The 71,896-nt window shown below is 32.2% G+C and overlaps 5 protein-coding genes, 5 long non-coding RNA genes and 2 pseudogenes across 21 annotated transcripts; 5 read left to right on the top strand and 7 right to left on the bottom strand.

Annotated features, from left to right (window-relative positions):
* The first annotated feature begins 360 nt into the window (after positions 1–360).
* Positions 361–2,290, top strand: LOC25500294 (hydroquinone glucosyltransferase-like; annotated as a pseudogene).
* Positions 2,291–2,326: 36 nt separating this feature from the next.
* Positions 2,327–7,862, bottom strand: LOC25500293 (uncharacterized). Its single transcript, XM_013588664.3, has 4 exons — positions 7,585–7,862; positions 6,410–6,523; positions 3,040–3,144; positions 2,327–2,822 (listed from the first exon to the last, which is right to left on the bottom strand). The coding sequence occupies exons 1-4, from the start codon at positions 7,706–7,708 to the stop codon at positions 2,539–2,541; spliced, it is 627 nt and encodes a 208-aa protein (XP_013444118.1). The 5' UTR covers positions 7,709–7,862; the 3' UTR covers positions 2,327–2,538.
* Positions 7,863–16,664: 8,802 nt separating this feature from the next.
* Positions 16,665–17,286, top strand: LOC25500292 (uncharacterized). Its single transcript, XR_003007729.2, has 2 exons — positions 16,665–16,802; positions 16,921–17,286. It is a non-coding gene; the product is annotated as an uncharacterized lncRNA (long non-coding RNA).
* A 6,964-nt stretch (positions 17,287–24,250) lies between these two features.
* LOC25500291 (uncharacterized) lies at positions 24,251–24,950 on the top strand. The gene is made up of 2 exons (XR_003007728.2): positions 24,251–24,443; positions 24,539–24,950. It is a non-coding gene; the product is annotated as an uncharacterized lncRNA (long non-coding RNA).
* Positions 24,951–29,002: 4,052 nt separating this feature from the next.
* LOC25500289 (uncharacterized) lies at positions 29,003–35,132 on the top strand. Of its 7 annotated transcripts, none has more exons than XM_024772011.2 (4): positions 29,003–29,132; positions 29,225–29,332; positions 31,435–31,545; positions 34,802–35,132. In XM_024772011.2, the coding sequence occupies exons 1-4, from the start codon at positions 29,057–29,059 to the stop codon at positions 34,969–34,971; spliced, it is 465 nt and encodes a 154-aa protein (XP_024627779.1). In that variant the 5' UTR covers positions 29,003–29,056; the 3' UTR covers positions 34,972–35,132. The 7 variants fall into 7 exon arrangements, 2 of the variants coding, with proteins under 2 accessions (XP_024627779.1, XP_024627780.1); XM_024772012.2 differs by lacking the exon at positions 34,802–35,132 and adding an exon at positions 32,790–33,812; XR_003007609.2 differs by lacking the exons at positions 29,003–29,132; positions 29,225–29,332 and adding an exon at positions 30,115–31,330.
* Positions 35,133–36,320: 1,188 nt separating this feature from the next.
* On the bottom strand, positions 36,321–37,938 carry LOC120577355 (uncharacterized). The gene is made up of 4 exons (XR_005643409.1): positions 37,898–37,938; positions 37,572–37,629; positions 37,444–37,489; positions 36,321–36,586 (listed from the first exon to the last, which is right to left on the bottom strand). It is a non-coding gene; the product is annotated as an uncharacterized lncRNA (long non-coding RNA).
* A 21-nt stretch (positions 37,939–37,959) lies between these two features.
* On the bottom strand, positions 37,960–40,585 carry LOC112417268 (uncharacterized). Of its 3 annotated transcripts, none has more exons than XR_005643411.1 (5): positions 40,178–40,583; positions 39,083–39,138; positions 38,777–38,981; positions 38,459–38,691; positions 37,960–38,012 (listed from the first exon to the last, which is right to left on the bottom strand). It is a non-coding gene; the product is annotated as an uncharacterized lncRNA (long non-coding RNA). The 3 variants fall into 3 exon arrangements; XR_003007848.2 differs by having other exon boundaries at positions 37,976–38,012; positions 38,459–38,682; XR_005643410.1 differs by having other exon boundaries at positions 37,976–38,012; positions 38,459–38,981; positions 40,178–40,585.
* A 1,112-nt stretch (positions 40,586–41,697) lies between these two features.
* On the top strand, positions 41,698–42,932 carry LOC25500285 (uncharacterized). The gene is made up of 2 exons (XR_003007782.2): positions 41,698–42,177; positions 42,283–42,932. It is a non-coding gene; the product is annotated as an uncharacterized lncRNA (long non-coding RNA).
* A 2,117-nt stretch (positions 42,933–45,049) lies between these two features.
* Positions 45,050–49,830, bottom strand: LOC25500284 (ethylene-responsive transcription factor-like protein At4g13040). 4 transcript variants are annotated; one of them, XM_013588654.3, is made up of 7 exons: positions 49,519–49,830; positions 48,404–48,535; positions 48,166–48,308; positions 46,598–46,691; positions 46,194–46,374; positions 45,469–45,590; positions 45,050–45,375 (listed from the first exon to the last, which is right to left on the bottom strand). In XM_013588654.3, the coding sequence occupies exons 2-7, from the start codon at positions 48,444–48,446 to the stop codon at positions 45,227–45,229; spliced, it is 732 nt and encodes a 243-aa protein (XP_013444108.1). In that variant the 5' UTR covers positions 48,447–48,535; positions 49,519–49,830; the 3' UTR covers positions 45,050–45,226. The 4 variants fall into 4 exon arrangements, with proteins under 4 accessions (XP_013444108.1, XP_024627869.1, XP_024627868.1 ...); XM_024772101.2 differs by having other exon boundaries at positions 48,404–48,529; XM_024772100.2 differs by lacking the exon at positions 49,519–49,830 and adding an exon at positions 49,175–49,328.
* A 1,768-nt stretch (positions 49,831–51,598) lies between these two features.
* Positions 51,599–53,277, bottom strand: LOC25500283 (hydroquinone glucosyltransferase). The gene has a single exon (XM_013588653.3). The coding sequence runs from the start codon at positions 53,119–53,121 to the stop codon at positions 51,691–51,693; it is 1,431 nt and encodes a 476-aa protein (XP_013444107.1). The 5' UTR covers positions 53,122–53,277; the 3' UTR covers positions 51,599–51,690.
* Positions 53,278–63,294: 10,017 nt separating this feature from the next.
* On the bottom strand, positions 63,295–64,997 carry LOC25500282 (hydroquinone glucosyltransferase). Its single transcript, XM_013588652.3, has one exon. It carries the CDS (start codon positions 64,885–64,887, stop codon positions 63,457–63,459), a length of 1,431 nt encoding a protein of 476 aa, XP_013444106.2. The 5' UTR covers positions 64,888–64,997; the 3' UTR covers positions 63,295–63,456.
* Positions 64,998–70,106: 5,109 nt separating this feature from the next.
* On the bottom strand, positions 70,107–71,621 carry LOC25500281 (hydroquinone glucosyltransferase-like; annotated as a pseudogene).
* Positions 71,622–71,896: the final 275 nt, after the last annotated feature.

The following is a 71,896-nucleotide window of genomic DNA, read 5'->3' as shown; positions in this document are numbered from 1 at the left end:
TATAACTGGCCAACACGAGTGCAAGGGAAATTCTCTCGTATTTACAACCCCAAATGAAAAATATTTGGGCACATTCACATTAAATGAAAAAAATTAAAACAAAAATAATATAATCACATCAATCAACATCATTTAGTTTTATTCTCATTTTTTTTTATTTAATTTGAGTGTGCTCAAATGTTTTTCATTTAAGATTGTGTTTATAGAAGAGTTTCACGTATAATAATCTACTAAAATCGTGGCGGAGACACTATATGACACAGCTTAGCACTAAATTCATAGAATTATAAAAAAATCCAACCTCAAATAAATTGTAGTCTAGTACTAGTGGTAAATAAAATAAAATTGGTGAAAATTATGTTCATTAAATTTTTGTTTAATTTCAAGAGTATGATGATATATAATTTGAATGACCAAACCATAAGCCACAAACGATCAACTGCAATTCTATGGCTAAAGGAACTCATATAGCAGTAGTTTCAATTCCTCTATTTAGCCACCAAAGTTCTATTATTGAGTTCTGCAAGAGACTAATTCATCTCCATCACCACATTCATATCACTTGCATCTTCTCCACTATTGATGCACCAATCCCTGCCACCCTCAAATTACTTGAATCTCTTCCTTCATCCATAAACTGCACTTTCCTCCCTCCAATTAACAAACAAGACTTACCACGCGATTTTGTCTTGGAAATCGAATTGACGACGGCTCAATCCATGCCATCTTTTCGCAAGTCATTGTTGTCCTTGTGTTCAAGTTCAACATCCTCACCAGTGGTAGCATTGGTTGTTGATCCTTATGCAAGTCAAGCATTAGAAATAGCAAAAGACTAGAACATCTTATCTTTTGTATACTTTCCACTTTCTGCCATGACAACTTCATTCAACTTGTATTTTCCGGCACTGCATGAACAAGTTTCATGTGAATACAAAGATCATACTGACCTTATTCAGTTTCCGGGTTGTCTACCTATTTGTAGCCAAGATCTTCCTCCCGAATTTTTTCATGATCGATCTAGTGTTCGTTACAGTTTTTTTCTTCTACATTCCAAGAACTTGTCTCTTGCTCATGGTTTCTTGGTGAATAGTTTCTCAAAAATGGAGGCTAGTACAGGGAGAGCCTTGCAGGAGGAGCACAACAAAACCACCAAATTAGTTTATATGGTTGGACCAATCATACAAAGTGGTTCAAATTGCAGTGATGAGTCAAATGGGTCAATCTGTTTGAAGTGGTTGGAGAATCAAACACCAAACTCAGTTTTGTATGTCTGCTTTGGAAGTGGAGGAACTTTTTCTCAACAACAAACCAATGAACTAGCTTTGGGGCTGGAGTTGAGTGGTCAGAAATTCTTGTGGGTTTTGAGAGAACCTAGTAAATCTAAAGATGTAGATTACAAAATTGCTTCAATAGGAAATGATGATGATGACCTATTAAAGTACTTACCACATGGGTTCTTAGAGAGAACCAAAGAACAAGGGTTAGTTGTTCCTCTTTGGGCACCACAAACCAAAATCCTAAGTCACAATTCAACAGGTGGATTTTTAACACATTGTGGTTGGAATTCAACACTTGAGAGTATTGTGTCGGGAGTGCCAATGGTAACTTGGCCATTGTTTGGTGATCAAAGAATGAATGCTATTTTAATAGTAGAGGGACTTAAAGTGGGTTTGAAGATAAAATTTAATGAGAATGACATTGCAGAAAGAGAGGAAATTGCTAAGGTGGTTAAAGATCTAATGCTCGGAGAAGAACGGAGTGAGATTCGACAAAGAATTGAAGAGCTAAAAGATGAAGCAGCTTGTGCATTAGCAGGAGATGGGTCCTTTACAAGAGCACTTTTTGAATTTGGTACTCGTGTGGAAAACTTTTCCTTATAATTGGAAATTTCATTTATTTACGTTTTACGGGAAAGCTATGCAAAGAAGAAATGAAACGAGTACCAAAAATGTATTGTTCGGATGAAAATTGTGCCAGACTGAGTTTATTTCAATTTCAATGCGTTCATTACTTTTTTTCTTCCTAAATGTGGGTGTTGTACGAGAATGATACTTCAAGTTGGTTTGTTTTATTATAATTATTATAAAATTGTACAATAACATTAGTTTGATATGAAATTGAATATTATGATGTATGTGAAACTACATTTTAAAGTGAGATATGTTCTACTTTTGACGCCAGAACTTGGTGTTGGTTCTGTGTCCATGGCTGAAGGGCACAGATCTTAATCGGGTAGTCCAAGTCAGATCATAATGTAAGATGACGAAGAATGTAAAATTTATCAATGATATAGTTTCTAGCTACTGTAAAATATAACAAAGCAAAGGAAACATAACAATCATTTTAATTTTTCTTGTGTAATCATTGGACAATGTCTACATAAGGAAGAACAAAATCATGCGTCTAAGTGAATAGGTAAATCTTAAATCTCTAACTCTTCCAAAATCTCTGCTGAAGACATTTATTACAAACTAAAAAAATAAGAAATTGGGTATACAAAATGTTAAGAGTGTTGGAAGCTGCCTCACCCCAATCTTCTCAAGAATCTTCTTTATCCCTTAGGCTTCGAATCCTTGCCCTCTGCGCAAGGAACTGCTCTTCCTGTGCTCGTTTCGCAGCAAGTTCTTCCTCGTCAAGTACTTTAATTGGGAACCATTCTGGTAATCTTAACCAATTTTCATTCTTCTTTAAATTCTCAATGTCTTGATATATTGTTTTACTGTAATCTCTCCAACCGTCTTTTAATTTCAGAATGGTGAAATCCGCTGTTGTCCCGACAACAGCAAAAATGACAGAATAACGAATTGCACCAAATTGACCGCCTAAAATTTCATAAATTAATACAACTTAATTCTTGAAACTATTAATCAAGAAAATTAAGATGCAGCTATTTATTATGCATGGTTATTTCAGTCTACTACCACATGTCATATAAAAGCTATGGTCAAGAACATACAGATAAATCATCACCATGGTTTATGACTAACAAGAATCACAAGTATGCCTCAAGAGAATAAGAGGAGAAAAGTAGAACTATACCATATAAACGCCCCAGAAGAGCACCAGATCCAAATCCTGCTATCGCAGAGCTCCACAGATCTTCAGGTCCTGTTTTCCTAGTTGCAGTCACAAATTCACGTGCCCCTAACAATTTAGACAACTATTCTAGTTCAATCCAAAATACTACCTTGATTTAAAAATTTGCATCTACTCCATCACCACTTACACAAAAGACATTTGGCAGAAAAGCTAAATTCATAGTTTTAAAGTTGTATTTTTATTGATACCAGACAAGTTGAATTTGAATCATTGGAATTGACAAATGCAGTCCATATGCAAATTTAGATACTCTAAAAAGTCTCAATTTTTAACATAAAGGGAGACTCGTACTTCCATTGGCACTAAAAGGTAGCAAACATACAAATGAGAGATCCTTGATCTTATATGTTAAATTCTTGCATCAAGCAAGCAAGCAAATAGAGATTAACAAGTCTTTTCAAATACCAAAATGTTACAATTGAGGGAGAAAAAAAGGTTCTCACTTGCAAAATTATATAGAATCTAAAATTTGAATACCAGAATATCAAGTAATGTTATTTTTTTCTGTTTTACAGAGAAAAACCACTCGTGTTTATTTGCGCACAATCTATTCCTACCATTTTGCCAAAAATCAAAATAATGGACTTCACAGTTAAAATATCGTTGGATTTTCCCTCTGGACATGTCATGCAATGTATTTATTATTAGGTTAATTATTATCAGACGCACATAATAAAATTAACATTCTGTAATCAAGAATTTCTAAGATAATAGCCTTCCTTTGCATGAAAGTATTATTAGAAGCAAACTTGCAAACTAGGACTACATGTGTTGCACACTGATTTCGTTCTTCCTATGAAGCACAGGTACATCAAAAATGCTAAAGTATCGGTGTCAGTGCTAGGAGTGTAAGTGGTTCGGACAAAACCGATGAAACCGAAAATCCAAACCGAAAAAGTATCCGACCTTGTTTAGTTCGGTTCAAAACCGAACCGAACCAATCTAAACCGATCTAGTTTGGTTTGGTTCTCGGTTTTTTATTTTGAGATCCAATGAACCGATGAACCGAACCGATGCTAACCTCACTCCCCATTTTAGTAATATTATCCCTTCTCACACACACTATGATTAAACTCAAAATTAAAGTCCAACATAAAATTATCCTTAATCCATTCACTTTCTCCCATATCATCTCATCTCATCACTCAGTGTATTTCATTTAAACTAAAAAAGAACACTAGCCTTCAGTCACACCTAACCCATCGTTCCTCATCGCCACTGGGATCGTCCATCTCTTGTTAGTTTTTTCATGTTAGTTATACAAAATAGTTTGAAAAACAGAGAACACAGAAAACAAAGTTCTATGAAATATTTGAGTAAGTTGTATGCATGAAATACAAATTTGTGAAAATATGAATTTTTTAATTGTATTTTCAAACAAACCGAATCAATCCAAACCGACTAGTTTGGTTCGGTTTCTTTTTTAAAAAACAGTAAAAACCAAACCAAACCAAACCGATGAAATCTCGGACATTTTTTTGACCAAAAACCGATCCAAACGTACACCCCTAGTAAGTGCCGGAGCTTGGCCAATATGTAAAGAATATCTAAAGCACTATTGCACCCGATTTAGAAAACTAGTTTGTTGTTGGCATAGTGGTTATCTCAGCCTTTATTTTAGACTAGGTAAACTGATTTCAAACCTTGCCTTCAACATTTATGCCTAAGAAAATACAAAAATCATTTCTGTCATTCTTGAACTCTGAGTCCATGACTATTATGAAGAAAATTGAGGGGTGGCAATGACACCCCTATGTCCTAACCATGATCCACCCCCACCACCGGTGTCCGACAAGTATCTGATATCGATACTTGTCCGATATTTTCCAATACATACCTAGAGAGTATCCAATAAAAAAATTTATTCATATTTAAAACATTCCCACCGATACTCCTTTGATACATCTTCAATACTTCTGAACAACTATACACACAATTTCACCTGGATAGGACACATCTTTGTTACATCATACTAACTACAGACACAAAATTGTACATTTTTTGTGACACATATGGACATAGTAAAAACTAAAAAAATATATTTTGATATAGGCAGGGAAAAAATATGTATCTATCAGTGTGTATGGAACCCTGGGCAATTGGACTTTGAACACATTGTCATTCTGAAACTAGCACTAGAAGCGTCAAGTTAGAACGTGGTAAAAAGGTTGCACACTTGAAAACTCTCACAAGTTATCCCTTACTTATTATGAACAGAATTACATTTTTGTAAATTGTGATCATCGTATGCATATGTGGGAGCTTTAGTGCACCGGGCTACTCATTTTTTATCATCATATATTGACTATATTGATATGTTTCTATTAAGAAGCAATTAGCAATGTGAATGTCTCTTCACAAACTTAGGTATTGATATTCTATATACATGAATAGATTTGTCAACATATTTTGATTAGATAAAATTTTCCGTATCCCCGTATTTGCTTGCACCATATCATCTCAGTGTCATACTATCCAGGCTTCTTAGCATTCTTTCTTCTTTTTGTGACAACTTTTCATGAGTAGGAGGAATTAATGTATGTTTTTTAACTGAAGAAACTAGGGAATTGATCCGAAGAGTATAACAAAGTTTAGCAGATAGGAAGTTTCTCTCAGTTTCTTATTTTCTCATTCCTAGAATACTACAGAACATTTCCCCAATAGTTTTAACAGTCTACTGAAAGGAGAGTTTGGCACAATGGTTGAAGTCACGGGTTTGAGTTTGTGGAATCAATCTCCTGTAATGCAAGGTAAGGATTCATTCAACCCTTCCTTGGACCCGACATGATGGAGCTTTGTAGCACCAAGTTGCCATTTATTTAGAAAGGTGTGTTGTTTCTAATTCATAAAAGCTACTTCCTTTTATTTCCTTCAGTCCTATCTATATAATGTAACAAGAAAACTCATTTGAAGGCTACAATGATCGCTTTCCATGCACCAATGGTTCACCAAAAATATAAACAAATAACTAATCAAGCCCATAGTGTTATTGGCAACAGTAATTTGCAAATATAGGCACCTTGTAGGATAGGACAATGTAAGTATGTAACATCTTTCATTTCTTGATAGAAGGCTCTTAGTAATAATAAAGATAATCACACAAAACATGGCAAAAACAAATGCACACTTTACTTTATGCAGAGTTGGTGAACACTGCACAGATAATGACATGTATCTGACAAAATTGTTATGTCTTTATCTCATAATACAAATTGTAAGATACAGTAGCATATCATTCCAGTCACAGGATTCAAAATGCACCACATTAACAATGTTATGAAATACAGTTACGATAAGATATAGCAGTTACCGCAATAGCAACCGGTGACGATGGCAAAATTAGCAGCATAGCTGGCAGCAACGTTGGCAAGACCAAGACTTTTTCGATGCTTTGATAACAACCCAGTTCCAGCACCGGCAACCCCTGGTTCAAAGATTTAAAAATAAAAAATTTTAAAAATGAGTACATCAAACGCACTCTAACCCTCTCTTTGTTCCCATAAAACTCAACTTGGACCATATCAAATGAGAATCTATGAGATTACAGTTCCAACATCATCATCTATGTACCAGTGTTGTCAATCGTTGATTGCAGAAAATAGAAGTTTATTCAATTTTCGCTACCCTATAGTGCTGCTATAACAGTGTTTTCGATAGAGGATGGTGGACCGTGACAGAGCCAAAAATATGACATACCGGCCAACATATGGCACCGTGGTGCCGCCATCCTTCACAAACTTGACCATGGAGAAAAGCAAAAAAACGCACTACCAATATCAGTCATGGCTGATATCTGGCTTACACTGTGCTATAACCACTATTTTTTCTACGCTATAGTACTATAGCGTATCGCTGAACAATAACAGTTTGTTCAAATTCTGCTATGCCATAACCTCTATTTGACAACATTGCTATGTACAACTAAATGGTCTAAATTGACACCAGTCTAAAAATCTCATTCTTTCAGTTCACACACTCACTGAATTGAAACCAATGGAAACTACCATTCATCTCTTATGGTCTACACTCTATAACAATTACAATGACTTAAACTACCTCCATCTAAATATGAGCTTTAGTTAAATCCGAATCGATCTAAGCACCCAAGTTTGATCCTTATTCCGAAATCATCTTTGGTCAAACTTTACTTAAATCTAAGCCAAACCTGGATTACTAGTGTCATTAACACTTCTGATCGAACACGTGTCTCGTGTCCTCCTACATATGTCAGTCTCCGACACCGACACAAGTGATTACATTTAAGTTGTTCTTTTCTTAAATCACTACATTTCATATGTCATTTCCCTTAGAGGGTTAAGACACAAAAAAGCTACCTTCATCTAATAAATTCAGGAAATAATCATCTGGGTCATTAGATTCCAATACAAGACTTAAACTTCAAGTTTTTTCAATAAAGTTGAAACAAGTTTATAGGAAATCTTAAGAAGAAACAACACAACGAGAGAGAGAGAGAGAGAGAGAGACCTGCAAGAAGGGTAGGAATAAAGATTCGATTTTTCCAATCATGACGAGAGGAAGAAGATGAAGAATGATGAAAAGTGTTGTTAACTACTTCATCTGGGTTTTCTCGATTCTCGGAAGAACCCATTTCCTTCTTCTTCGATCAAAATCTTCTACAATCGATTCAGTGAAGAATGATGCAATGGGTAATGTTGTTTTCTTCAATTTGGTCAGTGAGAATTTTTGGTGAAGAGGAATCAATGGGACACTTCCAATGGTGGCTCTGTCGTTGTGAATAAACCCCTTAGGCTTTCATAAAAAATAAAAAATAAAAAATAAATAAAAATATAAAACCCTTAAGCCAATTGCAATTTTTTGTTTGTTGAGTTAAATTTAATTATTAAAAATTAATTTTGAATGAATGATATTAAAAAAAATCCAAAGTGAATTTGTTTTTGATGATGGAGATAAAATCAAGTTTATTCAAAACACAAATAATCCTAGCAAGCGCAAGGAATGCTTGGCTAAAAGATTTAAGTAGGAACTGACAAATTTCTCTATTTATAAATTTCTTCATTTGTTCCATTTAAAGAGATAAAGACTCATAAAAAGTAAAAAGCAATTAATGACGGTGGAACCCACTTAATGGTAGGACCCACCACCTTTTTTTTTTGTCTACCACTCTCCAAATTGCATCTTCAGTTTATATGGAACACCCAAACAAACACTTATATATCAAATTCAAACTTCTACATATAAACCAAAAACACCCTCCACAGAGAGCCCCCAAACCAATAAAAACTAAACATCTTAACCAAAAAGTCATCTCCAAAAATCAAAGTTTAAACACCTGAGCAATAGCAGAAACAAGTCTTGTGCCAAACCATTGCAAAACTCATCCAAAATAATCATCAATCCTACCAAAAACCTGTATAACTGCACTTTTCTTCTCTTCTGCAGTTGAGCATAGTTAAAGCGCAGTTAAGCACAGGTAAACTCACCACGTAAGTATTTGAAAACTTCATTAACAACAAACTCATAGAAGAAAACCCACAAAAAACATAACCACCACTAACCACCACCACCAAAAATCACCACAAAAACCAGCAGCACCACCACCAGACAAAACTACCATTAACCACCACAAAAACCATCATTAATCCTCACCAAGAACAGACCCGTGCCTAGAGTTTTACGGGCCTTAGGCATAATATGAAAAAAAAGGCCCTTACATAATGCATCATAATTTTTTTAGCTCATTGTTGTGTTTTTTTGCTTTTCATTTTGCTTTTCACTACAAAATAAATGTTTTTTTAGACAACATCTGATAATAAATTAAATATTCTATATACACCAAAACAAAATAAAAATACCTTAGAAGTGAGAAAAATAGCACATGTGAAGTAGACTGAAATTTTAGCACCCTATTTTCAACTAAAATAGAATTTGCTTTGTTATGAAAATTATCCCAATTTCTTGGATAATAAATATCGTAGATATTTTTAATATTAGTGAAACACATTATTAGGAACAAAGGGCCCAAAAAAATATCACCAATTTCTTCGATAATAAATTTTTGAGCATATTATCAAGAACAACCAAATTTTTTTATAGGAGGGTGTGTATAGAAATATTTGTGTTACATATGATATATATAGCAAATCTCACTAAAAGGGCCAAAAATACTAACAGATGTCAACCCATTCCTTTATCTTGTCAAAGTTTGGGCCTTTGCAGAAATTTTTTCTATATATACCCCTTGAAATCCAAATATTTCTATATACACCCCGTTACCTTAAAAAAAAAATTGGGCCCCCTACCGGCATGGGCCCTAGGCCGTCGCACTCGCGGCCTATGCCCTAGGGCCGGCCCTGACCAAGAATCAGCACCACCCACCACGAGCATCACCACGAAAACCAACATCAGAATTGAAAATGTATTTGTGTTTTTTATACTTTATGAGTTTTATGTATAGGATTAAAAAAAAATTTAAGGAATGTATAGGATTAATTAAATTGATCATGAACTTGAAAAAATAAAAGTAAAAAATATCTCAAACAATATTTTAAATTTTTTTGAAGTTTTGGACAAAGTGAAAATCATCATCGAAAGCTGGTACACATAATTGAAAAATCGAAAGTTAAACGCATAAAAAAATGTCAAATCCAACAATATTAATGAACAACTTTTTTAATATTATAAAATTAATAAAAAGAATGTAATATTTTTTAAGGAAAAAAAAGTAATATATTTTTTTCGACAAAAAAAAAGTAATATATGTTGTCAACAAAATTAATATTTGTATTTTGTTCAATCGAGGATGCAGTTTATGGAAAGAATTAAAAATTGTTTGCTATCTTAAAAGATTGGAAGACTGACTTATTCTTTTGAAAGTTGTCTTATCTGCTCTGCTTTTACTTTCTTCAAAGTTCCTTCAAATATTATTTTTCTAAAACTGAATATTTATTTAAATCTTTTTTTACATGTGGAGAGGAGGTTTCTCCAAAGATTCACTAGTTTAAGTGGGAAACTATTTGTTTGCTAAAAGAAGAAGGGTTTGGGCATAACCTTTCCTTTAAGCTATTATCATGCTTTGTTGGGAAAATTATGTTGCAGAATTTTGACAAATAAAAACGGACGGATAATTAGTTGTGTGTGTGGTTGAGAGATTCCATGTGGTGGAGAGATGTGTTTATTATAAAGAATGGGAAAAGTGAGAGTTTTAGTTATTAATTTTCATATCATTTTCAAAGGTGGTTGGAAATGGTTGGAATACATCTTTTCGATGTGATCCTTTGGTTGGAGGGGGGAGTGATAAAGGATAGACTTAGTAGTCTTGTTAGTTTGTCTACTAATCAAATCGAAACGATGGAAAATATATTGAAGTTGAGAATGAGTATAGATGGAAGGGGGTGGAGGTGGAGGTGGAGAAGAAACATATATTTGTGGGAAGAGGAGTTAATGGTTAAATGTAGGCAATTGTTGGCTAAGTTTTTCTATGCATGGTAAAGTAAAATATACTTGATTTTACAATCAGAATCTAGAAAAAGGTTACTCAATCAAAGAAGCTTTTACGAACAAAAAATAATTTAACTCGAAGAGGTGTCTCGCATTTCAATGCTCACCTATTTGTGGATCAGACGAACTACACATGATCTTTTTTTTTACTGCACGATGTTTGGTAAAGTTTGGGCAGACGTAATGGAATGGTTAGGGTTTAGTTGCGCATTGCACAAAAATAGCTTGACTCATGCTTTTCAATTTATTAGGTTAGATCCATGTGGGAAAACAGGTGAAGGGAGATATTTGTGATATATAGTTGTCAAGTATCTGGTCTATTTAAAAATTCATAAACAACATAGTTTTCTGTCAACGGGAGAATAACTCAGACGTTATTATTAACTTGGTTAAATTTTATAATATAAATGCACATTTTTTTTTTTTGAATTTGAGACACTAATTGGACATTTATACGATAAAACTTAGGTAATGGAACAAATAAAGAAGGTACAAAATGGAGGAGTTGAGATCCTTTCCATTTTATACCTTCACAAATATCATTTATTTATTTCAAAACTATAGTAATGGACATTCCTATTTTTTTTAGGAAATTGAGAGGATCTCAACCCGGTTTTAATGGTCTAATGTTTCCAATTGATACATAAACAATATGAATGAGTCATAAACATATCAAAATATCAAATTCAAGTCTAGCTTGTTACCTATCATATATAGGCTCGTTATTTGGAATGTGTGACCTTTTTGAAAGACTTTTAATATGACTTGTTGACCTACTTAAAGTTTATTTTTTTAAGCAAAGGAAGATATATAAAATAAAAAATGAAGTATAAAAAGTTGGGGGAACATAAGCCTAACCCAACAATCGCAAATCATTCATAAATGGATAATACAACAAAGATTAACAAAAGTGGTACGAAACCCCCCGTCCCCCAACCCAGCCAATAAGTTTGAAACAGAACGATACATAATGACGAGAAACCAGCCCAAACAATCCACCGCAGAACCGACAGATACCAAACACTGCCATCATGGCTTCCAGCGACAAACACATACCCGACGTAAGATAACCCATGGTTCAAGAAAGCTATCGCTGCCATCGATGGAGGAGAAGCTAAAAAGAATAGACATTAACATGTTTCAAAGCCAAAAGAGCAACAACCACCACCGAAACGGAGGAGGGAATCAGTGATGGGTCTTTCGTTAAAAAACCCAACATAGTGTGGAGGCTAGGACTCGCCTTGCCACAATGTCAGCAACTACATCGCAACTAGAGTTTTAAAAGGGAGGAGAAGATAGTTGGAACGGTGGAGAAAGTAAGGTGATGGGTTGAGGGAGAAGAGAACAGGGAGAGCTCCTCTCTCTAGTGTTTCCAACTTAAAGGTTATTTCATATTGCCTTCTTTATATTAGTTTGACATATCTTTAAATAGACTAACAATCTAATAAACAAGTTATATTAAATTTTATTTTGAGATTTAAAACAACATGTTATAAACTATGATTTTATTACATCGTAGTTCAACTCTATTTTATGATAATACATTTAAATATAATAACAATTAATGTAGACTAATATTCTTAAATTCCTGAAAAGCTTAGCTAACTTATAATTTAACAAAAATATATATAATTAATGTTTACTTAGGTTGTTGATCTCGTAGTTCTAAAAAAATCTTTGGTGACTTGTAAACCTCAACTTTTTAACTAAAACGACTTTTAAAAAGAGGTTTACCGTTGCTTATTTAAAAACAAAAAATCTAGCCTGACCTAAACCATTCTTATGGTAGATCGTAAACCGTTTTTAGCCGGTCTAACTTATTTTCACCTCAAAGTTATTTGATTTTTAGGCAAATAAACTTTGCTATGTCTTGGTTCCTACATATACTGTATGGGCAGACTAGAACAAATTGATAATAATAAATTGTATATTTGATTTTTGGTCCAATAAATTTTTTCATGTCTTGGATCCTAGACAAGATATATGGCCGGATTAAAAATCATTGTTAATAAACTAAAATTTAGATGTTCGGTTCAATACGTGTTGTCATGGCTAGCTCTTCGACATATTGTATGGGAAGATTTTTTTTTTTTTAAGAGGCTAAAATGGAATATATTACCCAAATCAAAGAGTTCTTCCTAGCACAAGGTGTGCCAGAAAAAGAACAAAGTCACAACAAAAAAAAACAGGCTAAAAACGGGCAATACATGTCGGAGCCTTGAAGAAAGAAAAGGCGTAAACAGGCAGCGATGACAGGACAGACTTTAACAGAACCAGGCGACCACCCAAAGATAAATGATTAGATTTCCAACCCGATAGTTTAGAGTTAATACGAAGAACCAACGGTTTCCAAAAATCCAAACGATGCGCATTTCCACCAATGGGTAACCCCAAATACTCAAAAGGGAGACAACCAACCCTACAACTCAACACTAGCGCCACCTCAGATAGCCAAGAATCAGAAACATTCACACCAACCAATTGACTCTTAGAAAAGTTTACCTTCTGACCAGACAAAGCTTCAAACAAAGTAAGGACTGCACGCATCGTGCGAACATTTTCCAAGACTTCTCACCTAAAATAAGTGTATCATCTGCAAATTGCAAATGAGACACCACCATCGGAACACTGCTGCCCACACTATACCCCTTGAAGAGCTGATTCGAAGACATGACCTTCATCAATACATTGAAGCCCTCTGCTGCCAGAAGAAAAAGAAAAGGTGAAAGGGGATCAACTTGCCTTGATCCCCTCTCCAAAGGAAACTCGTCCGTTGAGGAGCCATTAACCAAGACCAAAGCTGTGGCAGTTCCAAAACACTCTTTTATCCATTTCCGCCAAAGAAACGGGAACCCCATCTTACACATCACCTCATCCAAGTAACCTCAATCAATAGAATCAAAGGCTTTCTCAAAATCCACTTTAAAAAGAATGAGCTCTTTTTTCCGTTTACGAGCTTCATCTACAATCTCATATTGTATGGGAAGATTAAAATACATTGATAATAATGAATTGAAAATTAGATATTTTACCCAATAAACTTTGTCTTGCCTTGACTCTAGACATATTACATGGGTGGATTAAAACATATTGATAACAATCAATTGATAATGTAAAATAAAAAATATTTATAGTAGAGTTTTCACGCTAGAACAATTAAAAAATATCAGTTCTCGTAAATTTAGCTCAGTTGATAGGAACAATGCATAATATATGTAAGATCTGGGGTTCAAATTATTGCCACCACAAAAACAAAAAAATATATCAAGTCCTTTTGTCATATTTACCAATATTACTTTCTTTACATGCATAGACATAAACATTTTACTGGTTTCTTTTCCAAAGAACACTATCTTTGTACATTTAGAAATGATGACTTTATTTGCTTGTAAATTCTATATTCTCTTCATATTTCTTTGTCTTATATTTCTCCTTATTTCCACCCATATATGGTACAAACTAATTAACTAAGCAAGCTATATTTAATTTATTCTCTTATACTTCTTCAATTGATCTAAACCTTATTTGTGTTCTTAATTTGCTTCATGATTATTTTTCATTTGTACGTGTAGAGGAGAAAGAAGAAATTTGTAGAAAGAAAAGTAGAGCATGGTTAGGGCCTTGTACTAATGATGCATCTTGTAGTACAACGTGTGTGTCGGAGAATGCAAGTTACATATATGGTGCTTGTCAAAGCAATTTTGTTCTTTGCTACTGCTACTTCATTTGTTGAGCAATGAGTTTCTGAACAAGTAATGTCCACCTTTGATGTTTTTGACAAAATAAAATCAGAGTTTAAAGGATATCAAGAATTTGTTAGCAAATATTGTACAGATTTTTTTGTTCTTTCTATGTATACATTGTGCTAGGAATGACAAAATTATTGATGTTGATAATATATTCCATTTTAACTTCTTCAAAAAAAAATAAAAATTGTTAGTGTTATTTTGTTTTACCCTTGGATAAAAGCATATTTCTATGTTATATCATTTCATTTTTATAGGTAGTGTATTTTAAGACTAATTGTAAGAATTTTTTTGAACGGCTAATTAGGTTACTCCCTCTGTCCTATTGTAACTGTTACCATAAACTTAGAAATTCATAAACTTAGACCGGTAGGGTCATCAACCCCAAATTTAGAAGAGTAGTGATATATTTTATTTTCTCTTTTTTCATTGGTCCAAAACATTAGAGAAGAGAAAAAGGAAGAGAGAGAATAAAAATATAATATGAGTATGAAAGAGAAAGTTGTCAAAAAGTTGTAATAAAGTGGTTGTACAAATATCATTACATAAACTTATTAACCAAGACTTTTGACAACCCTAAATAATAGATATTGGTTTCTTCTTTTGGGTGGTATTAAAATTAGATGTTGTTCATCTTTTTCTCCAATATTCAGAATTCCTCTCTTCTCTTTTTCTTTATTCTTCTTCGCTACGAGATTGAGGTCGAATGTCGAAGTCCTTACACAACAACAGCAAGACTGGCTTTTATCTTCATTCAAAATGTTAATGGTCTGTTTAGGAGAAGGGGATGTAGTAGTTTTGTTTGCTTATGTAAGAGGATGCGGTGGAAGGTGAATAAGTAGTACAAAGAGATCCTATTCATCGGATAATTTTTTAAAATAAAATATAGACTTTGTTCATATTCGTCGGATAATTTTTCAAAATAAAATCTAGATATTGTTCATATTCCTCAGATAATTTTTTAAAATAAAATCTAGACATTGTTCATATTCGCCGGATAATTTTTCAAAACAAAATCTAGATTTTGTTCACATTCATCGGATAATTTGTTTTTAAAAAAAAAAAAATCTAGATTTTGTTCATATTCATCGGATAGTTTTTTGAAATAAAATCTAGATTTTGTTCATATTCGTCGGATAATTTTTTAAAATAAAATCAAGACTTTGTATATATTCGTCGGATATTTTTTTTAAATAAAATCTAGATTTTGTTCATATTCGTCGTATGATTTGCCAATATAAAATCCAAATTTTGTTCATATTCGTCAAAAAAAAAAAATCGATATAAAATCTAAATTTTTTTGTTATTCTTCGGATAATTTTTTAAAATGACATAGTTTTGATTTTGTTTTTTATTTTGACATAGTCTAGAATTTATTTTGAAATATTATCTGACTAATATTTATGATATATATACTATTAGATGGGAAAACATACAACAAGCATTTGGTGGCGAGGCAGTATGCCAGGCTCCTGATTGTGCGTGGTTTAACTCCCACTGGGAGCGTAATTTAAATTTTTTTTCTCAATTTTGGTTATGTACTATAGGACAAAATAAAAAAAACGGTTGTCCAGGACACGTGTTGATTCTGCCAATACAACCATTTCATTTAGTTTGTTAATTCAAGTTAGAATAAGTGATTAGTGACTTAATCAAGTTTGTTTGGTTAAGATGACATAGTAATCAAGTTAGTTTTGTTTATTATGAAGTTCGTTACATTTTTGCTAGATTTTAGCATTAGGTTCTTAGGGTTTGAGAGATCACTTGTTTCTCAAGCAACTCAACAACATTGTATATAAGCTTTTGTATTGTGTGATTCACACCTTAATGAAATCACATTCTTCATAGTTCTAATCTACTCATTCTCAATTCTTCTTATTCTCTCAATTCCAATTAAATCAAAACCCTAGCTTGTGGAAAAAGCATTGTAAGATACACTAACAAAAACAAATTGATAATAATAAATTGACAATTTATTTTAGGCCTATAAACTTTCATTGGCATGGCTCCAGGACCGAATATATGGGCATGTTAAAACAAATTGATAATAATAAATTTAAATTTGAATTTTTGGCACAATAAATTTTGTCATGCCTTGGATCTTAGACATACTGTGTGGGCATGCTAAAACAAATTGATAATAATAAATTGAAATTTAGATTTTCGGCCCAATAAACTTTGTCATGTCTTGGCTCCTAAATAGACTATATGGACAAATTAAAATATATTGATAGTAATAAAAAAAAAAAAATCAACATGACTGGCAAAGTTTTCAAACTAGATCATTTAAAAAAAGTCAACTTTTGTTGTCATTTTTACATATATTGCTTTCTTTACATACATAGACACAAACATTTTATTGTTATCTTTTGTAGATAATGTTATATTTACATATAGAAACAATGTCATTCTTTGCTAGTAATGTTTACATCGTCTTCATGTTCCTCAATCTTATCCTTCTCCTTCTTTCCACATGTGGTAAAAACTAATTCACTAATAAATCTATATTTATTCTCTTGTACTTCTTCAATTCTAAGCCTTATTCACATTCTTAATTATTTGTTTACTATAATTTTTATTTTATTTTCATGTGTAGAGGTGGAAGCAGAAGTTTGTAGAAAGAAAAGTATAACATGGTTAGGGCTTTGTATTAATAACTTGTCTTGTAGTACAACGTGTGTTTCGGAGCATGCACTATATGGTGCTTGTCAAGGTGATTATGTTCATTGCAATTGCTACTTCACTTGTTGAACACTGAGTTTTTGATGAAACAATTCAACCTTTAATATTTCTTGTAAAATAAAGTAAGTGTTTAAGATCATATTGCATCTATAGGTTGCTATTTATGTTGGCCTTTCAATTGAACATGATAAAAATGCAATACTTAATGTATAAATTCAATTCTCGTTGTAAACTATTTGAACATTACTAAGTAGCACTTCAATTAAGTTTGTATTTGCTATTTAGGTTTGGTTTGGTTTTGTATAATAGCTAACAACTTATAATTTAAAGATAGTTTTTTTTTTTTTATAGTCAAACAAGTTTTATTTATGAGACTACAAGGGATACTTTGAACTATTAATAAAGAAATCACACTTTTTGTAACCAAAAAAAATCACACTTTTAAATCTATTGTGAGAAACATACATGTGAACCACAATCTCTCTCTAATCTGTTTATGAACCGAATCACACTCATCAAAGAATTTTAATGTGTCATCATAACTTTAAGGAAATCTTCTATTTCACCCTTAAAGATTATTATATTTCTCATATCCCACAAACATAACATAATGGTGAATCAAATTATATAAACCACGTTTTTTTGAAACATTTTCTTTGATCAGGAGGCCACAACGTTGAAAAATAACTATAGAATTGTTTGTAGTTTTAATTTTAGTAAAACTTTAAACCTAAAATTTTCCTATATATATAACATTATGTCAATAGAATTTTACTGCCTTACATCCTACACAAACCAATTTAAGTTGAGTTAGGATAGGATCCTCTCATAATAGAGAAATACACAGAAAGTATATAGTGTATTGATTATTATTATTACTAGTTACAAACCCGTGCTTCGCACGGATTGTATTATCTTTTTTCGGAAAATTTTGTTATAGAAGAATAGATTATTAAAGACAAACATAAATCCCAAACATATAAATTTAAAAAACCGTGAAGTATCAACTTAGTTTTAAATAGAATACTATTCGTATAATAGTTACATTATAATAACATACTATAATATAATTAATATATACTTTTGATATTATATTTGTCCATTGACGGGTTGAATTACATATTTTGTTAAAAATTTGTTCTAAATGAAAATATTATTATTCCAAAACATGGAAAATGTATTATACTTGGTATCCTTCCTTAGTATGATAGCAATTCCAATCCACATGGTCATATTGTTATAAGGTGTGAGAAGCTAAAAACTATCTACAATCTTTCATATGACTACCATGTCACATGAATGAGTATGTTCAATAACAACAAATAATTCAATTTGCCAAACACTTTCTACTGAGCTAATAATGGACAAAGTAAACTCTCTTTTGAAATATTGAATAACCAAAAGCATGGATAAAGAAAATAAGCTTACAAAATTCTTTCACCACTTTTGAAGAGTTCTCCTCATCATTTATCCATTTCTTCCTGTTGTGGATTGATTCTTGCATTGCTTGGTTACTCGACGGAGGAGTAGATATTTGAATCTCTGAGACTTTAGGTGAGGTAACATTACTTTCTTCTATTTTCTGATTCACCTTAGAATTCACAGCAGTATATATTAATGGTTTGTTAGGTAATTCAGCCGTAGAAGTTGTGATCATGTTTAGTATTATTTCGAAGTTGGTTATTATCACCACGGAGTGAAGTTGTCATTGAAATATTATACAAAATATACATGCCATAATACAATTTCCAAAAGATTAGAATATGAGTGAAAATGCAAACTTCATATTCATAAAAAAAAATAAAAAAAAATAGAACATTTACATGAGATTGGAGCATTTTCTTTTGACATTGTTTTCAACCTTCTTGTTTTCTTAACTTGAAGAACATTTTTTCTAAGAAGTCTAGCCTTTGTTGCTTTATTTTTTCTCACCCCATCTTCAAAAATCAAGTGTTCCTTTGACTTCTGATGATCCATCTTAAACCGAACTTTGTCAAGAATTTTGATTCCAAAATCTTTCCCAAACCATTTTAATATCTGCAAAGATACCATAACCACAACTAGTCATTGTTGAGCAACAATTGACTATAATTAATGAAAAAGCAAGCAACAACAATATAGTGACACCTAAATTTTGATTGAAACTACTTATAGTTGAACAAATAGGACTCCAAGGAAAGCAAGAAATTAGATATGATGTACAAAAATCAAACGAAAAAGAAAGTCCCTGTTGTGATAATTGATAACTAATTATTTATGTTAATACTTGCCTTGGTTATTCTTGAACCCGTCACAAATTCCTTGTGTAGGTAGAAGTTACATTCAACTAAAAATTATTCATTCTAATTGTGTCATCACAAATTAAAGACAAAATCACTTCTCATATTCTTCAGTAGCATATATGAGCATATCTTAAATGCATGTACATGCGCAACCAATTAAAAGTGTTCAAATTATCCAATTTAATGTAAAATGACTAATGAGGTTATATTTTAAATGGTTATGAACTTCAAAATAAATCCCACCTAAGCTCTTTTTCGGAGTTTAAGAGTGCCTTTGGGGAATGTTTTTTTTTTTCTCAAAAGGACTAATGAGGCTATATTTTGTCGAACGAAGATGTGACTTTGGGACGACAGTGCTTTGGGGAGAGTTTTTTCTCAAAAGGGAAAGAGTATTGATCAATGTATACAGTTATAGATGTTATTGCCTAGCAACACCCCCAAAAAAAATTAAATAAATAAAAACATGAATTAACTCACCTCGTGTGCAATATTGTGAATCACTAATATACTACGCGCATCCTTATATGCCTCATATGGACGATATTTTTCTGCTACACTATCACTCGCAAACCATGGCTAACTCCTTAGCGTTCTGCAACAATCAGATATATGGCTTAGTATTTATAATAAACAATATATGGAAAATGTGAAGAGTTAAACTTATTTTTAAATAAAAAGTTTCCCTCCAACTTTCTATACTTAATGTCTTTGTTACGTCGTTCTAACAATCACTTGATGTTAAAACAACGGAACATTGTGATTCATCAAAAAATATGTATAGGCTGATTTAGAGATTATATAATCAGTTTATGAGATTAGGAATTGACATAATATTTAGGATGAAAACAATTGGAACCAAAAAGGAACCAATGATGTGTGAATTATTATCCAAAATTATAAAAAAGAGTTTTGTTGTTGTAGAGTTACCAAAAAAGGATTGATACTCATATTTACATCAGATGAAATCAAGCAAAGAAGTAGCATCGGTGAGTGAAGATAATCTTGTCTAGGATTAGAGTTAAGGTGATATGTTGAAAGTGTGGATCATGAACACCAAATCTTTATTTGGGAACGAATTAAACGTGCATATTTTTAGGTGGCTTCTCTAGATCAAAAATTAGCTTATCACCTACCTCTAACATATGTTCTCGGCAAAAGTTGAACCATTGACCGCCTAAGTATTTTTCGTAACTTGCTCCCTTTGCCGTTATCAAGCGACACTTATACCTTTTTTGAGTTTGTTTGTCCGATGAGTGTGATTTTTTCCCTATTCCTTTTAGAAATGTCCTTGATATCTCATTTAGAAAGTGTTAGGTACAAAACAAATTGCAGTGTTAATTAGATATTATATATATAAGTATATTTCTAAAACATTTACCAGAGCATTATAAAGATTTGCTGAAGGAAAAAAAACATGTTCTATTTTGTTCAAGAGATTAGAAAAACAACATTATAATTAACATGATACTTATTTGAACCAATGAAGGAACCAACAATGTGCAGATTAACGTTACATTATAAAGCGTGAATAAAAATATTTGTGAGGTTGTGATGATTAAAAGATATTGAAATTAAATATATAAATGATAAAAAGATAATAAAATTAAACGAGACTTCCTTAAAAAAAATTAAATAGAACGGTTAAAAAAAATTAAATGGAAGAAAAAAACTTATTAAAATATAATATTAAAAAATAAAATAAAAGGTTCCCAACGTGAATTGAAGAGAGATACTTGTGAAATAAATTATCGAGAAGTAGTTTTTTGAAGTAGCATTCAACACTTCTGGCCAAAGCTCATTCAATTCAATTTTATGCATTAAAAAAAGTACATTTTTTAGTAAGTACTTAATTGATATTGTATTTGGCCTAACTTCTCCTTAAAAATTTAAAGAAGTTGAAAAAAAAAACCCAGGTCAAACGGTACCTTAGTCGCCCACAACGGCAGTGTAGAAACAACTGAATTTGGGAGAAAATATTGAAAAATAGTTAAAAATAAAAAATTGTAAAATAGTTAAAAGTTTTTAAAAATATAAAAATTGGAAAATAGTTAAAAAAATTTGGTGAGGTAGCACTCAACCAAGCAACACTAAAAAAATTATATGCATTAGCATAACAAAAAAACAGATAGACAAACATAAAATATTACTCTAAACGTTAATATGTGTGTGTATATTTGCGAGGTTGAAGAAAGGAAATAAAAATATTTGGAATCGTTAAATGATAGCGTGAATAAAAATATTTGTGAGGTTGTGATGATTAAACGATATTGAAATTATACATATAAGTGATAAAAAGATAATATAATTTCTTTGAAAAAAAGATAAAATTAAAGGGAGCCTTCTTAAAAAATTAAATGGAACGCTTAAAAAAAATAAAGTTAAATGGAAGAAAAAAAATATATTGAAATATAATATTAAAGAATAATGAAAAGGTTCCTAGCGTGAGTTGAAAAGAGGTGCTCGTGAAATAAATTGTCGATAAGTAGTTTTTTAAAGTAACATTCAACAGCTTCTAGTCAAAGCTCATTCCATTCAATTTTATGCGTTCAAAAACAGTTCTTTTTTTAGTAAGTACTTAATTGATATTGTGTTTGGCCTAACTTCTCCTTAAAAATGTAGAGAAGTTTGAAAAAAGTCGGGTCAAAATTGTAAAATCAACGGACATGGATTTTTATATTAGTATTAGTATTAGTATATAGATTATTTTCAAATAATTTTCATCATTTAATTATTATTTTTGAATGAAATAATAATCAAATTTGTTTTCTCAAAACGACGGCGATCATTTTTGCAGCAAATTTGGCTTTGTTGTGTTTAAGTGTTGTGGACAGAAAGGAATAAGATGTTCTTTAACAATAAAGCTAAATCTATTCGGAAGCTCATGGATAAAGTAAAATTTTCTATCTATTGGTGGCTGAAAGTTCAAAATGTTAATTTTTCTTTTGGTCATTTTATATGTTGAAACAACCCTTTACTTATTTGGGTCTTGACTGAATTTGTCTGTTTCTTCCTTCTAGTTCCGTGATGTAAAACTATTTTACTCCTCTTTGCACACCTTTATACTAAGGAGCAACTGTTTCTTGTAGTACTATATATATTATTTTGGCTTGTTAAAAAAAAAAATTTGTTTTCTCATAGTGGATTAATTCTCCGGTTCTTTTGCAAAATAGAGAACATCTCAACATATTAAAGCTGGCATTACAAATAGTCACCATATCAAACTTTGAACACATCTCTCTTACATGTGTCCAAAATTTATTGACAATGCTACAAACACTGTCTAGAGAAGCCAAACATGTCACACTATTGATATGCGTGGACGAATGAATTTTCAACTAGTTAATCTACGATGATAAACTAGGATACTCTTCCTGAAATGTGATATATTGGAAGATCATTACTGGAATTTTTTTTTATATATCCATGAAAATATGTGGATACATTGCTTCAAATGTTTTTTTGAATATCCGGTTAACTTTTATTGTTACATAATAAGTTTTACAGAGTGTTTAAAAATGTGATCAATTGACTACCACCACATTGTATTTGTTACTCTAAAGAATAACTTATATAAAGGAACAAGCTTATTATACATCTGTTAAGCCTTGTTTGCGCGTTTGAAGAGGAAGAGAGTGGAGAGGAAGGGAGTTGAATTCTTCCTCCAACATTTAAGTTTGATTGACGATTTTCGACTTGAACCTTCTGAACTTGTCCACCCCTACAATGGATTACTTGAAAAATAATTTCTATTAACAAAGGAAAAATCCATGCACCTTTCCCGTACATAGATAACCACATATAAAGTAAATAATTGGACCCTCATCTTCCATTGCAGGATAAAGAAAGTAAAGTAACTTTACAATAACTTCATGAACTAATTAAATATACTACTTATTGGTTTAAGCTCTATTGTTTTGATTATGTTGAGAACAATATAATTGATTTTTTAAATGAAGATATTTATAAAAGTGATATTGTTTTAATGTGGTACATGGTCATTTCAACTATATATGTTGATACCTCCAATGAACCACCAATATAACCCTCCAAAGCATTACATGGCTCTAGAAAAACTGTATGGGTAGATTAAAAAAGATTGATAATAATAAATTGAAATCATGATTTTCGGAACAATATACTTTCCATACCTTGGCTTCTAGACAAACTATATGGATTATGGACATATTAAAAGATATTGATAATAACAAATTGATAATTGGACATATTCTTATTTTTTTTGTCAAAAAAAAATTATTAAAAAAAAAATTGATAATTATATTTTTCGGCCCAATAAATTTTGGTATATGTCTTACCTTCTAGATACACTATATATGTGTCAAAAAAAAAAAGATACACTATATATGAGCATGTATTAAAACATATTGATAAAGGTCTACAAAAAAAAATATTGGTAATGATAAATTGAAAATTTTATTTTTGGTCCAATAAATTTTGTCATGCCTTGGCTCCTTAATAGACTAAAGGGACAAATTAAAACAAATAGATATTAATATATTGAAAATTAAATTTTTAGTCCAATAAACTTTGTAATAGGACAATGCATTATTATATATAGGGGTTGTGGTTCAAATCCCAGACACCCTACTTATTCACCTTATAAGGTGAACTCCGCCGGGGTACTGACAAAAAAAAACTTTGTAATGTCTTGGCTCCTTTTTCTTTTCTAAAAAAATGTGGAGAAATTTTTTTAATTAAAATGTCATTAATGATTATTTTACAATTGTCAAAATTAAGTACCCCGAAGATAATAAAACTAAATTGTCTCTGAGTGGATTAAAATTAAGTACCCCGAAGGTAATAAAACTAAATTCATCACTGAGCTATCACCTCAAGTGTCATATCTTGGCTTCTCGACATACTATAAAGGTGCATTAAAACATATTGATAATAATTTAAAATCTAAATAAAGAAATAAATAAAAACTCAACCTGGCTCACAATATTTTCATACAAGATTGTTTCAAAAAGATCATCCAGTTTTCTCATTTTTACCTATATTGATTTTCATATATACAGTTACAAACATTTTGGTAAAAAACATCATTTACATTTAGAAAACATGACTTTTTCTGCAAGTAAATTCTACATCATCTTCATGTACCTCTATCTTGCTATTTTCATTAATTCCGCAAAAGGTACAAATTAACTAAACAACCTATATTTATTCTCTCATACTTCAATTCTAATCCTTTTTCATGTTCAATTTTTTATTGTTTATTTTTATGTGTAGATGAAGAAGCAAAAATTTGTAAAATTTTGCTTAGTTCAACAATGAACCATGGTTGTGAGGAAATCAAGTGTAACGAAGGCTGCATCAACGAGGAGAATGCAAATTCCGGTGAGTGTATGGCTACAGGCATCGTTGTTTTTTTTTGCTACTGCTTCTACGAATGTGAGCAGTGATTTTCTAAAATGTAAAATCAATGTATACAAATTTACACATGATCAATGATGCTGTGTTGCACAACATTTTTTGTGTGGATTTACATGGTCTTTAATTAATCTTCATGTGTAATACATCTCTTCATGACTGAAAATAGGTCGTGAAAGATAGATTTTCATATATGAAAGTGATTGTCATCGACTTTTATTTATTGTCTTGAAGTAAGGAATTTGAATATCATACTCACCATTTTCATATACATTAGAAGTACCATATCCAGGTTTTAGAATCCTTTATGCAAATAAAAATAAAAATATTATACCTTCTTGATTATCGTTTTTTTTAAAGGACCTTCTTGATTATCGTTGTTGTGCAATGCAATAAGCCTCATATTTTTTGTCGGTCTCGACACCCGACAAGTACTACAAATCGCGAATGAAATGACGACGACAACAACATTACTTTGCTTCATACCCTTCTTATTAACCTGAAAAATCTGTCTAAAATCACCACCCAATGAACATTTAAAGTCATGCTCTTGTTGTAAACAATTCCATCAGATAATATACTTCATGTTGTGTTTAATACTTTGAACATTAAAATCTCTCACATAAGAATCCACTAAAATCATGTCAATGGGATAAAGTTGTAGCAAAATTTGTTTTAAGTCTAGGGAACAACAACCAATAACCCTAATTGTAACACACCATTGATTTTTGTTGTTGTATGATCGAGATATGGATCGTGGAATCATATGTTGGGATTCATGTTTGGTTGCATAGGAAAAACCTTTTAAATTTCCACCGAGTTTTTCCATTTCAATTTCACATGTTTTAATCAAGATCTTAATCATCAAAATGTGCGTCCTTCTCCATTTTGGTCCCAAACATCTCCAGTGACGATTAAATTCTTGACGAATGAGCCATCACCTATACCATATTCAGAAGTGTGTACATATGAACTGCAAAAGGAACATAGCTCAATGTGTGACTACATCTCATAGGATGAGAACGGGAGATGTTATGCTTTTAACAAACAAAAGAATAATGATAAAAACCTTGTTTCCTTTGCATTCAAAGATTTTGGTACCAAACAAATAACCAGGTTTGGAGGATGTTAGAGCTCTTGTTATTACCAGAGGCCTGATGGCATTAATGCTCATGTTAGAGATACAATATATAATGTTGTGGCTAGTAAATGGTGAAATCAGTATTGAATTCACATGTATATTTGGAAATCAATCAACATTTCAACAATAACTTTTTTCCTTTTTATCAAATTCTATTCGAAATTGGTAGAATTTTATACTCTTGAGAATTGGATTTTATCGATTCATCCGTAGAATCCGTTTCATCTCCTTCATGAGGATTTTATCGGTTCATCTCTTTCATGAATCTAACTTGGAGTCTCACATTAGGAGTCATGACCGTTGTGAGAGGGTTTATATAGAATTAGACAATCCTTCCATTTGAGCCATGTTTTTGAGATGGAGTTAAATTTAATTTGTATCAACTACGAAGGTAGTGTGGTTTTCTTCAATGATGATTTTTTGGACTATGGTGCAATTTGATCTTTGTCTTTTCAACCTTTAAAATATCACTCACTGTAATCTTTTAAGACTTCAATCCTTTTTTTAACATAGAAAAATATTTGATATAATAGAACAATTTTTGAAAACCAAAACTTTAAGATCACATACGACTTTAAGTATTACTGAATGACCCAACAAATCAACATGAGTCTTTTCAGCATGTTTTATTATCATTCACACGCTTTTTGAGAAACTTCTCAGATGGTCAGCCATCCCAAAATTGCTCTAAGTCAAGCACGCTTGACTGTGGAGTTATTATGGAATGGGCTACCAAAAAGAAGATGCATATTGTTGGTATAGGTAGTACTAAACAGTTCTTATAAGTTTTCCTTCAACCATGTAGTCCTTAGCCTGCACGACCTTAGGATCCCTCTCATTTCGATGTGGATTAGATCCGTTTTTCCTAGAAGCTTCCAGGAATTGCTCATTATCATGCCTTGAGAACCGACAACTACTCCTCGCCCTTGCCAGTCTCGAGCATTACATGCCCACTAGCTTATGCTTGGTTCATCCTCGAACCACATCGTATTGGGAGAGATATGCTATGATACCACTTTTAACATGACACAAGAGTTTAAGTATTACAGATTGACCCCCACAAACCAACACGAGTCTTTTCAGTGTGTTTTGTTCTCATTAACACACTTTCTGAGAAACTTCTCAAATAGTCACCAATCCCAAAATTGCTCAAAGTTAATAAAGCTTAATTGTAGAGTTCTTATGAAATGTGCTACCAAAAAGAAGGTGCATATTGTTGGTATAGGTAGTGTCAAACAATTCTTATAAGTCTTCCTTCAACCATGCAGTCCCATACCTACACGACCTCAAAATCCTTTTTGTTTAAATGTGGATTCGGTTCTTTTTGCCTAGAAGTTTCTAGGAGCCCCTCATTGTCAATCCTTTTCACCGGCGACCAAGTTTGTTTCAAAATGGATTAGTCAAGCTAGGCTTTCAATATGGTCTAAGTTTGTTTCAAAAATATTAAACTCAAGTTTGACATGTAACATGTGTGGCTTATTTTTACACATGAATTTGACCTTTTCCAAAGTATGATCTGGTCTATTAGATGACTTAATGATCTACTTCATATTGAGATTTTGATATAAGAAATTTGACATATCTGACTTGACTACTTTTTATCATTTTTCAACACAAAATTTCTATTTATATTAACTACATACTTAATAGGTTGGTAAGAGAAACTTTTAACTTTAGATTTAAAACAAAATTTTAGAGAATATAACTTTATGCATGTGTCATCCTATTTTAACTCTATTTTATAATAATACATGGTTTTTTGTGTGGTTTGTAGCCTAACCTTAGTCTTTTAAAAAAATGTTTAAGCCTTGTGTGTGTCTATATATATGGCTTTGCTTATGAAGGTCTAATTTAGCGAGATGTATGTTTTTTTGGACTAAAACTCCATTTTTGTTTTCCAAAAACCCCATTTTTGTTTTTTTGGATAAGACAAAACAAAGGACATAATTGTAATTGATGTTTTAAATGATTATTTTTATTTCTATATTGAGTGATGATATATGTACCACCCCATGTAGCAATACACCCTTTACACCCACATAAAATTCTGACACGTGGCAATCTGAACCCTACATAAATAGAAGATAAAGTGTGGTTGTGAGATGAACTTATCAAAATATACTTAATATATGGGGTGTATAATGGGAGGGATGAATAAAGGGTGTATATGGAACATTTTTCTTTTATATTTTCTACTTTTGATCTTCTGTTTGGGTCCCACTCGTTCTCTTTCTTCTGTCATCCTCTCTTTCTCAATTCACGTTTTCTTCTTTGATGTGTTTTTTTGTTCATGTTCCTAAAAAATTTCAAACGCACAAAACCAAACTAATTTTATTGGAAGCAAGAAAAAAGAAATCCAATCCAATATAATTACAAATCATATATGAGAATTGAACTTTACATGTTGGGAATGCATCTTTTTCATTTCCTGCAACAAAATTTATTTTGCCAAAGTTGTTTATAGATGTGTTTGAATATGTTGTGTTGTTGTGGTTTCCAGATGTTCAATCTTCAATTCTTAATTTATGTTTTCCAATCTCTTCAAGAACTTATCCTTTCACCCAAATTTAAAAAAAAAAAAAAAAAAGGAAGAGAAGAATGGAAGCAATAGAAACTCATAGAGAAAATCGATGAGAGAGATGGAGGAGAGGAAAAAAATACAAGAAATAAAAAACATTAATTAGTAATATTTGAATTACATGTTTACCCTTCAGATTTATATGTTTTAAAAGAATACAAAATGGGTGTTTTTGTCCTAAACAAAAAGGTGAATCATGCTAAAATAGACCTTCATAAAAATGAGGGGATCTATTGTAGCAAACTCCATATATAAGATAAAAGATTATGGTCTAGTTTAAACGCGTTGTATGCTAGGTCGCAGACTCCTATCATCAGTTTGATATATTCTCACCTCATTTGTTGATCTTCAAATTGTTTTATTTCTTATTCAATAAACTTTGCCATACTCTAACTCCTTGACAAATTGTATGGGCAAATTAAAATAGATGGATAAAAACAAATTGAAAATCCTTTAAAAAATAATAAATTGAAAATTTTATTTTCACCCCAATAAACTTTATCATGTCTTGGCTCCTAGACAATTGTATGGGTAGATAATTTAAAAATATATTCAACTTGTTTCTTCATGTCTATCTATATTGCTCTCTCTATATATACATAGACTCAAGAAGTTGGTTGGTACCTTTTGTAGAGAATGTTACTTACATTTAAAAATTATGACTTCCACTGTTAATAAATTCGACATTGTCATCATGTTCATCTTTATTGTCATTCTCCCTATTTCCACATTGGGTATAATCTAACTAAGAAACCAATACTTATTCCCTCCTGTACTTTATTCAATTTTAAGCTTACATTTTTAATTTTCTATATTTATTGTGTAGAGGTGGAAGAAGACATTTGTAAAATTATGCCTCTCACAATTTCAAAATATGCTTGTGATAAGTCTGCGTGTAATCTGGTTTGCATGAAAATGATGCATGCAACTTATGGTGATTGTTTTCCCGTGAGCTCAATGATTTCATTTTGTGTTTGCTACTTCAAATGCTAAGCATAGATATTACTCCCCCGTTCCTTTTTTAATGTCGTTTTCGAAAATTTCCACAAAAATAACAAAGTGTATTTTTGCACATTTTCTTTTTATTATACCCTCAATTTAATCCACCAATATATCTCTACTTTTTGACGCACACTTTATCTTTCCAATAAATTTAATATGTTATATTTTTCTCATAACAAACATTTTTTTTTAAGATCGTAACAAACATTTGTTTTTTTTTTTTACATGAACAAACATTTGTTATTTACTATCTTTTTCTCCAACAATTTTTTTTTCTTCATAATCTGCATCTTCATTTAAATCAAAATCCATTGGTACTCACGGTGAAACTTCTTCTTCTTCATTATCATCTTGTTTTTGTTCTTGTATCTTGTCAAATGAGTCTTCAACTACTTCCCCCTCTTCATTTTCCATCAACAATTCTAACGAGTCTTCCACTCTTTCTTCCTTTTGAACATTCATGGAGTTTTTATTTGTTTTTCTCTCAAATTGTTCTTTTACTTTGCACTTGAAAATTTAGCAATTATTCATCTTATTTATAGAATTTTAACTCTTCATAAAATCATTATTATATGTAACAAAATTTTCTTTAAATATGAAGATAACAAGAAACAAATTTTGTTTTAAACATAAAATAAACTTTGTTTAAAAAAATAAGCTTTAGTTTTCCAAATATATAGCATTAATTAGTTTTATTAAAAAAGATAAGAGTAATCAAACAAAGAAAAAGATACGAGTAACTGACAAATGGTATAATTGACAAATCGTACTTTAAAATACCAAAACGACAGTTAAATAGGAACAAAAAATTCACCCTAAAACGACACTTAAAAAGAAACTGAAGAAGTATTATTTATCCGAAACTTAATCCCTATCTTTTAACTTCTTAACTTTGTAAACCTTTAGCTCAACTTATTGAGCTATCCCCAATCAGTATTCATTTTATGTGGGGCCTTTATTAATAATAATTCTATTTTATGTTTGGCCTTCTTAATTTTGAGTTTTCTCGTCAGAAAACTTGCATAGAAAAAATAGAATTATTTAAAATAAAAAAAAAATTTCAAAAGAATACAAGACATAAAACATTGCATGTGCATGTAATGCCACATTACGACCATAGTCTAAAGATAATTTGGGAGTTATACTTTGCGGATTCCAATAGTTTCTTGTAATTAACAACACTTACTCCTAACACACAAATTTGTGGCTTAATGTCTATATATTTGCTTGTAATCTAAACTTTTCTCATCATCCATTACACATAGAAACTCTTGTGTCTTATTTGCAGTTTCAATACAGTTTTGTTTCTTTACTTCTTGCTTTTTTATTACAATGAACTTTTGTGAGCAGACTCCCTTGATATTGAGGTTGTGGGAAGAAGTCACAATGATAGACTTTCCCTAGGCTAGACATGTCGTATGATAGGTCGCAAACAACTGTCGATTTGGTCTATTATCACCCTTACATATAACCTTCAAATTATTTGATTTCTTGTTCAATAAGTTTTGTCATGGTTTACCTCCTAGATAGACTATATGTACAAATTAAAAGAAATTGATAATAATAAATTAAAAGTTTGATTTCCAGCCCCATAAACTTTGTCAAATGTTGTTGGCTCCTAGAGAGACTATATGGACAGATTAAAACAAATTGATAATATAAATAAAAAAATTGATTTTCAGCTCAATACACTTTTCACAGTTGGCTCTTAGAGAGACTATATCGACATATCATTTTAAAAATATTCAACTTGTTTTGTCATGTCTACCTATATTAGTTCTAATATATACATATAGACACAAACATAGTGTTGCTAACATTTTTTTTATAGACCAATATTTAGATTTAGAAATCATGATTTCCTCGACTAGTAAATTCTACACTGTCTTCATGTTCATTTGTCTTGTCGTTCTCCTTATTTCTGCATCAGGTACAAACTAACTAAGCAACTTAGAGTTATTCTCTCTGGTACGTTATTCAATTTTAAGCCTAACTTACATTTTTCATTTTATTTTTTTTTATTTTTTTGTGTAGAGGAAGAAGAAAAAATTTGTGAAATTAACTATCATCATACACAATCGGAGTATGGTTGTGACAAGTCCTCTTGTAATGAAGTATGCATCAACATAGAGCATGCAACTTATGGTGATTGTCTTCTTCCAAACCCATATTTTTCATTTTGCTACTGCTTATATAAATGTTGAGCATAAATAAATATTTTAGTGGATGGAAATGGAAAATATTCTAGATTTTTCTTTTCTCGTTGTATTATATATTTCTTGTTTATCAATTTTTTGTATATTGCATATACATGTATGTTATTTGTCTTTTCCTTTCAATATAATAATAAAAGTAATTCAAAATTTATGAATTCAATTTTGATAGTAAATTATTAAAATATTATTATCGTTTGGTGGTCAAAAAAAGAGACGAGATATGAAAATCGTTTCATCATGTCTCAATCTAGTGTTAGATGAGCCGATAGAATATGATAAATTAATCATTAACTTGATCTTGTTATATCTTTTAGGTTAGAAATCTTATCATGAATGGGAGTTGTGTTAGAAATATGTAGGATATGATAACAACATAATTATGATTGAAACTAAAAATATAAAAAAAAAAATTAGAAATATAAATGTTTTTTTCTTTCAAGTTATAGCAAACCAAACTAATCATGATTATCTATTGTTAATGACACCAATAATATAAAACAAAAATATAATTTAAATTCATTTTTTTAATGACACCAACAACAACCTTTATTATAGAAAAAGTTGTTTAAAGGTATAATTGGGATAATGAAAAAGTCAGTATAAATATACTCATCTAGATTGTTATACTTTTTAAATGATAAAAGAAAAAAACCAGATATATATATATATATATATATATATATATATATATATATATATATATATATATTCATATATCGTGTTTGTTACATTTTTTTAATATTTAAATTTATTCATATGTTATTTGCATTGAAAATTGATGGCATTTTTGAAAAGATAAAAGTCAACTCAAAAGAGCTAAAAGATGTTATTTTCTTTATATATAGTATAGATATATGAGAAAGTGGATATGATAAAATTTTAGAAACTCGTGACTATTTTCAAAGTATCTACATTAATCTAGCGTTTCTATTAAATAAATTTATATTTTATATTTAAAACATCAGTAAATATTTGCACTGCACTCGTTGATGATTTAATATGATTATATATGCGGAAGAAATTTTTTATGTGCCAATATGTGATAGTCGAGACGATAAAATGTTGAAAACTCATGACTATTTTCAAAATATCAACATTGTGATAATCGAGAGTATAAAAAGTTGAAAACTCGTGACTATTTTCAAAAATCAACATTTTCTTTTTGTTACAAAGCGAAACAGACAAACAAAAGAAACAAACAAGAGAAAAACTAAGGCCTAGGGAAGAAAGTTCCCGACGCGTTGATCCTGAGCTAGGGGAGAAGGTCGACTGGAGGAGAGGAGTGAATGACTAAAGCAACATCTGAAGTAGCTCCTATTTTTGCCAAGAAATCAGCACACTAGTTACTTTCTTTGAGAGTATGGTGGAGAGAATAATTGTGGTTTGCCAAAAGGTCCTTGATATCTTGAATGAGAACAACATATATGTGGAACTGTTGGTTGTCTCCCAAGATGAGGTTGATGGATAGGAGAGTCTTAATAACATACTAAATTAGCCATATACCTTTATCAATAGCTAGTTGCAATCCCAGACGAATAGCTGTGAGCTTGGCCAAAAGGATGTCGTCAGTGTTAGGGATATGTAGCCTGAAAAGCCTGAGATAAAATCATGCGTTGTTACGGAGAAGACCACCAAATTGGCATGGCTAGGAGTTATGATGCAGCTACCGTCAACATTGAGAATGGGACCGACATGGTTGCTGCTATTCCACTTAACAAAATGATCGGTTTGGGCAGCAATAACATCGAGCTTTCGGAATAATTATTTTGGCTGAGCTCTGAATGTTGTTGCTTAAACGAAATAAAGACCAAACCTCATTACTCAGACACATCATGTTTCTATGCCTCCAAATCCACCACAAACCAGCAAGAGAAATAGAAGGCCGAGGGCCTTTAAAGCCGTTTTTAATCCAGTCATGCGGACTTGTGGTAGAGAAAAAATCACTACCTGAGAAACTGATTTTATTCCAAATAATACTAGAAAACCGACAATCGTGTACACAGTGAAGGAAAGTTTCTTCTTGGTCTCCACAACAACTAGAGTTGGCCGAGGGCGCTATTTTTCTATGGTGAACCAAAGTTAATATAGTGTTTCTATTAATTATTTTTTATTTTATATAAAAAATATTGTTAAATATTTGCACCGTAACTATTGTAAATTTTTTGTGATTATATCTTAAAAATCAAACTTTATATATACCGCTATGAGAAAGTTGATATTTAATTTTTGTTTCAAAAAAAAAAAAAGTTGATATTTAATTTTTAAAACTAATGACTATTTTAAAAATATCAATATTAATGTAGTGATTTTATTGATTTTTTTAATATGCAAATTAGTGAAATCAACATTAATCGTAGTCAAGTTTTATACATTATTTACCACGGTTGATTGTTTTGCTTAAGGATTAATAAACTTGTTTGTATATTGACTTGCTAAATAAGCAATAGTTAATTGATTCTCTAGATCAATTAATTAAGCCATTGATTATTTTCCTCTTTCTAATAAGGAAAATATGTGTTCTGCATTCATCGTTAAATATTTTGTAGTACGCAACGCTAAATATTGCATTTTTTTTAAAAGAGCTACGATTCATACCCCCCACCACTCCAAGATAATGGGGTCTAATTTTTTTAATTCAGGCTAGACAGGCTAGACATGTCGTATGATAGATCGCAGACTCATGTCGGTTGGTCTGGTCTATTCTCACCCTTACATACAACCTTCAAACTATTTGATTTCTTGTCAAATAAACTTCTGTCATCTTTTAGATCCTAAAGAAACTATTGGCACAAATTAAAAAAATTGATAATAATAAATTAAAATTTTGATTTTTAGACCAATAAGCGTTGTCACATCTTGGCTCCTAGAGAGACTATATGGGCAGGTCATTTCAAAAATGTTAAACTAGTTTTGTCATATCTACTTATACTGGTTTCAATATATACATATAGACACAAACATTGTGTTGGTCACTTCTTTATAGAACATTATTTGGATTTAGAAATCATGATTTCTTCTGCTAGCAAATTATACATTGTCTTCTTGTTTATATGCCTTTCCGTTCTCCTAATTTCTGCATCAGGTACAAACTAACTAAGCAACTGATACAACTTAATTATTCTCTCTGGTATATTTTTTAAGACTTACATTTTTTTATTAGCTTTATTTATTTATTTTCTGTGTAGAGGCAAAAGAAAAAAATTGTAGAGTTAAGCATCATACAAATGTTGAGCATACAAATGGTTGTGATAAGTCCAATTGTAATGAAGTTTGCATCAACAAAGACCATGCAACTTACGGTTATTGTGTGCCTTCAATCCCATATTTTTCATTTTGCTTTTGCTACTTCTGTTGAGCATAAATAATTTAGTGGATGGAATAGGAAAACATTCTAGTTTTTTAACCAATAGTTTTTTCTTTCTCTCTTTGTATTTTATATTCCTTTATGTTAATTTTTATATATTGCGTATACATGTATTTTATTTATCCCATATTTTATTGGAATATTATTAACAGTTCAGGTGTTAGATGAGTCAATAAGATATGATAAATTAATCATAAACTTTATCTTATTATATCTCTTAGGTTAAAAATCTTATCATGAATGGGAGTTGTGTTAGAAATATGTAGAATAAGATAACAAAATAATTTACTCATGTATTTTTATAAAATAAATTTAAAATTCAGATCTAATAAAATATAAATACAAGTATACAACTATGAATTAACAGAAATGGACTTTAAATCTAATGTTATTGTTTCACAAGAATTATTTTGTTTTTCTTGAGTGCTCATAATTGATTCAACCTTTATTAGTTGTTTGAACTCAGTCATTCGATATGTAAGTTGTTTAATGAAAATATTTCTTATTGACTAAAAGTTTATCGAAGTTTTTTGAAGAGGTTATTTCTTTACACGGTACGAGTGAAAGTATGAAGAAGTTTGTGAGAAAAAAAAAAAAAACTTTTGAAGGCTTGTGTAAAATCTTTAGTTGCTTGATTTTGAATGAAACTACTAGCAATCAGGAGTAATATAGAATACTTGGGGATTTTTTTTTTTGACAGGCCAAGAGCAAAATGACATCAAAAAGAATAGTGTCCAATTAAGTTGGTACCCTACTTTAATCTTTTGCCAATTGCCCATATATATTATTAAAAAAAAAAGGAAAAAATTACATAAAAACTGGGGGACGTAAAACTTGACCCAGTCAACAACCCTAATGGACAAAACATTAAAAAAAAACCCACAAAGTGGATTCAACCCTAGACAATTCTCACAGACAATTATAGCCAATTGGGTCTAAAGTTTGGCGAATGAACACTACGCCAAAAAAGGGATTTAATAGCACTTTTTTTTGCTTTTAATAGCACTTAAAAGTGCTATTGAAGCCTCCGCTATTGTAAGCATACTTCCTTTGATAGCACTTTTAAAGTGCTATTAAAAGTGATTGTCTTTAATAGCATCTTCCCTAGAAGTGCTATCGTTCCTACTTTGGTGCGAGTTAGTGAGGCTTTTTTCAAATGGATTTAATAGTGTTTTTTGAGAAAGTGCTATCATAAATCCTTTCTTTAATAGCGTTCTTTTTAAAAGAGTGCTATCGTAAGCCATCTTTTATATAGAAAAAAAAAATTTTAGATTTGAAAAAGTAAATATTTAAAAAAAAAAAAAAATTGCATTAATCATAAAAGTAAACACTTGCATTAATCATAAAAAAATACTATATGAGTCATTCATTATAAAAGAACCTAACAACAAAATACAACTCAGATTCCAATTACAAGTATGGAAATTAAATCTTTCATCATAAAAGCAAAATTACATCATTCACATTTCGTTAATACATAGCACTCACAACCATAATAAAGAAATTGCACATTGGAGATTCATTGTACATACACAACAATTACACTTGAAAATTCAGATTGATATGTACCAAATACTTCAATTAGCTTAACCTTATCAACTTTGAGCTGCAAAGAACAATCACAAATCATATCAATACTTTAAGTAGTTACGACAATGTTCACAAAGACAAAACAAACAGTAATAATTAGTAGTAGCGAACCCATTTGGGGTTGGCCTAGTGGTTGGCTTGGGATCTTGGAGTTTGCTCCTCCAAAGGTCTCAGGTTCGATTCCCTCTGGTGCCAATTTCGGTGGGCTAAGTCCATACAGAGCTTGCTCTGGCTTTAAACGGGGCCCCCGCAAATGGGCGGTGGGATTGGTCCCCTCGGATTAGTCGATTCTTGGATCGGATACCGAGTTTTCAAAAAAATAAATAAATAATTAGTAGTAGCGGAAATCACAGTTGAAATAACTTGTTGATATGGTGATAGTCTTCCCTTAAACTAAGTTATTATTACAAAGCATAATCAAAAGTATGTTAGAAAGGTACAAGGTTTTGTGAATGTAATCTAGGCTCCAAGGTGTTTTAAAGACATTCACCACATGATGTTCTCTATAGTTTTAGAAGTTGGTGCCAAATAGAGAAGTAAAAAAAAGATATGTTGCAATGTGAATATATCTTTTAGTGGAATAAGTTGTACATTCATAAGGTAAAACACGTGATAACTATGAATATGAATAAAGGATCTAGGTATCTGTCCTTAAATTTGACAAGTTTGAATCAATAAATTAATCAATCAAGGATCTCAAGCAATGTGTTTTTGTCTTTAATATGAACTATAACTATAATTTAGACAAAACCAGATCTCACAAACCAATATTAGAAACCAAAATTTGAATAAAAAATAAGCTACTAAGAAGTACAAAATAATGTCAGTGTAACCACTTAAATACTTAAAAATGAAAGAGAGTATGAAGCTTACTTTGAAGATCTCTGCAACAACGATTACAACTGAAATAATGTCATCTCTGAAACGAGACAATGGGTATTTCAAGGAGTTAATTATAGAAAAAATAAGTTATTTTAACATCAAAATACAACAAAACTCACATATTTTGTCATCTTTAAGTGCTTGAATGGTTGGTTAATGCCACATTACAACACGTCGCTTGACATATACAAGAAAATATGAAAAAAGACAAAAGTTAGTCACCTAGAGAGAGAGGTCAACATCTCAAAAAAATAAATAGAAATAGTGGTCAACTTAAAAGAGGCCAAAGACCAATTTCAGCTACACATATGTAAACTCACTTTCTCCTTTGATTTAAAAGCTTACTAGTTTGATACATACTTATCAATTATCATCAAATTTACTGCAGACTAATTACAATAAGCAATGACAATTTGCAGGAAAAAGAAAAGAATAACATTCTAACCTCTCCAATAAATATGGCAGAAAGAATGATGGAAAAGGAAGGCTCTAGAGCTTTGGTGTGAGTGAATGAGAAAGACACATTTCCAAAGTATGCACTACAACGAGTAGTGATATTGCTGCAATATGCAAACAAATAGTAACACACACACACACAATCAACACACTAAACTTGATTATTAATAAAAACAGAACTCGATGATAGATTTAGCTCCCTTACAAAGATTAAGAACCCACACAAAGGTTACAAGAACAGTCCCAACAATCAGGAACGGAACCAGAAAATAATATTGAGGGTGACCAAGTTAAAACATGGTAGATAAACAAAATCAACTTGTAGATTTAGGGGCATTGTATTTGTGGTTGTTGGGTTCTAGGTGGCTGTGTGAAAAATGTTTGACGGCTTAAACGCATTTGGGGGAGGGGGGCAAATAGCAAAGAATACAATATAGGTCTTGTCAACAAATTTCTTTGGGGTGGCAACAGCCCCTATATGGCTATACCTAGTTTCGTCCCCGCCAGCAACAAATTCAACTACAATCACAGTCACAGGGAAAAGACAAACCTTTAAAACCGACAAAGAAAATAGTTTGGACGGGACTGTAACACAATGAGTTTGTAACGAAATGGAAGGAGATGAGGAAGCAGACTGTAGCAGCGAATAGGAACAGCAGCAGAAGCGCAAATCAGTGGTACAGCAGATGCAGCGCACAACAGCAGTAGCAATTAGGAGTAGCAGAACCGCAGCAAAAGCTCAAAGCCGCAGCAGTTCAGTAGTAGCAGCGCAATCTGGAGGATCTCATGAAAAAAAAAAAAAAAAAGAGTAAAGGGAGTGATAAGTACCAATTTATTGTATGTATTGAAGTAGAATTTGAAGAGGTACCATAACCCGAATTCGCTGTCCTCGAACCAATACTACTGGAAGATCAGAAAACCAACTCAATTGAAACCCTCAATTGACTCCAAACGACGAAACAACACAAGCAATTCTAGATCACTCCCACCCCAAAACAGAACCGAGACAACAAAACAACACAAATCTGATCCACTACTGCAAAATTCTGCAGGTTATTTCACACCAAACATCCCTGCAATGTTAACAGAACACACCAAATGCACAAACTTAAGACCAATTCTAAGCGGCCGCACCTACACTACCAATATGGGAAAGGAAAGGAAAAATATTTACCTTCTTATGAATGGAAGATTGTGTTCACCACTTGCCTCACATAGAATTTGATTAATCTGTATCACAAACCCCAAATTAATACATTAAATGAAATCATTTTAATTGACATATACACACAATTATCAATTCATATATACATTAGAGTTTCAAGACATCCCAATATCTGTTTGGTACAATGTTAAAACACTCCAACCTTCACAATATTATTAATAAGATAATCAGTACGCTGCTCCTTAGAACATTTAGCAATACACAACTTAAAATAATTTCAAAAAATCTACTTTTCCTAGAAACTGAAAAAAGACGAGGAGGCTGAAAATCTTATGAAGGAAGAGGAAGAGCATATGAAACTTCAGAAACATGAAGCTTTGCAATTGCTCAAGAACAAGGAAAAAACATAAAACATGATCAAGGAAACAAAATTGGATCGTCAGAAGAAGAAACATTATCAACAGCAGTTGAACCATAGGCTAAGACACGCCACTCAACAAACAATCACATGGGAACCATCTCCATTCATACACATACAAGGCGAGAACTTCAACCTATACAAACCCCAACTGCACGTAAACACAAGGCAAGAACAGACCTTGCAAACACAACATTGAAACATATAATTGCATTCAATCACTTCCATTTTCTTAAATTATTTCCTATAAACAAAAAAAATAATATAATTCTATTTACATTAAATTACTCTAATATACATACATCATCAAATTGAAAACAACTCATTCTAAAAAATTCAATTCTCTCACCAAAATCTATATAGCACCAACACACTTCGGCTCAAATGCACAACTAGTGTCCGACAAGGGTTGGCGTAAGTGTTCGACACCAAAAACAACATCTATACATATCATTACAGAATCACTTTCAGTTTCTTAAGTGGTGGTGTCGACCTCTCAAATTGGGCAAATTATAATCAAATTCTATAAAAAAAAACAAAAAAAAACTAATCAAATTACATCACACTAATATACATAAATATATCATAAAATTGAAAACAATTTCTTTAAAACAAACTACTATCAGTGCACCACCGACACTGAAAAGCTGATTGAGAAATCAAAATAAAAAGAAACTAATACTTACCAAATTAGGGTTCAATTGATTTCTGAAAGATGGGGGTTTCAATCAATTGATTCAATTAGAGTTCAACGAGGGAGAGAGAGAGAGAGAGAGCGTTCAAATGATGGGTTAGGTGAGGGATAGATCGATGAAGGTATGAGGTTAGGGACTAGGGAGAGAGTTCGGCATTTGTGGACTCCAGCAAATGATGTTTTGTATCTTATCGTTGAGAGTGAGATGATGACATGGGAGATATGGGGTTCGATGGGTATGAGTTTGCTGAGGCTGAGATTCGAATGATGTTCAAAGAAGGTCTGGGTTCAAAGTGAGAGAAAAGAAGTTCTTATTGATTGTGTGAAAAGAAGTGGGAAAGGAAAATTATATCAGCGCGAACCCAAAATAGTTTCAGCTTTTTTTAATTTTATTTTAACACGCATGAGATAGATAGCGTTCGGTGTAAAGTGCTAACAAATTATACCCCTATGTTAGCGTTTTAGCGGAAAGCGCTATCCCACTCTTTCTTGATTTTTTATTTATTTAATTTAAATAGCCAATAATAGCACTTCTTTAGAAAGTGCTATTTTACATGTCAACCTATATTAGCGCCCGCGCCAAACTGCTATTATTTGTACGAGAGTTATCTCTTAGATAGCACTTTCTTTAAAAGTGCTATTAAATAGGCGCTACTAAATGTCAAAATTGGTGTAGTGGAATGAATCGTTAACACGAATCGGATCGCGTACCATCAACTCCCTGCAACAACCACAACACGAATTAACGACTCTTTTTAGTCCATATAGTCCCATGTCAATCAACATGATAACTGGCATACATAACCACCACAGACAAATTCTTGAAAGTGGGGAGTGGATTTGAACGCCAACATGGTAATAACGAATCCACGCGCACTACGATGATCATCATTAATCAGCCATTTCTGGCCAACAACAAGCGATCATACAAGCACTACCTAGGCTCAAGTCCGAACTACAACCTTTACCAATGGCAATGAATCCGACCGCAAACACGGTATCGAATCTACCCACCAACCACTAACTGAGACACAAGACAACAAGTTTGTACGACAATTTCTAGCATATCAATCAAAATCCTCCCTCAAATAGAACTGTCATTTGACATAACTCACACGCTCGGAACACGAAAGTGAAGATCTGAGTCGAGTCACACCAACCCGTGCAGGTTTTGCCCCAAAATACGAGAACCAACCAAATATCAGAAGATCCTTCAAAAAGAAACCACAACCGACAAAGATATGCCAAACAAAAACATATCATAGTTGTATCAAAAACAAACACAGAACCGGCGGAGATGAAAAAAACCGATTTAATAAACTTGTTTTTATATTGACTTGCCAAGTAAGCAATATTTAATTGATTCTCTAGATCAATTAAGCCATTGATTATTTGCCTCTTTCTTATAATCAAATTATGTGTTCTACGCTCATAGTTAAATGTTTTGTAGTATACAACGCCAAATATTACAATATCTTTTTAAAAAGCGCTTCCGTAAAACAAAAAGCTTGTCATATCTATTCGCCCCCTTCTAAATATTGGGGTCTTTATCAAGATTATATATAAAAAATTATGGTTTAGGTTAGACACATCATATGATAGGTCATAGACTCATATCGATTGGTGTGGTCTATTCTCACCTTTACGTGTCACCTTTAAATTATTTGATTTACGGTTCAATAAACTTTGTCATGTTTTAGTTTCTAGACAACCTATATGGACAAATTAAAACAAATTGCTAATAGTAAATTAAAATTTTGATTTTCAGCTCCATAAACTCTGTCACATGTTGGCTTCTGAAGAGACTATATGGGCATACCATTTCAAATATATTCAACTTGTTTTGTCATGTCTACCTATATAAGTTCCAATATATACATATAGAAAAAAACTATTTACTATTTAGATTAGAAATCATGATTTCCTCAACTAGTAAATTATGCACTGTCTTCATGTTCATCTGTCTCGTCGTTCTTCTTATTTCTACATCAGGTACAAACTATTTAAGCAACTTAGACTTATTCACTCTGGTACGTTATTCAATTTTAAGCCTAACTTACATTTTTTATTTTATTTATTTATTTATTTTTTGTGTAGAGGCAGGAGACAAAATTTGTAAAGTTATGCATCATACAAAATCGGAATTTGGTTGTGTTAAATCTGCTTGTAATGAAGTCTGCATCAACATAGAACATGCAACTTATGGTTATTGTGTGCCTCCAATCCCATATTTTTCATTTTGCTTCTGCTACTTGAAATGTTGAGTATAAATATATATATTTTTTTTGACAAAAGAGTATAAATATTTTAGTGGATGGAAATGGAAAATATTCTAGTTTTCTTTTTCTCTCTTTGTATTCAGGGGAGGATCCAGACAATGTAGTCATGTATGGCTAAATTATCTTTGGTTTATAATACTATGTATTCAAATGATGCAGAACTATAACAGAATAATCCCACTACCCTCTACCTTTTTTATGTAGGTTCAATCCCTGCAGGCTGCAAGACAATTTTTATGATAAACTTTTTCAAATTAATTATTTTAAAAAAAAATTATATAAATGAAGAACGCTGGAAATTGAATCTAGGACTTGTACAAGAATATAAAATTGCCTTTGCCGTTAGACCATTGAATAGAATGTGAAATATGTGCAACATATATAATCAATATTTTCAGGACTAGTAAACATAAAAAAAAAAAAAAAAAGGGTAATAATCATGTATGGCTATAGCCACACTCACCTATAGTGTGGATCCGCCCCTGTTTGTATTATATATTTCTTGTTTATCAATTTTTCATATATTGCATATAAATGTATGTATGTTATTTATCTTTTCCTTTCAATATAATAATAAATATAGGGATCCAGAAGTCCCAGCTCAACTGACAAAATATCGAAATTGTTAGGTCGGATGTCATGATTGGGGTTCGAACCCCGATACCTCCACTTGTGTGTGTGTGTGAGTTTGTTTATAATGACTTTGCCATTTCGTCTATCTACAAAAAAAAAATGTAGGGGATAATGCATAATATATGCGGAGGTCGAGGTTCAAATCTCGGACACCTCACTTATTCACCTTTAAGGTGAATTTCTCAAGACACTAGACTGTTTAACCAAAAAAATGTAATGCAAAATTTATAAATTGAATTCTCATAGTAAATTATTGGAATATTATTAACACTTTCGGAATTATTTGGTGGTTGGAATAAGAGACTAAATATGACAAAACTATCATCATTGTTTCAATCTATGTTAGATAAGTCGATAGGATATGATAATTAATCATAACTTTATCTTATTATACCTCTAAGATTAAAAATCTTATCACGAATGGGTGTTGTGTTAAAAGTACGTAGGATAGGATAACAACATAATTTACTCATTTATTTTTATAAATATAATTTAAAATTCATTTCTAATAAAATATAAATACAACTATGAATTAAAAAAAATAATTAAATCTAATGTTATTGTTTCACAAGAATTCTTTTGTTTTTCCTTGAGTGCTCATAATCGATTCAATCTTTATTAGTCGTTTGAATTCAATCATTCTGTTAAAATATTTAGCTCTAACTCAATGTAAGTTGTTTAATGAAAATATTTTTTTATGACTTAAAAAGTTTATCGAAGTTTGAAGAGGCTATTTATCTACAAGGCACATGTGAAAGTACGAAGAAGTTTGAGTGGAAAAAAAAACTTTTGAAAGGTTGAAGAGCTTGTGTGAAATCTTTAGTTTCTTGACTTTGAATAAAAACTACTAGCAATCACGAGAAATAAAGAATACTTGGGGATGTCATGAAGAGTTTCAAAACTTCTAGCAACAATTAAGAGATTGGTAGCTCTTAGGTTAAGTGAATAGACCGTGTTAAAATTGTCTTGCCACATCTCAAAATAAAAATATCATGCCATGCCTATATCCTTTAATTTATTCAACTATATTTATTTGAATTTGTGAAAAGACGAGCATTAACGTGCACGTCTTTCCACTATTTTTATTGTGCTAATGTTTGAAAATTATGAACGATGTTTTTTTTTTTTTTTTTATGAAATTTTGGTTTTAATTAAAACTAAATATAAATATTTGTTGCATTATTTTTAATCTTTAGCTTTTTAATGAATTGAATGCACAAAATTTTATAAAATATTCATTCTTTTAGGTTTTTTAACATGTGCTCTAAGAGCAGAAGTTAACACTACCCATAGTTTAATACTTCTCTAAAGGTGTGTTGAATTGAGGATTTAGGAGGGAAAGGGAGGTGAGAGTTTACTTTTCTTTTTTAGATTACAGACTATATAACATGTTTTTCTAAAATAAATTAAGCATGATTGAAATATTATATGACCGTTTATCATGTTAACTATTTAAAAAACATTCCATGGTGTCCGTAATTTAAAAATGAAAAATAAACCGTCCTTTCCCTTCCCCTCCTAAACCCTCCATCCAAACACACCCTAAAAAAAAATCAATAGTTTAATACCATGTCCTAAGACACACCAGTAGAAGCTAACATGACAAATAAATAACATGGAATTCTCAGGAAGTTGTAATATTTACCATAAAACATGAAGGATAGCAACCTTTGACAACATTCTACCCACACTTGTCCATGAATTATTGACAATGTTACAAAGACAATTTAGAGAATCAATTCTTTCATTTAATTTACAGTGACAATGAGGATACTGCACTCGAAATATGACATATCAGATTATCAGCATATTATTATTTTTTGCTGTTAGATATAATATATTTTCAGTGTGTTTGAACTTACGGTCAATTGACTCCTATCGCACGATATTTGCAGATCTAACGAGTAACTTCACTCAAATCGCGCAGTTAAATCAAACACACGTTTGTAATCTATAATAGAAATCAAACACTTGATTTTAACTGCAAATGGTTATATTCTATATACGACTTATTGGTTTAAGCTGTAGCATTTTGATTCAGTGAAGAATAGTATAATAGAAAATGGATCAGGTAGCAAAGAATGAACTGTTTAGAACTGGAGGTTTCATCCTCAAGTTCCATTATTGAATCATATATTTCTAGAGACTGTTGTTTCTTGCTCCGGTTCACCGTTGACAGGGAAGTCAGTAACTCCTTGCTTACTGTCACAATCACCTCTGTGAATTGAAGGCTCGTCGACCATATTAACCGGTCCCGGACTATGACTTTTCTTGTGTTCTAGAATATTCAGTAGGAAAAATTGTTAAAATTCAAGTAAAAACAGGTCTAGGAAAAGACATAAAATAAGTTAAAGGAGAAAAAAAAAATTACTTTTACAGGTTATTGACTGCCGAGTCACGGCCAAGAATTCTTCCCATTTGAACTTGCTCAATTCAAGCTTTTCTTCTTCAGAAAGCTCAAAATTGGGCTCCCTCCCACACATAAAAGCAGCCCTGAAAATAAATAGACCACACATAAGGGGGACCGAAGGAGTTTCAAAAACTAACAGAACCATCGACTTGCTAACATCTGCATATCGAAAAACAATAGACCACGCATAATAAGTAGGTCATAGTTAATTTAAGCTACTTTCTGCGACCTCGCCCATTTCATAAAGTACTTTTCCCAGTTTAATGAAGACTATTGCAACTACCCCAATAGTCAGGAGATTGTTTACCCGAACCCATGTGTTATGAAAATCTATTAAAATACCGAATCCCTGGTTTTGTAATGGATGAAACATATTTATGTCATAGATTTTTGATACTAAGTTGCAAGTAGGGTTTATAATCATTTGATTAAACATGTACAAATCTTTCAGCATATTGAGATTTCTCTATTAGCTAGTTGGAATAATGAACTTTGGTCATAAGAAGGACTAAAGTAATTTAGTGGCACATGCAATATAGTCAAAACAACTGCATGACCTTGTACCAAAGAATTGCATCCATAAAAGGTGTAAAAGATACAATTGCATATAAAATGTAGAGCTGTAATATGCAGCCTAGCCATTGCAATTTGTTTTTAACACAACATGTTAGAATTCAAAGTACTACCTGTCATACAATCGGGCAGCTTCTTCCTGCGACGCAACAGTTCCTAGGTGGATCTGCTTCTTGTCCACTTTTATCGCTGCCTGCCATTTCATATTTTTGAAATACACCCCTCTCATTACGCATGGTTCCTGATTCTCTCTAGGTTTTCTAGAATGTCGCTTTCTACGTTTAACAGGAGGACCTGAAAAATACAGGTTGAAATAAGTAACAGCCAGATAGAGACATAATAACGTATAGCAGAAAAGTCGGTGATGCTTCAAAATTGAGATGTAGACAAGTAATGTAAATGCATGATTGCTGAGTCTAGTATGCATATGTGTAAGCTAAATTTCTGCATTCAGTTCCTTAAAAATTACAGAAAATGTATCAAATCAAGAAATTGAAATGTTTCTTAAATATCAAACCTATGCTTTGTTGACTAGGTTGCTCTTTAGACAGGTTAGAACCAGACACATCTGATGACCCTGATTCATCTTTTACAGCGGTGTTCTGGGAGTCCTGGTAAATACAGACAAAAGAGTTTAGTACAAATCAGAGATATGAATAAACATCTGTTCTGATTTTTTAACACACATTTCATAAATGCTATTTTGTTTACCAGTTGATACTTGATGCAAATCAATCAAAAAGTTCAGCTTGATTCTAGCATGGTTAGCAAATTGAGAATCAAATTGTGAATCATAAGATCTACATTTCGAACCGTGAGTCGAATCTTATTATGAATCGAAAGATACATTATCAGGAAAATTATGACATTTTTAAGTAAAAACAAGCGGCATGGCACAATTGTAATCTAATATATCATCCACTAACCTCATAATAAGATTCAAGTCATAAATCAAATAACAAAATAAAAGTGTCTCGCTATACAGAATTGACAAAAAAAGTGGCTGGCTACACTAAGTTCAGGTAGTGATTCATCAGAATGAAACAGGGTTCATCATAGTGAATCGGAATACATTGTAACGAATCGGGTCTCAAGATATGATTCGTGTTCAAAATAGATACATAGAAGAGATTCGTATCGATTGGATTTAGTTTTGTATCAGCATCTTGCAAATTTCAACATTCGAATCAAAGCACAAGCAGAACACAAGGATAATTTTCCATTGAACCAGCAAAGGGTACGGCAGAACACTTGATCTTAAAAGAATGACATATCATGAAAAACCTATGCTTCCTTATTTTGGTCAATACACGTTTTCAATGACGACGTAACGCTGATTCTTCCAACATGAGAAGTTTCAACACACTATAGACTTGTTTACTAGATTAAAATATTTCATATCTCTATCCTCTGTTCCTTTCTCTCATGAAGTACGGGTATTATGCTCGGTAGTGAAATATGTCTAGTACTCTAGTTTTTTCAACTGAGACTTGTTGGAGAAGACAAGATAAAAAGGATATGCAATGATCACTTCTACAACATGCTTTTGTCCAACAGTTTTTTCATTTTTATCGTTTACAAGGGTGAAGCTATATCTTGCTACCAAAAAGACAAATTTAACAGAAAATGTAAATTTTTATGTATGAATCTATGGGCTAGATGAGCTAATGTATAAACTCTTCATCTTTAGTTTTGGCAGGAAAGTCATGAAGATGATATCAAACTAAATTTATAATGTAAATGCATTTTACAACACAATGATAGAGAATATCCTAATGTTGTATAAGTGTTCTGTTCCTAACCTGATACTACAATAGGAATATGTAGCAATAAAAAAAAGAAATAACAAATAAGTATAAATGCATTATCAACAACTAAGTGGGGAAGTAGAAATACAATATCATGTTAGATAAATTATATCAGAATGATACTCAAACTTAGCTCATTCAGATTAAATATGAGATAAATGAACACCTAAACAGAGATAAAGAAAGACCACAGATTGATACTCAAACTTAGCGCATTATAGATAAGAAACAAAGCATCAAAGCAGAAATATTCAAACATTTACCAGTAGTATAGTACCTGTGTTCCTACACTGTCCCGGACACTTGTGATATCCAAAACCATAGATTGTTCGCTCTTAGGATTAGCATTCTGACTTGAAATTTCATAACGAGCTAGATTCTCACAGTATAGAGGAAGTGGAGTAACAAATGAATTGTTTCCTGGGAAGGTCGAAAGGCATTATTTTATCTTGTTTCCATAATAACAGCCAAAATTAGATATAGAAGAATATAAGTAAAATTTATCAAACATTTACCTGAGCATAGTCCTAAAAGTCTGCGCCTTCTCAAGCTTACCATTGTTACTTCAAGTCGATTATCCAAGCAAAAGTAGTTTACTTATGAATGATACTAACTTGCCTTCAATTCAAAAGGTAGAGTACCTAACACTAACAGAAGATTTTCAGCAAAGTGAACCAAATAAGTTGGAACTAAAGGGAAAATAAAATTTCAAAAATCAGCAAAACATTGTTAAACACATAAATGGTAATAATGCCATCATTCAATTCAATAATCACGGCCAACAAAGTAGCAAACCTACTAGCGATGAGTAATGGCTAACGAAATCTTCAAAAGATCTACTAACACCATAAGAATAGTGGTTCTAGCAAGAACGAAGACATGAATTAAACACGCAGAACGATACCCAAATCATGGTTTTAACTTGCAGCTGCGCTGCAATTCTTTATATTGCAGAAAAAATGATGGAATCGAAATTGCGATTTTGATCCTGTCGTGGAGACATAAAAATCCTTTTACTACAACTGCGATATTAAACCATGATCCAAATAGACAGGTTTAACTGAAGTTTATCCTACTTTAACCGCTATATAATACAATCAAATTGATTATAGCTCCACTAAAACAAATGCAGATAAAATAAACCTTGATCATATCACCATACAATTTCAACTATTGTTATCCAAATACAAAACCTTCATCCACAAACAATCATTCAAAACCAAAATTCCAATTTGATCATAGCAGAAAGTACAATTAACCCATCTCAACAAACCATAAACCCTTACCTAACAAAAAAGAATCAACCTTTTTACAAAATCAAATTGTTACCATAATTTGCATATGATTATTCTCCCTAAAAAGCACTTTCTTAATAAGAACTCAAAAAAATCTACTTTTGCAACTAGTCAAGACCATAAACCCCACCACCTTTTTTCTTGGAAAAGGGTAACAGAAAAAACGAAAAAAACAAACCCAATTGACTGAAAAGCCACAAAGTCAACAAATAAAAAAAAAAAACCCACAAAACAAAACAAGAAAAAGACTAAATTTTTAACTCGTCAACGCATAATGGCCAAAGAAAAAGACAAAAAAAACAAAACCTTTGATAAAAGAAAGACAGTGTTTGTACCTGAATATGACAAAACCTTGGATAAACCATTGCTGTTTGTATCTTAAGATGAAGTATTTGTACACATAAATGTTTGTGTTATGTATGTGAGGTTGGAAACAATGTATCTAAACAACTACGCTTTGTGAATTTTCTCGTGTATGTTAATGTGGAAGAGTGAGTGTGACAACGTTGGTGTTGTGTTGTGTTGTGAATTTGTGACGGTGGTTGGTTTGGTTGAAAAGTTCAATGTCAATGATACCCTCTCTTCTCTTCTTAGAAGGAAAAGGAAAAGGAAAAGGAAAAGGGTTAGGTGATTGAGAGATATGTGGAAAAACTTTACGGTATTACCCTTTTTGAGTTTGTTTTTTTGTTAGTTTCTAAAACGTGATTTCTTATGGTTGGTTCATATCTTTTTGGGTTATTTTTTGTTTATTTAAATCCATTAAATAAATCCAAGACTATGGGAATGAGATTTTGTGTGGCTGAGTAATATATCGAGAAAATCCGGTTGAAAAGTGAGAATTGACTTATCTGTCTCTATCTCAGATTTATCATATAGATTAGTCATCGATAAACGGTGAAGAAAATTTTGTATTAATAAATAAAAAAATTAATTCAAATAGTATCTCTACTCTATATCTGAAATAATTGTCGAATTTGTTGAAAAATGTATCAATATTTTTGTTTAGTAAAAATCAGTCGGTAGCTGATGAGCTAACGGATGAGTATATAGAGAATAGTCAATGGTGGATAAGTTAGCGTAGTAAATTTGTTGTTTTTGAAACAATTAATAATTGAACTAGAATATGGGAGTGTGCTCCTCCTCGATGTTTCAGGTTCGATTTTCTCCGGTGTTAAGGTTTCTACAGAGAGTAAGTATTTATTGAGAAACATTAAATTTTAATCCTATGAAAAATAAATTGGCACAATTTACGATGCATAATTTCCATCTTTGAATCTTTAACATGTGCCCTAAGGGCATAAGTTAATGCTAAAATAAAAGGGGTACTGCAATCAGGTCATATCATAATATCAATAAATGTTGGGGTCACTCATAAATGATATACTATCTCCGTTCCTTTTTAATTGTCACTTTTTAACATTTTACACAAACTAAAACAATCAATAAGTTTGACTGCTTTTGATACAATTGCTTTTACTTTTACTATAATAGCCTTATTAATTTAATATTTCATTTCATATGTTTCTCTCTCTGCAATAAATATCTTAGAGTAATATTGGTAAAACAACATTTAATGTTGCATTGAACTTTGAAAGTGACAGTTAAATAGGAACAAAAAATTTATTCAAAAGTGACAATTAAAAAGGAACGGAGGGAGTAAGAAATAACTAATGGGGTATTTTTAATATTTCTAACATTACCTGGAAACCTGAATTACTAGGTAAAAAAGAATTTTTGTATCACACAAAAAGATTATGTTTTGTACCCTAAATGCCACCTTAAATTTAAGAAGTTGTAAAATGCACACTCCAAAATCACGAGTCTAACACCATCAAACCAATTTAAGTAGATTTTAATCAACCAATCTTAAATCAAATCTTAAATCATATAAGAAGTAATATATGCTTAATATAGTGTGAAGTGTTATGAAATAAAAGTGGTGTGTAAGAATTACCACACTTAAATATATCATGCAATGAAATAGTAAAAACTTGATACCATTAAAAGTTATAATTCTTGGTCCTCTGAGGGACAACAGTCTTCCAAGGGGCAACAAATTGTTACCAAGAAAAGGTTACATAGTCTTGAACATCTTTTGTGATTCAAAATTTTTGACATATGTATACCGACTCCTTCAAACATATATAACGAAACTTATTTCTATAAATCACCCTTGTTGGGAGTATATAGTACTATTGCGATACTAACTTTCCCTCCATGAAATAAAACATTAAATGGACCTAATTTGGTCTTAGCATTTCACACTTTCCAACCCTATTGCACAATGAATATTCTTTATTGAGATACATGTAAGAAAATAGACATAGCAAATAGCAATTGCGTGATGAACGAACTCGAGCTTAATTGATGAAGTTGCAACTTACTCAAGGCAAACATTATAGACACTAAAACTCTCACAATTTCTATTCGACAATTACACATTCCCACTATTCATTTCTTCACTGCATAGCTTTTCCTGTAAAAATGTCAATAAATTAAATTTCCTTTTATAACAACAAGTTTCCTATTTGAGTTCCAAATTCAGAAAATGCCCTTGTAGAGGACCCATCTTCTGCTAATGCACAAGCTGCATCATTTTTAAGCTCTTCCATTCTTTGTCGAATCTCACTCCGTTTTTCTCCGAGCATTAGATCCTTAACCACCTTAGCAATTTCCTCTCTTTCTGCAATTCCATTCTCATTAAATTTTATCTTCAAACCCACTTTAAGTCCCTCTACTATTAAAATAGCATTCATTCTTTGATCACCAAACAATGGCCAAGTTATCATTGGCACTCCGGACACAATACTCTCAAGCGTCGAATTCCAACCACAATGTGTTAAAAATCCACCTGTTGAAGTGTGACTCAGGACTTTGGTTTGTGGTGCCCAAAGTGGAACAACTAGCCCTTGTTCTTTGGTTCTCTCTAAGAACCCATGTGGTAAGAACTTTAATAGGTCATTATCATCATTTCCTATTTTGGCAATTTTATAATCTACATCTTTAGAATTCCTTGGTTCTCTCAAAACCCACAAAAATTTCTGATTACTCAACTCCAACGCCAAAGCTAATTCATTGATCTGTTGTTGAGATAAAGTTCCTCCACTTCCAAAGCAGACATACAAAACTGAGTTTGGTGTTTGATTCTCCAACCACTTCAAACAGATGGACCCATTTGACTCTTCACTACAATTTGAACCACTTTGTATGATTGGTCCAACCATATAAACTAATTTGGTGGTTTTGTTGAGCTCCTCCTGCAAGGCTCTCCCTGTACTTGCCTCCATTTTTGAGAAACTATTCACCAAGAAACCATGAGCAAGAGACGAGTTTTTGCAATGTTGAAGAAAAAGCTTATAAGGAACGCAAGAACGATCATGAAAAAATTCGGGAGGAAGATCTTGGCCTCGAATAGGTAGACAACCTGGAATCTGAATAGGATCAATGTGATCTTTGTATTCACATGAAACTTGTTCATGCAGTGTCGGAAAATACAAGTTGAATGAAGTTATCATGGCAGAAAGTGGGAAGTATATAAAAGATAAGAGGTTCAAGTCTTTAGCTATTTCTAATGCTTGACTTGCAAAAGGATCAACAACCAATGCTGACACTGGTGTGCATGTTGAAATTGAACAAAGTAACCTCAACAAGTTCCGAAGACATGGCATGGATTGAGCGGTCGCCAAATCGTTTTCCCCAATAAAATCCTGTGGTAAGTCTTGTTTGTTTATTGGAGGGAGGAAAGTGCATTTTATGGATGACGGAAGAGACTCAAGTAATTTGAGGGTGGCAGGGATTGGTGCATCAATGGTGGGGAAGATGCAAGTGACATGAATGTGGTGATGGAGATGAATTAATCTCTTGCAAAACTCAATAATAGAACTTTGGTGGCTAAATAGAGGAATTGAAACTACTGCTATATGAGTTCCTTTAGCCATGAAATTGCAGTTGATCGTTTGTGGTTTATGGTTTGGTCATTCAAATTATATAAGGGTAATAGTCATTTTGGTAAGTAGCAATAATGGTCCATCAATGTATCGAAATTTGAAAATTGTCGTTGATTGTGTACTTCATTAATCAAAAGAGTCCCTTTGTTATCGTGGTTTTTGGGTGCCAAGCCATTAATTGGACTTGAACCTTTTGACCGTTGATATCTCTCTTTTTTCTTGGGAAGGGTAAAAGGAGAAAAACCCTTGATTTTCCGAATTCGGGGTCGTTTTTGCTATGGGAAGGGGCTAGGCACCCATAGCAATCGTAGTATCCCACGAGAACCATCTTTCTAAGCTTATACGCGCGCTTTATTTTTAGAGACTATTTGTAAAAAAATGAAGGTGTGATTAGTGAAGAATGGGGGTAAGAAGAAGTAGAATTTGATTTTATTTCGGCTTGGAGGGGTTAAAGTCCCTTGCCTACGTACCGTTTTACGGGATCAAAACCGGCGTAGTTCTTGCTAAAAAGACTTGTTGTTTTTTTTGTTTTAATTGTTTGATTTTAAATTTTGAAAATGATTTTGAAGAAGGGGATTGAGAGGCTTCATGAGCATTAGAGTATGAAAAAGTGGGGGTTTGTTTAGTGATTTTGCAAAAAAGTCTAAATGATTAGATTTATTTGAGAATTTTATTAAGAAAATAAAAGGTGAAAAATTGTTGGAGTTTTGACTCCATTTTTATGAAAAATATTTGAAGCGAATTTGTTTGCATATTTTTTGGAAAAAATTGGATTTTCTCTAAGTGTTTAAACCTAAGCATTCATCTAACCATGCAATCCTAGCCATACATCTACACATGCAATCCTAGGCATACATCTAGGGTGAGTGTGTGCGTGCCGGTGCGCCATAGTGTCCATAGTCCATATTACAAAAATTGCCTAAATACATTCTATGGCCTCTTTGCCAAGCTACAAACCAATGATAACAAATTACATCACCGAATGAATTAAAATTTGCAAAAATAAATGCTAAGCTAAAGAAAGTGGAGGAGATAGTGAAATGCTATGAGTGAAGTCACATAAGGAACAAAATGTTAGTGAAACAAGGAAAAATATAATGGGAAGATGAAAAATGCACCAAATGAATATGCAATAAAAAGGGGTAAAAACATGAGAATTTATCAAGCACAATGTGTAACAAATGGCCTATAATGCAAGAACAAGCACAAACCAAATGAAAACAGTGGCACAATCATTGGGTTATCATCACATCTATCATGAAAATGCATTCTAATTAGCCATGCTATGCACCAAAATTCTTAGGACAAGAATCAACCTAAAAAGCATGAAAAAGCTAACTAGAGAAGTAAATTGAACAAGAGACCTATGCACATATTTTTACCAGTTATTTGCAAGCAAAATATCATTAAAAATCATCAAGAAAGTGGTAAAAACATGTAGTAATTTTTTGGAATTTATGGTAAAAAATCAGAGCAAACAGAGGTGCAGACAGTATGCAAGAATGGTGTTAATAGCAAGAAAAAGCAAAAACACAGAAAAAAGCAAAGCCCAAACCAAAAGCCCAAAACCAGAAAGATCCGGACGCACAGGAACCACAGGATTGATCCAGGAGATCAAACCCTAGATCCAACGGCCAGGAACGAAGGGGACTGGACCGGTCTTGGACCGGTCCGGTTCGCTGGCTTATAAAAGCATGCGCGCCGGTTTTATTTCATTTTTCACTCCTCTTTCTCTCTCTACACTCAGAGCTTCTCTCTCTTCTCTCTTCTCTCACCTCGCCGGATTCTGGCATGACACGCCGGAGAGGATGAAGAACTGGCCGGAACCTTCATAGGTCCGCCGGAAACTTCATCTTCTCCGGTGAAGATCTAGGGTTCCGCCATGAAACTTTTCAGAAACTTATGATTTTTACATCTTTCGATTCGTCCTTTAACCCTAAACACGAATCCAGCAAAGATTTTCTCAAACACAGCTTGAAACGACGTAGATCGGAAAATCTTCGTACGGTTTTGAAACTAATTTTTTGATCTTTTTTTGAAAGAAAATGTTTATATCTTTAAGGATCTACATCGTTTCGTCGTTTATCACTTCTCTGGTGCTTGTTCTTGCTTTCAAAACTTGGATCCTTATGGATCTAGGTTTTGGTGTTTACAGTTTGGTTTTAGTTTTTAATTCTGGAAACTTTTGGATTCTGTTTTCACGTGATTTTACAGGTTAAACTATGATATCACTTTTGAAAAGGAATTTTGAGTTTTACCTGAAGTTTTTGATTGGAGGTTTTATGAGATTCTTCGGAAATCTTGATTCTGTTCTTGATGAGTTTTGATTCTTCTGCTTGTTCTTTGGACCGAAAATAAATCGGTGATTCACTGGCTTAATCCCTTCATCTTCTCCGATTCTTTCTCTGTGATTATACGCTTGAACTTGCTTTCCCTCTTCTGATCTTCTCTCTGTGATCAACGCTTGAGCTTGCTTCAATGCGAGCTCGCGTTTGGAATTGCAGAGAAACGACCAATTCAGTGATGAAGATTCCACAGAATCTCCGAGAATTGATCCAAAAATTGTTGATTCTGATGAACTTTTGGGTTTCTGGAAACGGTTAGGGTTTTGTGTTCTTGTTGAATTCAGTGCCAAGTTTTGCTGGATTTTGTGGATTGTGATCGGTTTCAATGGTGGATTGTGGTTGTAACTGCTTCTGCCATTGATGAGCTTGAAGCTTTTTCTGTTGATTCTGTTTTGATCTAACAGAAAAGAGGGAGAAAATAATTTATCTGTTTTTGGTGAGTTGGCACTGAATCCCCGGATTATGTGGCACTGTGAACAGTATTTATAGCTGATGTGTGAGTGATTGGACCATTAGAAAGCTGACATGTGGCATTGGACTGAAAAAGGGGCGCTGCCCTGTAATTTGACTTGAAGGACCTGTTTGCAAATTTGAAAAATATATGGACTGGACTGAAAAATGAAAGTAAGGACTGAAATGAAATTAAAAACTGTTTGGACAAAAAATGCAATTTTGGGACCTCAATTGAAGGACCAAAATGCAATTAAAAATAAAATTGAATAAAAAACGTAATTTGACCAAACGTAAAGCGAAACAAAAAATAAAATTGACAAAACGGACTAAAACGAACCAATGGCTTAAATGAGGTACTTCAAAGTAACCTCTCTATGCCGAAATTTTGTGTGAAATGACCAAAATGCCCCTAGGGCTAAAAATGACCTAAACAGATTCAAATTGACTTGACACTGACTCAGATGCAAGTTTGAAATGAATTTAACAAGGTTTACTGATGAAATGTTAAAAATCAATCTGAAAAGACTCAGAGATAGTCACAAGGATGAAAATGGGTCCCACTGCAGGAAATGACCAAAATACCCTTCTGTACGACTTTTTGCAAATTTTGAAATAAACTGTAGAAAAAGCAATGTAATGATTCAGAGACACTTTTGAATGACTTACAAGACAAGTAAAGACATTTCGAAAGGTTTTATGCAAGAAAAACATAGGTAAAATTGTGATTGAAAATACTGCGAGGCAGAGACAATTTGAACTGTGCAGTTGAAATTTGATAATTGACAAAGTTTGAAATGTAATTGGGCCCCGTATTTTTTAGGTCCAAAAATAGGGTATAACACCCTTACATTAAAATAATTTGTTAATATTGTAATATTATCTTTTAATGTACTTACTTATTGTCATATCACTCCTTATAAGTACTTACTTATTGTCACTTTAATCCTTTACGAAAAGAGTTATTGTGAGTATTAAAATATTATTTTAGCTTCAAGGACTATTTTGACTAACAAAATGCAAAATCAGTGATTATTTTGAAATTTTAATATATTAAAGGACTATTGTAACTATTTATTACACATTTAAGAATCAAAATGACTATTACGCAATTATATGTTATACTCTTGAGACAAACTATAATATTTAAGTTTGTTTTAATTTCCACATGAAAATTAATTGTTAGAATCGAATAGGCTTAATTGATCTGCCGGTTCCTTAACTTATTTCTTTTATTCAATTTGGTCCCATAAGTTTTAACTTTCTCAAACACATCCCTTAACTCATCTTCCGTTAATCAACATGGTCCCCTCAAAATAGAGATCGTTGGATAAGGGAGATCTATCAGATCTTATAGTGTATCACCAACACTTGATTTATTTACTTTCTTCATGTTCTTCTCCATATTCATCTTCTTCCCCATCTTCATCTTCATTCATCCTTCATCATCTTTATAAAATAAACTACCCAACTTTAAAAAGCCCATAAAAAAAATCCGAAAAAAACCCAAAATCTCTAAATCAAAGATAAAGAATCATGAAACAAAGGTTTTTTTTTTTTTTTTTTTTACGGTTTGAAACAAAAAGGTTATTGTTCACAAAAAGAAGAATCATGAATAACAAAGATGAAGAATCCAAATCCAAATCAATAACAAAATCCAGTTGTGGAATCCAAATCAAACACTAAATCCAAATCAATAACAAAATTCAAACGCTAAATCAAATCGAAATGTCGGTATTGACGCACAACAAGAACACCAAAACTGGGTGTTTGTTGTTGTGAAGTGCGCTGATGGACAGGTTTTCCCAGGCCTGTAGGATTGATTTTTTCCTGTTTTTGATATGTTGTTTTCGGCTGATTATCAGTTGTATTTTAGCAGCAGATTTTTGGTTGGTTAGCCAGGTTTCAGTGTGTTGTTTCCAGTGCTTTAGGTGTTTTGTTTGCGCCAGTTTTGGCTTCCTGTAAGTAACAGTGGCCTTTTGCACTTCTTGTGCAAGGTCTTCTATTAATATAAGCTGTTTCAAAATTAAAACAAAACAAAAAAACACCAAACCCAGGTTACTGTTCATCGAATTTTTGTTCCATAAAGGATTAGCTTTGATCGTGTTCCTTCTCAGCTATCAACTTTAAATCTAGATCCGTTGTTAGGTGATTCGTTGTTAAGAAGAACAGTCTTGGAAGAGCTGGGTGTGTAATCGAAAGTGTTTAGAAAGAGAAGTAACATGGGAAGAAGAAGGAAAAAAAAACCAGATCTGCAATTCTTACTCTTCTTCCGTCTGTTATTCGTTTTGCTTATTTTAATTTTTTTCTCTTCATTTTGTTTTGCTTTGAAATTCTCTCTAGATTAAGGAATTGATTGAATTAATAAAATAAGTTGAAGTGTTTGCGTTGGGAAGAGGGTTGTGATGATTTTCTATTGTTGATCAAGCTGAAATGTGGATTTAAATAATTTGAGAGAAGAAGAATTTAAGATTAAATTTTTAAGAAAAAAGTTGGGTTTTTTATTTTATTTTATAAAGATGATGAAAGATGAATGAAGATGAAGATGAGGAAGAAGATGAAGATGGAGAAGAACATGAAGAAAGTAAATAAATCAAGTGTTTGTGATACACTATAAGATCTAATAGATCTCCCTTATCCAACGATCTCTATTTTGAGGGGACCACGTTGAGTAACGACATATGAGTTAAGGGATGTGTTTGAGAAAGTTAAAACTTATGAACCAAATTAAATAAAAGAAATAATTAAGAGACCGACAGATCAATTAAGCCAATTGAATACTAGGCCCCATGCCATCCATAGATTTTAATATAGGGTTGTATGTGATATTTTTATTTGACTTGCCAAAAGCATAAAGAACCACAAAGTTTAGAAAGTTACTATAAAAATCATATAGTAGTGAAGTGCCTACAAATAATTGTCATAGTAATTAACAATATTATTATATTTTCTTTTTTTAATGGAGACCGGCCACAAGCGGCAATCAAATAATATACAATGGAATTTTTATTTCATTGGATTTGGTTGTATTTGAGTTTCCTTCACAACAATGTTGTTCTTTCTGTTGTTGTCTTGTAGATTGTTGCATTGTTTAGATGATACAATTTTTTGGGGTTGATTTCTTGGGATGTTGATTTATTGGAAGTTTTCAACTGAGTTTGTTCTGTAAAAGAATTAACTGTGTCGGTGTCCCCTCCATCTGAGAAAAAAATGGGAATCAATATTAAAGATATAAAATGTACGATTGAATTTGAAATAGAAAAGATCTTTAAAAAAATTGAAATAAAAAAGATAAAGCATTGTTTGAAAAATACATGATTTAATATGTTGGTATTAAAAAAATTGTAATTTCTATTTCCAATTTTTTGTTTGTCAAGTAACCTGGTGTCGAGGTCACACATTTTAAATATAAAGAAGTAAAGAGTTCAGGATTCAAACCCTGACATTCGCATATTGTCATTGCAACTATCAACTGAACTGTAGTTATGGGACTCAATTTCTAATTTCTGTCGATAAATATATGTTGAAAATCAAGATTCAAGATTAATAAAGTCAAAATTTTCCCTCAAAAAAGTTAAACTTTATTAACTTGATAGTGGAAAGTGAATAGAACTATGTTATATAGTAAAGGGTGAAATAAGTTTCGGTCTCCATAAATATTTAAAAGATTTCAATAAATTTTGGTCCTGCAAATGTTTTTCGTCATGATTTTTTATTATTTTTTTAGTCAAATCATGTATTACTTTCAAATCTTTGAGTGAACTTTTTTAGATATGATTAGAATATGAAAACGATCTCTCGCACAAAAATTTATAATTTTTTAAGAAAAATATGAATGTTTAAGCATTCAGAAAAAATTAATCCTTTGTAAAGAAATATAATTTAAAAGAGGTTTCAAAAATGTACCAAACATTTTTTTTTTGAACAAGAAAAATGTACCAAACATGATTGCAAAAAAGAATAATTTTTTTGAAAGATACACATGATTTTACATAAAAGTACGGATCAAAACTGGTGACGAAAAATCTTTGAGGGACTAAAACCTAATGGAAAATTTTAAGATTAAAAGAAACTTTAAAAAATTTATAGGGATCAAGAACTTATTTAACCTTATAATAAAGATTAAATACACTATAAATAAACCAAAAACATCGCATTTTTATATATAATTTTAAGATTAAAAGTGGTTCCATCAACATGAGAAAAATATTGTAATTCATCAAAAGAAATTGAGATTAGAGATTTTCATAAACTTTTTAATATTGATATAAGTGTGCAAAATTAATAAGACCAAATGTTCGGATTTTGTATGTTGGACGACGATGGAAGGTTGTCCATCGGACCTTTCGATGACAGTGCTTGGAAGGTCCCATGCCTTAAGCCTCAATGGTTGAGCGTGGTTGAAACCCTTGTCTTAGACATCAGTGGTGGATGTGGAATTATTATGGAACTAAGATTCCCAACGATGACGATAATTTGGTGGAAAAGGCTATTTGGACCATCATATGGTAGTGGTTGGATATACCCACGTCATCAGCCCTTGAGGTGGGGGTGTACCTACAAACACTCATATATTCAAGTCAGTAAGTGTGTAGGCGAGAGGTTTTTTTAGGTTAGAAAGTGTGTACCTTAGAAAATGTTGCTAGTTAGTCTTTAGAGTGGGTGGATTATGGTTTAATGGACCCCAAAATCCAATCTTGAACAATTGTCTTTTCAGATAGTTGTAGATAGATCATGATCTTTTTTTTTATCAGACTGTCCTTATTCAATTAGTGTTTCTCACTCAAACAGAATGTCATTGTTCCATTATTGCTCTAGAATGAATCAGACGATACCTGTTCCATCAATGGTCCTGACCACTCCATCTTCTAATGTGACTCTTGCTAGGGATTGTCTATATGTTGATTCTTTTATAAGCTAATGACTTAGGGTGACCCGACCCGTTTATCGATTGGGCCTTGATTTAGTATGGAACAATTTCCTATGAAGCCGTTGGTTGACAATGTAAGGTGATGGCTTGTTTTTTCGTCAAACGTTGGACCGAAAGTGTGTTGTATCTCTACGACCTTTGGGGTCCCTCTTCAATGTATTAGTGTAGTTGAGGGAGTCAAATGATGGCTCATAGCAGGACCAAGTCTTTGAAATAAAAGCATGTTGTATATGTGCCCTTTGGGTCCAGTATCCTTGATAATGAAAAAATTCGTTCTTGGAGGCCTTAGGGGGTCAAACGTTGACTAAGAAGAGAGGTAGATTGTTAATTTATGTAGATCTAACCTTATTGTTGCGTGTCAATGATTCCAAAAAACGGGTACTACACATCTTCTTGATAAAATTGTCTGAAATGCCTTCTAGGTCGACTTGTAGGGGTCGGATGGTCCGAATACCATTTTTGTGGGTCGTTGATAGAGTTTATTCTTGGGAACACGCTCGAATGCATATGATTCCCTTTGTTAGGATGTCGATGAATGTATTGGTGTACCTTTGTCAGGGCCGTGGATGAATGATTTAGAGTCCTTTCATCTTGGGGTTTAAGAAGAATAGCTTATAGGCCTTTCATCTTGGGGTCGAGGAAAATTAATTTTGAGGGCTTTGAGCTTGTGGTGGTGGAATAACGGTTTCGAGGCCTTTGCGCTTGGGGTTGTGGAAGAATAATTTGGAGGCCTTTTGAGTTTGGAGTCGTTGAAGAATGATTTAGAAGTCTTTGAGTTTGGTGCTATGGAAGAATGATTTGTAGGCTTTTGTTAAATGAAATTATCGTAGATTGTCCTTTTTAAGGCTTTAAGTTGACTGCACACTTTTTTAGCTTGTCCAAAAGTTATTTTGATGAAGGAGTTAACTTATAGACACAGTTGATTTGCACATTGACCTGCAAGTTTAGTTAGGACTAGTAGTATTGTTGTGTAAATAGGAAAGCAATGAGCTCCTTAATTCGTTTTAAAATATGTGTCAACATCTCAGGGGATATGTGACTTGATATCTGTTTTACTCCTCTAGTGTTGTTGACACTGTATTCTATAAGAACAAGGCATCGACCAAGATGTATATTTTCATGTCTTCCCTCAAAGGGAACCCTAGGATGAAGGTGAATGTAGTGCAACTTCCCATCAGCGACTAGCCTAGAAGTGGAGCGTGCCTGATGAAGGTGAAGACCTTGATCCTCTTTGAACCAAACATGAGAGCTTTAAGGACGGTTTTCTTTTTTTCTCTTGCTTTTTGCTAAGGGTGGGAGTTCTCTTACTCAGCCATGTATGAGAACTTAGAGGGGAGGTTTGGCTTACTGAAGCTGAGGGAAGAAAATATATCATCCAGACATAAGAATAAGATGTTGGGGAAATACCATCCGAACTATGGAACAAGAAGTTGCCTAGAAAATATCATCAAGACTTTTGGATGAAGAAGATGATGGTCGAATAACACTTATCCGAGCTCAAGAACTAGGCAGAGGACCAAACCTGTTTAGTAAATAGCTCACATGTACCAATTCTAGGTTCAAAATCAATAGAAAAATGTATGTATAAATTTGCTGGCAGACAAGAAATTGAGTTGTCTAAAGTATTTCAATTTGTTAGCTTAATTGGGTGTAGGGATGGCAAAAAATCCGCATCTGCGAATATTTGCAAATAAAATCCACCACAGACACAAAACAAATAAATTAATGGATATCCATGAATAAAAAGGGATATTTCAATTACTTGTTCACCTTATCCTCTACAAGGACCAAGCCCTATAACTCTTAATGGACGAGTTTAACGCCGAGTTAATACTAAATTCACATTTAAAAACTTAAACTTGAGCTAGTTTAACGCCGAGTTAATACTAAATTCACATTTAAAAACTTAAACTTGAGCTAGTTTACGGGTTAACACTAGAGTTTGAGAACACTTGTTAAAAAAAAACTTGGGCCTGAGCTGGTGTGGCTATTGCCACACCCTACCCTGCTCAGGTCCGACCCTGTCTACAATGTACATCTCAACAAATTCTATTTTCTTTGTGTGAGAACGTACTTGTTAGCAAATTGTATGTGCTTTGAATTTAACCAAACCAATGTTAAATTTATCATATGCCTTAAAATAGCAGTAAGTGTTAAGAAATAAAAGTGGTGTATAAGAATTACCACACTTTTCGTTTCATTGGGATTGAGTCCTCCAAGGGACAACAAATTGTTACCAAGAAATGTTACAGAGTGTTGAACATCTTTTGACATGGTTACTAACTCGCTACAAACATATAACAAGATTGAAATGAAACATTAAACAGACCTAATTTGGTTCCAATAGAGTTAATTTAGCTTTTCATGCAAGAAAATAAAATTATTCAATGTAAGAAAATAAAATAGATATAGCAAGTAGCAGTTGTGTGGCGAACAAACTCGAGTTTAATAGATCAAGTATTAAATTATTCAATGCAATTATGCAAACATTATAGACACCAAAACTCTCACATGATTTCTATTCGACAAATACATATTCCCTCGATTCTTTTCTTCTTTGCACAGCTTTCCCTATAAAACGTTGATAATTGAAATTTCCATTTATAACGAAAAGTTTGCTACTCGAGTACCGAATTCACAAAGTGCTCTTGTAGAGGACCCATCTTCTGCTAATGCACAAGCTGCATCATCTTTAAGCTCTTCAATTCTTTGTCGAATCTCACTCCGTTCTTCTCCGAGCATTAGATGTCTAACCACCTTAGCAATTTCCTCTCTTTCTGCAATGCCATTCTCATTAAATTTTATCTTCAAACCCACTTTAAGTCCCTCTACTATTAAAATAGCATTCATTATTTGATCACCAAACAATGGCCAAGTTATCATTGGCACTCCGGACACAATACTCTCAAGCGTCGAATTCCAACCACAATGTGTTAAAAATCCACCTGTTGAATTGTGACTTAGGATTTTGGTTTGTGGTGCCCAAAGAGGAACAACTAACCCTTGTTCTTTGGTTCTTTCTAAGAACCCATGTGGTAAGTACTTTAATAGGTCATTATCATCATTTCCTATTGAAGCAATTTTGTAATCTACATCTTTAGATTTACTAGGTTCTCTCAAAACCCACAAGAATTTCTGACCACTCAATTCCAGCCCCAAAGCTAGTTCATTGGTTTGTTGTTGAGATAAAGTTCCTCCACTTCCAAAGCACACATACAAAACTGAGTTTGGTGTTTGATTCTCCAACCACTTCAAACAGATTGACCCATTTGACTCTTCACTACAATTTGAACCACTTTGTATGATTGGTCCAACCATATAAACTAATTTGGTGGTTTTGTTGTGCTCCTCCTGCAAGGCTCTCCCTGTACTTGCCTCCATTTTTGAGAAACTATTCGCCAAGAAACCATGAGCAAGAGACAAGTTCTTGGAATGTAGAAGAAAAATACTGTAAGCAACACTAGATCGATCATGAAAAAATTCGGGAGGAAGATCTTTGCCGAGAATAGGTAGACATCCCGGAATCTGAATAAGGTCAGTGTGATCTTTGTATTCACATGAAACTTGTTTATGCAGTGTCGGACAATAGAAGTGTAATGAAGTTATCATGGCAGAAAGTGGGAAATATACAAAAGATAAGAGGTTCAAGTCTTTAGCTATTTCTAATGCTTGACTTGCAAAAGGATCAACAACCAATGCTGACACTGGTGTGCATGTTGAAGTTGAACACAGTAACCTCAACGAGTTGCGAAGAGATGGCATGGATTGAACCACCGCGAGTTCAATTTCCATGCCAACATCGTGTGGGAAGTCTAGTTTGTTTATTGGAGGGAGGAAACTGCAGCTTATGGATGAAGGAAGAGACTCAAGTAATTTGAGGGTGGCAGGGATAGGTGCATCAATGGTGGGGAAGATGCAAGTGACATGAATGTGGTGATGGAGATGAATTAGTCTCTTGCAAAACTCAATAATAGAACTTTGATGGCTAAATAGAGGGATTGAAACTACTGCTATATGAGTTGTTTTAGCCATGGAATTTCAATATCAGTTCTGCCTTCTATCTATTTTCTTTTCCCTATAGTTCTGGCATCAATTTTGGTTATTTACATATCTTACTTTTGAAACCATTTTTGATATTTGAGTTTACCGAATTTCCACATGAAAATTAGTTATTAGAATTTAATACTAGGGCCCCAATATCCCATCCATAGATTTTAATATAGGTTGACATTAGTACTTCGATAACACATGCTATGCTCTGGGATATTTTATTGACACTAAATTAGTTTTGAGCATAGGTTTTATTGAATTTTCACATGAAAATTAGTTGTTAGAATTGAATACTAGTCCCCATCCCATCCATAGATTTTAATATAGGTTGACATTAGTACATTTTATATGGTACACATTTTGGCATGTTTGAGATAATTTTATTTGACTTGTCAAAGGTGTAAGAGCCACAAAGTTTAAAAATTTACTATAAGAATCGTTATTAATATTGAAATTTGGGGTCTTTATAAAACCGGAGAATCCCAATGGTAAATTTTGGATAGACTCTGATATCATATCATGTTGAACCCTCAAGCTCGAACTCAATGGGCATGAAGCATGACAATGTGGAATATACCATGTTGAAATTTAAGGTCAAATTGTAAGTGGAAGAGTACCTAATCTTTATAAACTCTTATTAAGAGTCATATTTAACTAATGTGGGACAAAATTCATCCCTCAATACGAATACAAGACAAGCCAACATGAGACTAATTAAATGTTGCAATTATACGATTAGGGAGAGATTACAATAAAGGCAGAATTTCCAACCATTAACCATGTCATTACTAATTTTTTTTTAAACTGGAGACCACAAGAGGCAATCATATATTAGAAAATGGAATTTTCCGTTCATTGGATTTGATTTCTTGTACACTGTTACCTTGTTTAGATGATGCAATCTTGGGGTTGATTTCTTGTGATGTTGTTTTTATTGGAAATTTTCAACAAAGGAAGAAAAAAAAAAAAAAAAAGGGATTCAATATTATAGACATAAAGTGTACGATTGAATATGAAAATAGAAAAGATAAAGCCATTGATTGAAAAAGACATGATTTAATTTTTTTTTTTTTTACAGCAAGACATTATTTAGTATGTTGGCATTAAAAAGAAATTGTACTGTTGTAATATACTTTTTATTTCTGACACAAAGAATAGAATTTGTTGAGAGTTCCAATTACGCTTTTTTAACATGACTATAATTTAAATGTTGAGTAAAAATGAATTTCTTCATGAAGTCAATTGATTATTACTCCTCCGTATTTTATAATAAATCGATTTAACATTTTTACATATATTAAAAAATATTGTTAATTTTGTATTAGAAAGAAAAATCATAAATGATTTTACAAAATTATTCCTTATTAATTAATGACATGAGAATAAGAGATTAAAACTTAAAAGAGTGGAAAGATGAGAGAGTAAGAAATGGTAAAGGATGTGATAGGAAAAAAAGTTATTAATGATCTATTGATATCGTAAAACGACTTGTAATAAAATCAAAACATTCTTTCAAAAGTGACTCATAATAAAATGGTGAGGCCTACGTTACCCTCTCATGATATCAACCAATTAAAATGTAATATACATAGGTAACATTAAATGTTAAATAAATGAGTATATTTTTTCTAAAAATAAAAGAGTTAATCTTAATTTTTTTTTTTGAAGGAGAGTTAATCTTAATCATAAGGTAACTTTTAATACTTTTAATTTTTTTTTTTGAAACAACAAATGATTTAATTTTTTTATTTTTATATTAAGGTGTTCAATCTTAATTAATTTACACTACAAGACTTATAACAAATAAAATTTTACATCAAATTTCTTTCATCTGGATGTCCTTAAATTCATCATTTACATTCATAAAATTTCTTTCATTCCAGAACCCCGAACGTGAGAACAAAAACATCTCATTCTTTCAAATTTCTTCTTCTTTACTCTTCCATATTGATCAATTTTTGTTTCTTTTTCATTCTTCTTCCCATTTTGATTGTTCAATTTTGTCGTTCCAAATTGCCGCAATTTCCAATTATCGTGAGAATTGTCGTTGTTTCTAGAACCGCGTCAGATATCGTGACTTATTTTTTTTTATTTAAACATCCAACCTAATAAAATATGTTAACACGCATAGACCTGTCTCACTATCAGCAAAAGCCTTTAAGTTCAAATAAAAGAACAAAAGCCTCATCACATAACCATTTCAGCAGCAACCAAAAAAATGCTAGCAAACTCCCACAACATCACAGCGGCAACACCTGCTAGCAGCCCTCAAAGTACAACGGATGATTTACTCAATTGTTATAATTAACTACCTCACAATCAAGAAAAATCAAATCAAAAAGAAAAATCAAGTCATCATACCTGACGTTGTAATGGAAATAACGGCAATTCTCACGATATTTGAAATCATGACGATTCTCACGAAAATTGAAAAATGCGGCAGTTGGGAACGACAAAATTGAACAATCAAAATGGGAAGAATAAATTTAATGAATATAACTGATAAATTTAAGGACATTCAGATGAAAGAAATTTGATGTGAAATTTTAATTGTTCTAAGTCAGTCCTGTAGTGTAAATTAAATAAGATTGAACACCTAAATATAATTAAGGCAATATTACATTATGGGTCCTTTATCTTATTTATTTGTAACACTTTGGTCCTTTGTCTTTATTTTTTCCCGTTTAGGTCCTTTATCTCTCTTAAAAGCACATATACATCTTTTTTCGAACTTTTTTTTATTAAAAAATACATAATTTTATTTTTAAAAGTATATTTTTATTAAAACTGAAAAAAAATCCAAAAATATGATGAAGATGTTCATCATCTTCATCTTCTTCCTTTGAATCTTCATCATCTTCTTTAAATAAATAAAAAAATCTACTAAAATATATCTCCAAATATCGTGAATTAATGTTATATCCACCTCAAATCTTATTTTAAACACAAAAATCGAACCCTTAATTTCACAAATGTTGCAAGGCGGATGGTGGAGGCTTAGTCACTGGCGGAAGGGTTAGACTTTACGAAAGTTAAGATTGTTCTGGAAACAACAAAATTGATGTGCAAAGCTGCTATCAATTTTTGGGTTACATTTATGTCGGTCTTGAATATTGAGTTAGAAAATAATAATAATAATATACATTGTGACAATTTATATAACTAATTTTTTTTTTTTTTTTTGTGATGAAACTAAATCTCTTTCTCAATAGGGGTTTGATTTTTGTGTTTAAAAGAAGATTTGAGGTGAATATAACATTAATTCATGATATTTGGAGATATATTTGTATAGAAATTTTTTTGATTCAATGAAGATGATGAAGATTCAAAGGAAGAAGATGAACATCTTCATCATAATTCTGGGTTTGTTTCATTTTTGATAAAAAAAAATTTTTAAAAAATAAAATTATGTATTTTTTTAATAAAAAAAAATGAGAAAAATGATGTATACATGTTTTTATAAGAGATAAAAGACCTAAGCGGAAAAAAATAAAGATAAAGGACCCAAGTGTAAAAAATAAATAAGATAAAAGATCTCTAATATAATCATATCTATAATTAAATAAAAATTAAAAGTATTAAAAGTTACCTTATGATTATAATTGATTATTTTTTTAGAAAAAATTGACTCATTTATGACATTTAATGTTGCCAATGTATATTACATTTTGATTGATTGATATCATGAGAGGGTAAAATACCCTCTAAATAAGAGAGGGTAATCTAGAAAAAACCTAATAAAATACATATGGAGTAATTTCTATTTTCAATTTCTATGGAATATAATTTAATATGTTGGCATTAATAAAGTCATAATTCATTAATAGGATAGTTGAAATTATATGAATTGTGTTTTTTATTCTTCAAATGGTTTTCGTTAAGATTTTTGGTCTCTGATTTTGAATCAAATTATATGTACCCTTCACATTCTCTTAATGGAATTTTATAATGATGTTTAATATATTATAACGATCTCTTTCATGAAAATTTATATGTACGCTTCACAACCATGTCTTACAACTATGTCATGAAGCTATTCCTTTTGTTTCTCACATCTTTTATAAGTTTTGGACACGATTACATCAATGCAAAATAGAGCGATGCAAGCACACACGCTAGAAGCCAAGCCAGAGCATCACAAAGACATTTGGAATAAACCCAATTTGCTAGACGAGTTATAGCAACGTGCAAGCGAGCAAAATAGAGAGTTATAGGGAGATTTGCCAAAGGCGGTTTGCTAGGCAAGATTTGGTCCGCTAGATAAGCTAAGACGGTTTCAAGAAATATCATAAGACAGCTGAATTTTTTCTTCCAGTAAAGAAAGCTTGATTCGCTAGGAGAGGATCATTGCGCTTAGCAAACTTACACTTGCATAAACTCTATAAATAGAAATGTAGTCAGCTTCTTCGATTTTTATGGGTTGTATCATAAACTCAAATTGAGTAGTGTTGCTATGAAGATATATGTTAGGACTTCCTCGTCCGAAATAAGAAGTTAGGTGGGAGTGACCTTAGTTCTTTTGTCTAGTCACACCTCTTCGTCTCAACGTAAGAGTTACTCGAGGAAACTGACTCTGCTATTACTAAGCCTATTTTTAGCCCCTTTCTCTGCAAATCTTTGATTAAACACGGTACATATGACATAATGCATATCAGACAAGGTGCCAGCAACTAATCCAGGGTTTGAAACGAATAACTTTGATCTACTTCTTGGGTAGGGAAACTATGTATAAAAATAGAATACTTCTCTTCTTCTTGAGAAGCTTCCATGTTTTTTGGATTGGTTGTACTTCATGTCTTTCAATTTATGATATGCCTTAAAATAATATGAAGTGTTAATACCACACTTAAATCATGAAATAAATAAATAGTTAAAACTTGATACCATTAAAAGTTATAGCGCTTGGTCCTTTGAGGGACAATAGTCTTCCAAGGGACAAACAAATTGTTACCATGAAAATTTACAGAGTGTTGAACATCTTTTGTGATTCACCAATTTTGACATGGTTACTAATTAATTCTCTTCAAACATATAACAAAACTTATTTCCTAGAAACACCTATTGGGAGTATAGTACAAACGTGACACTAACATTCCCAGCATGTAATAAAACATTAAACGGACCTAATTTGGGTCCCAATGGAGTTAGTTTAGCTTTCCACATAAGAAAATAGATATAGCAAGTAGCAGTTGCGTGACCAACTAACTCGAGTTTAATCGATCAAGTATTAAATCATTCAATGCAATTATGCAAACATTATAGACACCAAAACTTTCACAGATTTCTATTTGACAAATACATATTCCCTCTATTCTTTTCTTCTTTGCATAGCTTACCCAATAAAACGACGATAATTGAAATTTCCATTTACAACGAAAAGTTTTCCACTCGAGTACCGAATTCAAAAAGAGCTCTTGTAGAGGACCCATCTTCTGCTAATGCACAAGCTGCATCATCTTTAAGCTCTTCAATTCTTTGTCGAATCTCACTTCGTTCTTCTCCGAGCATTAGATCTTTAACCACCTTAGCAATTTCCACTCTTTCTGCAATGCCATTCTCATTAAATTTGATCTTCAAACCCACTTTGAGTCCCTCTGTCAACAAAACAGCATTCATTCTTTGCTCGCCAAATAATGGCCATGTTATCATTGGCACTCCTAACACGATACTCTCAAGTGTCGAATTCCAACCACAATGTGTTAAAAATCCACCGGTTGAAGTGTGACTAAGGATTTTGGTTTGTGGTGCCCAAAGAGGAACAACTAACCCTTGTTCTTTGGTTCTCTCTAAGAACCCATGTGGTAAGTACTTTAATAGGTCATTATTATCATTTCCAATTGTAGCACTTTGGTAATTTACATCTTTAGAATTACTAGGTTCTCTCAAAACCCACAAGAATTTCTGATTACTCAACTCCAACCCCAAAGCTAGTTCATTGATTTGTTGTTGAGATAAAGTTCCTCCACTTCCAAAGCAGACATACAAAACTGAGTTTGGTGTTTGATTCTCCAACCACTTCAAACAGATGGACTCATTTGACTCATCACTACTATCTGAACCAGTTTGTATGATTGGCCCAACCATGAGCAAGAGAGTACCTCTTGCAATGTTGAAGAGTTATCTCATAAACATCACTAGACCGATCGTGAAGAAAATTAGGAATGAGATCTTGGCCATGAATAGGTACGTTGCAGCCGGGGAACTGAATAGGCTCAATGTGATCTTTGTATTCACACGAAAATTTTTCGTGCAGTGTTGGCAAATGTGACAACAAAGACATTGCCATGGCAGAAAGTGGAAAGTATATGAAAGATAAGAGGTTGAACTCTTTTGCTATTTCTAATGCTTGGGTTGCCATTAAATCAACAATCAATGCTACCGGCGGCGTGGTTGAAGTTGAACATAGTAAACTCCCCAACGAGTTGTGGATGGATGGCAATGATTGAGAAACTGCAAGTAGCAATAACAAAGAAGGATCTTCATGTGGTAGGTCTTGTATGTTAACTGGAGGGAGGAAAGTGCAGTTTATTGATGAAGGAAGAGATTCAAGTAATTTGAGGGTGGCAGGGATAGGTGCATCAATAGTGGGGAAGATGCAAGTGATATGAATGTATTTATGGAGATGAATGAGTCTCTTGCATAACTCAATTATGGAGGATTGGTGGCTGAATAGAGGGACTGAAATTACTGCTATATGAGTTGTTTTAGCCATTGAATAGTAATTGATCAGTTATGGCTATTTATATAAAGAAATATTTACTTTTAAAATCAAGTTTGAGATTTTGAGTTGGAGGAGTGCTGATAAAACACTCTTTTCAAACACACTCTTTAATTGCGAGAAATTCAGTTGGATCCCACCAAATCATGTAGGCTACACATAAATTTATTGAGATCCATTTTAAATTCAATCAATTAGGAAAAATGTGTTAGAAAGAGTGTGTTACAAGGTTTGTTGCTAGCATAATTCTTTGAGTTTTATATTAATAATAAA

This window comes from Medicago truncatula, chromosome 8 (genome assembly GCF_003473485.1).
Source record: "Medicago truncatula cultivar Jemalong A17 chromosome 8, MtrunA17r5.0-ANR, whole genome shotgun sequence".
Taxonomy (NCBI): domain Eukaryota; kingdom Viridiplantae; phylum Streptophyta; class Magnoliopsida; order Fabales; family Fabaceae; genus Medicago; species Medicago truncatula.
This window is presented reverse-complemented; position numbering and strand designations above follow the sequence as displayed.

Coding starts and splice junctions, on each gene's coding strand:
- LOC25500284 (XM_013588654.3), bottom strand. CDS start 48,446: ATGGTAAGCTTGAGAAGGCGCAGACTTTTAGGACTATGCTCAG. Junction 48,309..48,403: donor ACTTTTAGGACTATGCTCAG/GTAAATGTTTGA, acceptor CGACCTTCCCAG/GAAACAATTCATTTGTTACT. Junction 45,591..46,193: donor GCTGCCCGATTGTATGACAG/GTAGTACTTTGA, acceptor ATTTATTTTCAG/GGCTGCTTTTATGTGTGGGA.
- LOC25500289 (XM_024772011.2), top strand. CDS start 29,057: ATGACTTCCACTGTTAATAAATTCGACATTGTCATCATGTTCATCTTT. Junction 29,333..31,434: donor AATGATGCATGCAACTTATG/GTGATTGTTTTC, acceptor TTTTTTGTGTAG/AGGAAGAAGAAAAAATTTGT. Junction 31,546..34,801: donor CATAGAGCATGCAACTTATG/GTGATTGTCTTC, acceptor TTTTCTGTGTAG/AGGCAAAAGAAAAAAATTGT.
- LOC25500282 (XM_013588652.3), bottom strand. CDS start 64,887: ATGGCTAAAACAACTCATATAGCAGTAGTTTCAATCCCTCTATTTAGC.
- LOC25500293 (XM_013588664.3), bottom strand. CDS start 7,708: ATGGGTTCTTCCGAGAATCGAGAAAACCCAGATGAAGTAGTTAACAAC. Junction 3,145..6,409: donor CGTCACCGGTTGCTATTGCG/GTAACTGCTATA, acceptor CTAAATTGTTAG/GGGCACGTGAATTTGTGACT. Junction 2,823..3,039: donor TCTTCTGGGGCGTTTATATG/GTATAGTTCTAC, acceptor ATGAAATTTTAG/GCGGTCAATTTGGTGCAATT.
- LOC25500283 (XM_013588653.3), bottom strand. CDS start 53,121: ATGGCTAAAGGAACTCATATAGCAGTAGTTTCAATTCCTCTATTTAGC.